Source organism: Panicum virgatum, chromosome 7N (assembly GCF_016808335.1).
Source record: "Panicum virgatum strain AP13 chromosome 7N, P.virgatum_v5, whole genome shotgun sequence".
In the NCBI taxonomy this organism is placed as follows: domain Eukaryota; kingdom Viridiplantae; phylum Streptophyta; class Magnoliopsida; order Poales; family Poaceae; genus Panicum; species Panicum virgatum.
The window spans coordinates 9,321,410-9,393,498 of record NC_053151.1 but is presented as its reverse complement, the minus strand read 5'-3'; the positions used below and the strand labels follow the sequence as shown (position 1 = coordinate 9,393,498).

Below are 72,089 nucleotides of genomic sequence, written 5' to 3'. Positions count from 1 at the left end.
GCCGCAGCCATTCCTGCCCACCGCCACCGGCTCGCTTCGCCCCGCCTCTGCGCCACCCTAGCCCGAGGTGAGGCCGGGATCCCCACCAGAGCACCTCCCTTCCCCTTTCCCCTCGTTCCTGGCCGCCGCCTAGGCCCAGTGCGCCCAAATCGGGCCGCCGCCGGCGAGCCGGCGCCCCTCCCCTATTCTGCGACGGGGGAAGGGGAGGAATGGTCGATTTGCATTTAGGCCCTCCCTCTCCTTCCATTCCATTAAAGAACCCTTCCCTTTATAACATTTTTTTCCAAAAACACCCTCCCTGTTTTCCTATTTTGCAAACAAATCCTCCATTATTTAAACTTAATAATAATTAGGCCCCTGCACCTTCCTAATAGGCCCAAATATTTCTAGAAATCATAAACAGGCCCCTGGTTCTCCCGAAATATTTATAAACAGGTCCCTAGACCCTTATTTGACTCCTAGATGTTTACACAACCTATTATTTTATGCACCAAATGACCTCCGATCAACCCGAAACTTTTACCATGCCTCTCACAACCAAATCTTGGACATGCCATTAGGAAACCACTCGAAAATATTGCTCCGTACCCCATATCTTATGTGTCCCCGATTCGAGCTCAACGATAGATCCTTATTCCTGTATATTGATTGGGTGCTTGTTTGTGTGCGCTGTAGACCACGGAGTGAACGAAGGAGAGCTCGTCAACGAGCAGTACTGTGAGCAGGAGAACGAGGACCCGTTCCGCGACCCTGAGCCCGAAGGACAGGACCTCCCCGAAGGCTACGAAGACGGCAAGTTCAATCCCATCCTTTGATGCATGTTTCTGTCCTAGTTTTTATAAACACAACCCAATAGCCTGCTTTATAAAATTGCATATGTTTTACTTGCATGAAAACACGGTTGGATAGCCACCCCTTGATTTGTGATGATCACTCCTTGACCACCTAGATTAATGTCTGATTTTGCTTGGACGTTAATCGATATTAGAAACGCTTAGGACTTTACTCATAACACGATTTATTTTATAAAGAAAATGTGTGCGTGTGGGATGGGATAAATGTGGTGTTTTTGTAAAGAAAGTTTAGATGGGATGGATGGCATTTCTACGGATTTGCCACTTGGTGTGCTCGTGCTAATGTGGCAGGGCAAAGAAGGGAGTTATCCATCTTGTCGTGTCTAAGGACCGAGTTGGTGTGTCATCTCACCTAACTCCACTATCGTGCAAACCACTCGACCATTAAATGAGCAACAACGTAGCATAAATCCCACTAGTTGGTGTGATAGCCATCAGGAGGGCTGAGAGCAATGGGTGACCAAGGATAAGGGATATGCTCAGTGTAACTTATACCCTGGTTATGCCTCAGAGATAGGTCGATGACCCCTTGGTGAATCCCGTGATGGCTAGTCAGGCTTAGCTAAGGTGGGTAATGGCTATGATGGGATCTACACCGACACGACGGTGTTCGAGTTGTGGTATCCTACTTGTGGGTAAAGTTGCACACCTCTGCAGAGTTAAAAGCTATTCGAATAGCCGTGCCCGCGGTATTGGGCGAGTTACGGTGTGGTCACATAACTAGTGTTTCATTGGGATGGGCTGGTGTGAGTTGTTTTCGAATTGTGTCCGGCAGTTGTGCCATGTGCTACGACGGATGGTGAGTCCGGTAGCAGTTTAAAACTTGAACTCCGTGTTACTACAAAAATTGATTTTCTAAAAGGTTTTCTGTTAAACAAACCCCTGCATAAAATATCATTTTTCCTGTAAATTAAACCGTAACCTTATCCTTGATTTACCTGTGCATATTATTCTGATATAACCCCCTCCGTGGGTGCGGTTGGACTTGCTGAGTACGTTTGTACTCACCCCACTCTTACTTTTTACAGAAGAAGACCCAGACTTCGTGCCAGATGACGCTGAGTAGGGTTATCGTTCTGCACCCAACCTTGCCTGTGGAACCGGCCCTGTCGAGATGCCTTCACTATCGCAATACTCTGAGCCCGCGCTAGACCCCATGTGATTTGTGGTCTGGTGTTATGTTGTAGCTTGGTTACTTATTATCATTATCTGTATCGAGTATCCTCCACGGTTTGTACGGTTTTGAACCATCTGATATAATAAATGTGGCATCAGACTCCTGGGACTGGTGTTTTGTATCACATTTAAGTCTTCTCTTATGAGGGGACGCTTCACCTTATGAGTTATGCTATTCTTTTATATTAACTTTAAAGTTGATCTGTAGGGGTGGGTGATGTCATCGCCCGCCCCTAATAATTATTTTCAGTGGCGAGTGATGCCACCATCCATCCCTAAAACTATTTTTGTATTTTATCCGAAAATTCTTTCAAATCTTCAGATATAGCAAAACAAATAAAAAAGTGAAACTTCTACACTATGGTTATTGTGAACTATAGAAAGAAAATATGCCAAGTAATCTTAAAGTATAACTTTAGTCATATGAGATACTATAGAGTTATAACTACTAGAGAACTTATAATAATTTTTCGAACCATAAAATGACCTAAAATGAAAAAATTTTAACTATAAAATTTTAGATCTCGTCATTCTCTACAATTTTGATATAATGTTTGACTTCATCCGAGATCATATGAAAAAGTTATGAATTTTTTTTACGGGCACCATTTGTAAGGGTGGGCCATGACATCAACCGCCACTAAAAATACATTGTTAGAGGTGGGTGAGGGCGTCACCTACCCCTAAAAATACTCTTTTTAGGTGCGGGTAACGCCATCACCTGCCCAAAAAATGACGTCCATTTGTATGGGCGGATGATGGCATCATCCACCTCTAAAATTGTTTTTTAGAAGCGGGTACAGTAACTCCGCTCCATTTGTAGCAACCGATTATATTTTGTAATATTGAATGTTAAAGATCAAATAGCATTCTGTACTACTGGACAAAAATGTAGCCGCAACGACCAGACCACTGCTGAACGCGGTGAAACTGGAAACCAGTCAGAACAGTGCTCCAGTAGTTAGCCCAATGACACATGATCCGATATCCTCAATATATACCTTGTTTGGTTGCCCTAGCAATTTAAATGAGTTTGCAACTTTTATGGGTTTCAACTCCATTAGACGGGCTATTTTGATGCTGGTTCGTCAAACCTAACGCAACCCTCCTCCTTTACCCGGGTTTGGGACCGGCTATGCTGTGACGACTCAGAAGATAGAGGTAGAGGCCAGAACGAAGCTATTCGGGATAGGGTCGGACTGACACCAATTGAGGAGAAATTTACCCAACATTGGTTGAGGTGGTTTGGACATGTCCAACGGAGGTCTCCTAAGATGCCGGTGCGTGTAGTGGGGTTCTAAAGCGGGTCAATAATGTAAAGAGGGGTAGATGTAGACCTAAACTGACTTGAGATGAGTCGATTAACAGAGACCTTAAAGATTGGAATATCTCAAAAGAGCTAGCTTTGGATAGTAGTGCTTGGAGACTAGCTATTTGTGCCTGAACCATAATCTTTGTTTTTTTTGTTTCATCTCTAGCCTACCCCAATTTGCTTGGGAAAAAGGCTGTGTTGTTGTTGCTGCTGCAAATTTTATGCCACGTTACCCCACAATAGCATGCAGTATGCTGTACACTCATTGAGAAGTGATGGGTATTCCGCAAGACCCGGTGCCAAACTATGTATTTCAAAGCTACTTGCTGCGCGTGCACCTGTAAACTCTATTCAGACTACGTCACATACTGATCCTTTTGTTTCTACATCGTACACAACAAGTAAGAATAAATATAAAGCTAATTTTGCTAACATTAAAAAGGATGGTGGCTAGCATGATGAAAAATAAACTTGTGGTAGATATGGAGAGTTCAAGGTTCTGTCAACAACCATATTCTGTTGTGTTTGATTTGGTTCAATATCCTGTTGGCTTGCGTGTTCCTGATTTGTAGAATTTAATGGTGAAGATATAATTGAACTGCATGGGAACACATTAGCCAATGCATTGCTCAACTAGGAGAAGTAAGTTCCATTAAGGCTTTAAAAGTCCATTTATTTTCTTTATCATTGATTACAAACTGCCTTTTCTTAGTTTTCTACATTAGCCCCTAACTCTATTTGTGCTTAGAACCTATTAGAGAAGAAATTTCTCGATCACTTCTATAGTGGGATAATGAAGACATCAGTTAGGAAGGGTAGAGATGAATGTATGCTTCATTATTTCAAGAGATTAAAATATTAAGAAAATATTGTTTTAGTTTGGCAATTTAAGATAAATATTTAGCTGACTTAGCTAATGGTTTGCGTTTGGAAAAAACTTGAAGACTATGATTTCTTTCTATTAATCAAATGCAAGTAAGAGTCTCGGATAAGAATACAAGTTCAAAAATACAAAATAAAATCATAGAACTCATAGGTCTAATATGCATATTAATGATTGTGAATCCCATATATAGTTTATAAGATGAGGATAAAGATGCGTATGTTGCTGAATTTGTATGACTATCTAAAGCTAAGACATATTTTTGTTCATCTCTTAAGATTTGGCGACGGCATGCGATGTCGGTTACCGAAGGGGTCTGCGTTCCCAAACTCGTGGCTGGCATTGCCTCCCCACTGCCGGATCCACTGTTGGTCGCTGCTGGGGTCCAGCCCAAGCAGTTGGGGCCGCTGCTGGGTCCAGCCCAGCCTCCTCCTCCACAACTACCCCACGTGAAGGTGGGAGATGGATGTTGGACCAGTAGCGGGGTGAGGCCCCGGCCTCCCCCTAGCTCTGGCTAGGGGAGTGTCTCCAATGTCCTCTGGCTCCAGAGCACGATCTTGTTCACATTTGACACAGCTCCTTGCTTGGCTGCCCGCTCACATTTGACCATCACTGTGGTTGCGGTGCTCCTTACGCCTCTGCTTTTGGGGGCAACCCTTGGTTCACTACTAGAAAACAGACCAAAGGTCCTGGTCAAAGGTACCAGCTGCTGTTGCAACCGGTACTAATGCCACGCATCAGTACCGGCTGCAAAAGCAGCAGGTACCTTTGGCCAGCGACGATCAAAGGTAAGGTGTTTGGTACCGGGTTAAAGCATCACCCGATACCAAAACTTCAATATAGGAACCGGTTAGTGCCACCAACCGGTACCAAAAGCACAAGGAGGAATAGGTACTGGTTGGTGGTACCTAAAGGGTGGACAATGACACCGGATTTTGCCGTGGCCCGGTGCCGCCACGTGCCGACAACAAAGGCACCGGTTGGTAACATCAACTGGTGCCTATGCCTTTTGTTTGGCACCGGTTGTTGAGCACCAACCGGTGCCTTTGAGCCACGCCTATAAATACCCCAACCCCTCCCCCCTCCAAAGCTGCCGTGAACTCACTGTTCATGGCAGCTGAGTGAGGGGAGGGGAGGCGAATTTTTGTTTTTTTTTTCAAAAAAAGTTAGTTATTTTTCTCCATAACTTAGCAATTGGTTTTTAGAAGCAGTTATCATTTAATTTATTTGATAAGTGAATAGTATCTATTTATTATAGTTATATGCATTATCAATTATATATTTGAATTCAAATTTATTATAGTATGAATGAACTATTTGTACACTACAATGATGTATATAAATGTATTGTGGACCTAGATGAGTCGGCAATAGATGTACATGGCCGATCGGCGTTCAAAGGAGTTCATTGATGGCGTGCATGAATTCATAGAAGCGGCCGAGAAATACAAGTATGGCGGTTTCGTTCGTTGTCCATGCAAATTCTGTAAGAATGAGAATGATTACTCATCATCAAGAACCATCCATAGTCACTTGTTCAATAGTGGTTTCATGCTGAACTACTATGTTTGGACCAAGCATGGTGAAAGAGGAATTGTGCTAGATAATAATGTAGAAGAAGAGGACAAAATTCCTGACTTTGTAGCCAATTATAATTCCTTTTTCAACGACACTGCAATGGGTGAGCCTGAAGAAGATACTGAAGGATACGTTGTAGAAGATGATCTTGGTCAGATGCTGCGCGAAGCTGAGGAAGGTTGCGAAACAGAAAAGGAATCGAGAGATCTGAAGCGTATGTTGGAGGACTACAGAACATTGTTGTACCCTGATTGCAAACTAGACCAAAAGATGTTGGGTACCACATTGGAATTATTGCAATGGAAGGCATCAAATGGTTTGTCTGACAAAGGATTCGAGGAGTTGCTGAAACTTATAAAAAACTTACTCCCTGAGGGTAACACCTTGCCGGAGACAACATACGAGGCAAAAAAAGTTATTTGTCCTTTAGAATTAGAGGCACAGAAGATACATGCTTGTCCTAATGACTGCATCCTATATCGAGGTGAGTATGAAAATTTGGATTCATGCCCTGTATGCAACGCATGCCGGTATAAGATCCCTCGAGATGATCCAGGCGACGTTGAGGGGATGCGTGTCAAGAAGAGGGTGCCTGCCAAGGTGATGTGGTATTTTCCTCTAATACCACGTCTGAAACGTTTGTTCATGAACAAAACGAATGCTAAATTGATGCGATGGCACAAAGAAGAACGTAAGCAAGACAATATGTTGACACCCCGCTGATGGGTCGCAGTGGAGAAAAGTGGACAGAACATTCCCAACATTTGCAAATGAAGCGAGGAATATAAGGTTCGGCTTAAGTACGGATGGCATGAATCCTTTCGGTGAGCAGAGCAGTGGTCATAGTACCTGGCCTGTAACACTCTGTATATACAACCTTCCTCCCTGGTTGTGTATGAAGCAGAAATTCATTATGATGCCGGTGCTTATCCCCGGCCCGAAGCAACCTGGTAACGATATAGATGTGTATCTGAAACCACTGATTGAGGATCTTCTATTGTTGTGGAAAGATGAGGGTGTTCGTATGTGGGATGCGCACGCAGAGGATCATTTTAACCTGCGTGCATTGCTTTTCGTAACCACCAACGATTGGGTAGCACTAAGTAACCTCTCCGGAAAAGGTACCTTTAGAACTAGGGAAAAAGCTTCTCGCAAACCTAGACAACCCACCAAAACCGAAAAGCTTACCCTCGGACTATGATCGTACTCTGACAAAGGCACACAAGGTGAGAAATCTGAAGAAAAAATGTGGCAAGACCATTCCTCAGCTAGGCACACAACAAAAAGAACTCGAGCCCCTCCGGGTGCAAGGGTTGCCACTCCTACACCCGACGGACGTACAACTCCAGGCGGACCTACAGGCCGCAATATTTCTTTCTGAAACTGGATTAACGCTAGAGGTGGCAACGGGGCATGTGGAGGCAAAAATCCCTGTCGCTCGCATTATTACTCCATTCCAGCATGGAAAACCGTTTGTCACTGAGGAAGAGGAGAAAATTCTAGGCACGCAGATGTTCAATTTGCATAGATGGTACCTGCGAATGGCGAAAGACGAAGAGAAAATGTTTGGAGTCAAGTATCGTGACCATGATTTCTTCCGCGGGGAGGACGACTTCTGGGTGTACTTCCAAAATTTATATCACATTTACCATTGACAAGCCCTCGACGCCTCTATCATCACCATTTGGGTTTTTGTAAGTATCACTTACCTCTACATTAATACTTTTTTGTTAACAAGAACATAATTATATGTGTGCATTATAAAATTTCTATTGCATCGTTTAGACAGGAGATCCAAAGAAGCCGAAAACATGGATGGCACCATCACATCGGCTTCATGTCTCCTTTGCTAGTCAACCAGAAATTGATCAACAAAAGTTACAAGGAAACGTGCGAAAACATGTACGATTCGTTGACTAGGCAAAGTTACAAATCCTATATATTCATACCATACAACTTTGGGTAAGCCTTGATCGACTCAAACCTCTGTTATATTACTAAATAAATACTAAGTTGTCTAATACATTTATGTATATATCCTATCTATATCTGCAGTTATCATTGGATTTTACTCATACTTTCCGTAGAGACCGGCAATCTTATAGTCTTTGACTCAATGAGAAATCAAAAGTCCGCAATCCAACATATCATAGACCCCTTGAACAGATAAGTTCAGTTTGCACAATCAAATCTTTTTTCTGTTAATAACAATTCCTGAATATCAAACCTAACTTTGAGCGCAGGGTTTGGAAAAAATTTGTGAAAAATAACAAAGGACGTGGTCAATGGAGGCCCGAACTGAACGTTAACATGGATTATCCGGTATGTTCATTCATAAAGAGTTGTCTAGTTAAGTATATAATCCCAAATTGTTCTAAATTGAGTAATTTATTTGTTTATCCTTAAGTGTGCGAGACAACAACAAGGAACTGATTGGTGCGGGTACTACGTATGTGACTACTTGCACATCATGACTCCATGCGGGAAGGCTACTGATGAAGAAATGAGAGTACGTCCAAACCGTTCACTAGTATATTTTCATAATTGTACTAACACACATAATGTTAATGCTTTTTTCCTAAATGATAGATGTCTCAAATGGGGGATGAATGTTACTCTACTGATCGGATCAACGCCGTGTGCGAGCAGCTCGCCGGATTCATTTTGAATGAGATCTTGGATCCTAGAGGCGAGTTCTACCACGACGGTCACATCTATAGAGGACTTTCATCGACATCCTTAGGGGACTAGTAGTTGAACGGCTAACATGACTTGTACATTTGTAAATATTTTTAAACATTATGCCTTGATGTTTGTAAATTTGTAAATATATTAGTTCATCTAATTAGCTTAATTATATGCTCGCATTTCACTTTTAGTTAGTTTCAAATATTCTCTGAAAACAAAACGAACAACCAATGAACGTAGAGTACTGTAGAGCTTGAGTACGTTTAGCAATTATAAAAGAATAAACAGTAATAAATATAACAAACAAAACTGGATTTGGGAAAAAAAAGAGAAAAGGTCATTGGTACCAATTGGAAATATCAACCGGTACCAAAGGGGCTGCCACCTTACGTCAGCGTGGAAGCCTCTTTGGTACCGGCTGGTATTTCCAACCAGTATCAATGGAAGCCTAAGGCACCGGTTGAAAAACCCGGGGTCTTAAGTAGAGGCCAATGGTCGCGGTTGCGGGGCACCGGTTGGGAAACCGGTGCCTTTGGGCTTTCTCAGCCGGTGCCTAAGGCCCGTTTTCTAGTAGTGGTTGCCTCCCACTCTAGGGTTCTCTGTCTTCTCGCTCCTCTTTGTTGCTGCTTCTCGCATTCCGGATTGTATCTTGTCATGTCTAAGACCAGATTCTCATATTTTTCATCCCCTGAGCACCATGATAGTCACCACGTTGGAGGCAAGTGGCGGAGGCATGCAGCCATAACCAAGTTGCCCACTCTGGTCTAGCAGGGTAGCCAAGAGGTGGCTGTGCAACACAACACATTTGCACTTGTCAAGGACATCACATACTCCACAAAGCGAAGCGGTAAAATGGAAGAGGCATTCAGGAAGAACACTAGGCTATTAGCTGATGGTTATGTGAAAGAGGTGTATCACCGAATGGTTAGCTAATACAATCCTTTTATGTAAGAAGAAAAAAGAATGGATAGTATGCATATTATACCGATATCAACAAAACCTCAACTAAGAATCCCTTCACCCTCCCCTGCATCGACCAAGTAATGGACTCAATGGCCAAGTGCGCGCCCTCATCTATTTCCTCAACTGTTACTCGAGCAAACGCCAAATGATGAGCCTAAATGAGGAAAACCAAATAAAGACTTTGTCAATCATGCCGTCAGAGCCTTTTGCTACACAACCATATATATTCTTTGAGTTTAAGAATATGGGAGCCACGAACCAATAAGTGATCCAACATTGTCTTTGAAGCGAGATCATCAAAAAAATGGAGGCATATGTGGACAACTTTAATTTGTCCCGACGATTTAGCTCGATGTGTATGGCTGCAGGATTTACTCCGATGAGCTGCACATTATTATATATACAATCAAAAAAACACACTTATAACTTCTCCATGATCAACTTCATCAATCTTCCAACTTTGGCTAGTCATGTCATAGCCGTAATAATGAAATATCTCATTTTAACAAAACATGTAAATCAACATGTATACTAGGGATCATATAACCTTTAAATTACCGCACTTCTCTGTACAACGTCAACTGAAGCCACTTTCCAAGAACCACAACATGTTGAGCCATAGTACATCATAACATTGCTCTTCTGACCTGGAGGCCACAAAATTAAATGTCTCAGTCCTTATTACAGCATCACGTACAGTCGCGGACCAAAGATTCTAACTTATGGTATGCCAATACTCCAATATACAAATAGGTTCAAATGATAAATTTATTAAATATATATAATAGATTATGATAGTATATTTTAAAGTTACCATATATAGTATTCTAAATTAAAAAATGAAGTTCAAAACTAGGCAACTAGAATAAATTACAATATCAATAGTTCAATATACTTCACTACTACAAACAGGCATATCACTGCCAGTTCATAAGGGCTATCACCACCGATTTGGATCCCGCTGGATTTAAACTAGCGGTAATGTATTGAGCTCTCACGCCGGTTCGTATGGCCCATCACCACTGGTTTGGATCCCATTAGATTTAAGTCAGCGGTGATGGGTTGTACACTTGAGCTACGACCGTCGAGTCTAGAACTGGCGGTGATGCCCTTTTTCTAGAAGCATAAAATATAAAAAAATAGTCTTCCACTTGCTATCCCGCGCTGAGGCCACATGCTGCTCCGCGCCACCACTCCATGCCCCGGACCCGCTAGCCGATCTGTCCTCGCATGCCGCCGCAGCTCCATCCGGACATGCCGCTGCGGGCGCGTCACGTGACCAGGCACTGCCACGACCACATCCCCATACGTGACGTGGCAGGGGAGGGGCAGCGCTTAGGGAAGGTGGCAAGGGTGGAGAAGAGGGAGCGGAGCTATGGTGGGGGAAGAGGGAGGGGAGGGGTGGTGTGGGAGACACCGGAGGAGAGGGAGGGGAGGCGCCGGTGGCTGAGAGGGAGGGGGCTGCGGGGGAGAGAGATGGAGATGGAAGATAGAGAGAGGAATGAGAGGGAAAGGAGGTAGATGAGGAGAAAAAATAGGGTGACGGATATCACCGCCTGGTGAACAAGAGGTGATGGTGATACTTTTTGGTAGTACCTGTGAACCAGATCGCCGCCCATCAAATCTATCCACTACTACAGAAAGGGGCTTTGTTCCAACACATTAGTCCCGGTTATTATTGGACCCGGGACCAATAATACTTTTAGTCCCGGTTCTTAAATCTAGGGCTACTGGGGAGCAGAAAAAAACATTTTATCCCGGTTGGAGATTCCAGCCGGAACTAAATAGTAGCCTTTAGTCCCGGGTGGAGTCACCAACCGGGACTAAAACATTTAGTCCCGGTTGGTGACTCCACCCGGGACTAAAGGGTACTATTTAGTCCCGGTTGGAATTGTCACCCGGGACAAAAAGTGCCGGCACCGAACTCTCTCGAGTTCTTTAACTCCTGCGACTCCGCCTCTCCCTCAACCTTATCTTCTTCCTCTCTCCCTCAACATCGCCTCCCAGCCACTCACCGACAAAAGCTTCCTCCTCCCTCCCTCCTTCAGCTTCCTCCCTCCCACCCTCCCAGGTGCGGGCGGGGGCCGGTGAGCCGCGCCGCCGCACTGCCTGCCACAGGCGCGAGCGAGGACGAGCGTCGGCGCAGGCCTGGCACAGGGGCGGAGGCCGGTGAGCCGCGCCACCACGCGGCCTGGCGCAGGCGCGGGGCTCAGGACAAGCAGGCGCGCTGTGAGCGGGACAAGTCGGGGTGGGCGGCGCGTAGCGGCCCGGGCCCCGCCATCGCATCCCGGGACCCCGCCGCGTCACGCGGAGCGGAGCATGGCCAGCCCCCCAGGCACGCCGCGCGGAGCAGAGCATGGCCAAGGCGGGCGCTCCCTGCTGCCGTGCTCCCCCTTGCGACCGGTGACCGCGTGCACGGACGCGCGCGCGGCGTGGTAGGGCAGGAGGGCCGAGACGAGAGTGACCGAGGCGAGATGCGTGGTTTGTTTGTGATTTTTTTCCCGTTTTTGATTGTGCTGGTGAATATTTCTATGATATGAATCAAATCAATCTCTTGGTGAATATTTGTATGATATGAATCAAATCAATCTCTTGTGCTGTGAATCAAATCAATCTCTTGTGCTGTGGATTAGATTTGTGCTTTTTTTACTTGTGTAATGTGTGAATCAAATCAATCTCTTGTGCTGTGGATTATATTTGTGCTTTTCTTACTTGTGTAATTTGTGAATCAAATCAATCTAAAGTTTATTCTAGATGTGATTGCACATCTTTGTGATGGTCTTGGAACTGGAAGAGGAGGTGTTGGTCGAGGCGGAGGTGGAGAGGTGCGGTGGGATGAGCAGAAATGAGCTTCTTTTTTTTTTTGTTTTTTCTCCCTCTTTGTTCCCAGTTGAGAACTTCAACCGGGATATAAAGTTCCTTTTGTCCCGGTTAAACCACCCGGGATAAAAGATTGGAACCTTTTGTCCCGGAAGCGTAGTCCCGGTTGGAAAACCGGGACTAAAGGCAGTTTTCAACTGGGACAACATGCGCTTTCTGCAGTAGTGATCATCACTGGGTCATAATACGATTTGGTGGTGACGAGGTTTTTCGGATGAGTTATTTTTGTAGTGCTTCAATTCAATGCTATAAATCCTTAATTGTAAAGTTATTTTGTTCTTTAGGCAAGGAATTTGGTGTATGCCAAAGCATACATGAGCCACCCACTGGGTACACCACTGCAGCGTCAATTGAAAGCATGAGGCCAATTGTCAAGGTAAAAGATTCAGCGTGGAAGGGCCACCCTCCCTGTACCTAACAATTTTGTTCTACTAGTAAACATAGCAAAAAAAAAAACAAAATAGATGGTCTGCATGCACGATCAGTGAACAGAAGACATCAGAAAATAAACAAAAGAAAAGGACCAAGATATATAGTGCTAGTCTGCAAGTGTGCTTGTTTTTGGAGAGAATCAGCTGCCTTTCGATGCAAGTTGAAGCTTACAACGTGATTAATTCATGTACACTACCCCATTCTTTAGGTAGGTTTGTTCATCAATGCCTAATACATGGACTGGCAAGGCGGCTTTCAGAAGCAACATGATCGTGAATCTGAGTCACAAATGGTTGGTGTGGTGCGCTGTTGGCCGCCAGTGCGTAATATATATATTGGAGTAAATTTGCATGTCTCTCTCAACACTTTAGCTACCCGCCGAATTCCAATTATTATTGATCGGTGCTCAACGAATATTGATCTGGTGGGAATTCATGTGGTAATTGTTTTGTAGTCTTATGATTGAGTGTGGTCATGCTTTTCCTAAAAGTTCCCTAGCCTTAAACATTCCGAGGTATATATAGTACATTTGTTGCGTGCAACGAGGAAGTCACGAAAACGTAGGGGACTAACGATTTACGAAAAGTTCAATTTACTCCCTCCAAATATAGTCAAAGTCTAAATAACCCCTTAAACTATAACTTGATCCAATTTACCCCCTAAACTATACCATTTAGTTGATTCTACTTCATAATACAATGTCCTTTTTTTCTCCATACACAAGTTGAATTTTAACTCAAATTTTGCAGGGTGGTAATTTGAACCAAAAACATAGTTTGGGGGTAAAATAAATCAAACAATAATTTAGGAGGTTAAGGGAAGTAATTTAGACTTTTTTCATTTAGGAAAAATCCTAGATGGACAGAAAAGTTGGAAGAAAAGGTTTCTTGGAACCATGTACCTTGTAGCTAGGCATGATGGTACAAATCCACTCCACCCATGCACTAGGGATCATAAATACCGTAGGGACCGCCAACTAACTTTTCTGAAAGATAAAGACCAAAAAAATGATCAATTTCATTATATCTAGGATTGGAGTTATAATTCTATAAATAGCACATGCGGACACATCGCGTACCCCACCCCAAGTCGATCATCTCCTGTATGAGACTCGCTCCCACTCGGTTTTCTACAACTTCACACCTTCACTAGGCTGCTCAGACACCAGCATTTCTTCAGAGTCGGCCTCGCCTTGTCGAGGTGAGCTCAAATAATAAGTTCATATCATTTTGTTTCTGAACTAGTTCAATTTTTTGAAAAAAAACCCAACCGAAAAGCAGGATGTAGCAATCCTGCAGGGTTAGGTCACTCAACCTAGAGATTACTCCACGAGTTGGATCATACATATGGATGTTCTGTTCAATTCTTGCGCAGCTCAATGCTGACGGTAATCATCACGCTTGACCTGGACTGCTGCCGCTGGAGGGAAGAGATCGAGAAGATCATATGCTGCTTCCAAGGTGCGTAGTACTGACATCCCAGGTTCTCTCGTGCATAGCTGATCGATCCTGTCCTGCTCACATCTTCGTCGATGCTTGCAAATGCCCGCAGCCCGAACTGAATTCGTATTCGAGAAAGTGGAGTATGAGAAGGACAAGGTGATCCTGTCGGGGAACTTTGACCCCGACAAGCTCTGCTGCATGCTCCGAGGCTGCAAGGCCGGCTGTTTGATAAAGAAGATCGAGGTCGTGGAGCCGGATTGCAAGCCCAAGTTCGAGACATCCTCGTGCAAGCTGATACCCCACCCGTGCCCGAACCCGTGCCTGCAGCCTGCATGCCCGACACCACGCCCCTGTCATCAGGGCCACTGCAGGCCGGTGGAAGAGTCGGCATGCCGGTGCCCGTCTCAGAAGGCGTGCCGCTGCTGCCGCCGCTGCTGCCGTGACACCCCGTGCCCCCCAGTCGTCATCATCATCCAGGATAGACCTGTCCTGCCCTGCGTCATCATGTAAACCGGCTCATCGTGCATGCCTACGCGCATCTTATTATGGTATCGTCGTCATCTCTGTGCCCGACGGGTTTATATCGTGGGTGAAACATACATGTGTATTTGTGATGTATGAGATATATTTTCTGTCCTTTCTATTCTTTCTTATTTTGTTATTAATTCATAATAAGAGACGCGTTTTGCCAACCATATCTCCAACAACCCTCTCATCGGAGATACAGATTAATAATGTTAGTAAAAACACTACTCTCCTATGACTCCCCTCATGGGAGACATGGAAAGTTCGCGTCTCCTATGACATCACATCAAAGTAAATGTGTGTCCTATGTGAATTAATCTGCGTCTATTATAAAGCTGGCTTACATAGTAGTATCTTTCAAAGGCCATCACTATCAACACATGGGCATCTGAGTCAATCAACGGGGCTGATTCCCAAGTCATTTGCTTGGAACAGTGGTTGCATATGATGCCATATGCAGCTCGGCCATCCTTGCACAGTCGATGTGGTCATATCTGCCTACATTAGCTGCCAAATTTGGGACGGTTTCGACTGGATGGCCTCATCAACAGCCGTCCACTCAGGCACGATGACGAAGATAACGCCTCCGGGCGCTTATCAGCTCAAAAGTAAGGACGACATCGCTGATTCCCAACCCGGAAGACATCAAGTGAAAGTCCTTACCTAATGTTCATATAAATTTTTATATAATCCCGATTTGTTTTTAATTCTCTCCCATAAGGAATCGAATGACCAACTAGATTCTATGCACATGTTGTAACCACTAGGCTAGATATCCTTTTACCAATTAAATATTCTTAGGTCTCCGATCCGTACGTCTCCTGTCTCACCCGGTTTTAAGGATGAAACCGAATGGATAGTATATGTGTGCCAGGATCCATTTACCCACATATGTTGATGATAAGTGAGTACATCAAAGTTATTGTTCAAAGGGTAAAAAAAGATTAAATAACATTATTACACTCCCATAGTTAGACACTATAACATCCTCTATTTTTACGAAATATTATATTCTTCAAAAATATGGATTTTTAAAAACTTTCTGTGTGGTTGTGGAATTGTATAGAATAAGACAAGGTTAAATGCTATCTCTCTAAAGTTCCTAGAAATTAAAACCTAAATTAAACACAAGGACCTAAATGATAGTATGAGCTATTTGTCATTTATTTGGATTTTATTGCTCTACCATGTTTAAACCTCTTTGAGTGGTTTTTGCTTGAAATCGAGTGATGTTTCATTTGAATAGGCCATTGAAATTAAATACAAAAGCTAACCTTCTTCCCCTAATTCATTTTGGGCTTAAACCCGCTAACTGGACCAGCCCCAGCCTGCTCACCGGCAACGCGAGTACGCGCCCAAGCGCGTGGGCACCCGCACAGCCCAAATCAACCCGCTCCACCGCCACGGCCTGCTACCGCCCACGCCTATATGTCTTCGCCGCCGTTACTGTGCTGCACGGCACTGCCTCGACCTCACCTGCTCTGACACGCTACTGCCTCAGCACCGCCTTCGTCGAGCCATACCGGTAGGACCTCGCCATCATCTCGCCAACCTCCGGCTGCCGGTGTTGCATCTGGCCCCCAACGAGCCCTCGGTAGCCAGTCATAGGAACCCGATAACGCTCCGCCCCATAGCTTGCAGACCGCCGTAGCTTTCCCTCTCGTCGATGCGCCGAGTTCACTCGGCAAGGCCACGCCGCGACCGTGGGATGCTAGGATCCCAAGGGCATGCGTGCGCCACCCACACCAAGGTGTTTCCTTTGCACGATGCAGCAAACCTCACCACCTTAAAACCTCGATGGCGCTGCGCCTAGCCTTTCCATGGCTGGTGACCGTGCACTTGTCGCCACTGCCATGACCCTGCCATTACTGGGGGCATGTTCGAGCGTGCTAAACTCTACCGCCAGGCCAAAGGCAAAGCCTTTGGGCCTTGGCAAACGACCACCAAACCACCACCATCGAGTTCCGCCACCGCCACCATAGTACCACAGTGCCGCGGCCTCGCCATGGCCTTGCCATGCGAGCACCTGCGCACACGTGCAACCGTTGGTGGCAAGGCTGGGCCTTGCCCGGCCTCGACGCCAGGACTGAGCCGCTGCCGCCGTCGAACGTCACTGCCACCTCGCTGTTGCCCTGGCGACCAAGAACGCCATCGCGACGTCGCATTCGTGTCGCGCCCGAGGTGCTAGGGCATTTCAATGAGCACCTTGCACGCGTCCAGCCGCTGCACACGCACACACCTCACGCAGGACCACACGCGAGCCGAGATGCACCAGATCTGGGAGAAACCGCAGTGGATCCGGCTGCCACTAACACGTGGGACCAAGACATCAATGAGTGGAGGACGCTGACGAGTGGGGCCAAGCTGTTAGGAGAACAAGAAGAAAAAGAACGGATGAGAAGGGAAGTTGGGCCGGAACCCACCCTGGCGACCCAAGAACAAAAGGCGCCCCAAGCGCGTTTGAGCCCGTTAAACTTTTTCCTTTTTCCTTTTCTATTCATTTAACCGGTGCTGACACGCAGGTCCCACTACTACAAAAACTGATTAACCGAGGCGCTTTGAAAAGGCCTTGGAGGCGGACACGTTAAAAAACTGCCTTGGTTATTGCCTGCAATTAACCGAGGTGGTTATTTTTTATTAACCGAGGCAGTTCAAAAAAACACCTCGGTTAATCATTTATAGAGGCGGACATATGTAAGGCATCCGCCTCCAAAAATCAGGCCCAGCCCATATCCAGGAGCCCACTACCACATTCAACTATAAAAGAAAAATCACTAACCCTAACCCCCTCACTCCCCCATACCGCCCCCCCCCCCCCGCCCTCATCACACTCTCTCTCTCTGCGCCGCTCCTCATCCTCCTCCCCTGTGCCCCTCCCGGCGGGAGGCTTCAGTGGCCGCGCCCCTCCCCGGCGGGAGGCCCCCAGCGGCCGTGCCACTCCCCGGCGGTGGCGGCCTGCACGGCAAAGCGCCCGGCCCGAGGCCGCGGTGGCCGGCGCGGCGCCGCATCCGCGCGGAGGCGGCCAGCCGGAGGCCATGGCGGCCCGCACGGCGCCGGATCCGTGCGGGGCGACGCGGAGGTGGCTGGCCCGCGCCTGCGGTGGATCCGCACGATGCAAAGGGGCATGCGGCCCCCGGCGGTAGCTCCGCACGGTGCGGAGGGCGGCGGCCCAGCACAGCGTGGAGGGGCCCCCGGTGTTGCGGCGCGGAGGGGCCCGCCGCCCCCGCCAGGAGAGAGGAGGTAGGGCGGCACATGGAGGTGGCGGCGGGCTACCTCCTCCCGCTGCGGCGGCCATGGCGGGGGCGGGACCTCGAGGCGGCGGCGGCCTCACGACGAGATCCCTGAGCTCCACTTCACCTCCTCCCGGCGGATCAGGAGGCAGCAGGCCCAGATCCGGTGTCGGCGCCCCCGAATCCGGCGGTGGCGCAGGGCGGCGCCCCAGGATCTAGCTTCCACCGGCGGCGGAGCGAGCGGCGGCGACCTCTCCATGGATGGGCTCGGCAGGCCAGTCCACTTTTTTTTAGTTTTTTATTTTACTAACCGTGGCGGGCAGAAAGTCCGCCTTGGTAAATCAATGATTTACCGTGGCCTTCGGGTCGAGGCGGACGGGGTTGTCTGCCTCGGAAAACGATTTTCGCCCTCCTTGGAAAAAAATCGTGTAGTAGTGTCCCACCTTTCGGTGAGACTCAGAGGCTAAGACGTGGGCCCCTTTGACCCTTGATCATTGACCCGTTGACAGTCAAACGTTGACCGGTCAACACTGACATCAGCATGAGGTAATGCCGACATTAGCGGACCCAACCTCCTGGATGACGTCATGCGGACGTCGGCATGCCACGTGGCACTCCCAGAGACTGCCACATCTCACTGATTTGTTTTTCTATTTTTCAAAATCCTTTTATTAATTTTAGAAATACTATTAAACTTAAAAAATTCATAATAAATCAACTGGAGCTCCAAAAATTATGAAACCAGTTTCATAATTCTTATAAAATCATGATCTACTTGATAAAGTAGGTATTGTTGTGAGTTGGGTCTTATTTGAGGAGTTTTGTGCATTTTTGCACTTTGACCTTTATAGTTATTTGTAATTACGAATAGGACCGAGGAGCTGACCAGGGACAAGGAGTACTATGATGCACAGCCAGGTCCACGCCCATCCTTGGCTTGAGTACCTATTGGACATTGCATGCTAGTACTACTACCATTTTACTTTCCGGCTGATGAGATCAACCGGCATGGCCTATTTTATTACCATATTCCTTGCACTCCTATATCTATTTGATTGATTAAGATGCTATGGCTACCATGTGTGTTTGGATGCGTGGGGTCCCTGTGATGATAGTCTTGGCGTTGTGATGATAGTCTTGGCGTGAGTGGAGATCCACATATAGGAGTTGGTGGCTAGGACTTTAGCGGAGGCGAGAAAACTAACCCAATCCTCAGACCAGCGGGCTACGGAGTACCTGTGGTGGGTACATGTCTCTTCGGAAAACTAACCCGATCCTCGGTTCAAGTGCTATTTTTTAATTTCAAATTTAACTATTCTTATCGTATTCTTCATGAACTCTTTAATTAGATCCTAATTTTTTTAAAAAAATCCTAATTTAGCTAGTAATTAATAGTATTTGGCAATGACTCTTAATTGTTAATCGTATTTGATATGGACTCTATGAATTCTATTTTTCCCCTTCCAAAATGAGGCCTAAGACACCTTCTATGACCCCTCACGTGAATTAATGATGGAAGAAAATATCTTCCTCATTGTGCGTGAAAGGATCCAAATTGCAGAGTTTATTAGTGTATTGATGTGCTTTCTGATGTTTTTTGTATTAAAACATGTTTAACTTATAATTTATTTATGTAATATATGCTGATGAGTTCTTCTGAGTTTTGCTGGGATAATAGCAGAAAAGATGAAACTTCAAATTTAGTAGGAACAAAATATTAAAAAAATTGTTAGGAAATATTTTTAAAATTTGGCGGGAAACAGAATTTAAAATTTGGCAATTGCATTACTCAGTATGGGAGACATCATGAGCCATCCCTGGAAACCAAATTTGGAAGAATGACTCAAGACATCTTCCTCCTATATAAAATGTATTTTTAGGGGTAGGTGAGAGTATGAGCCGCCAATATAATGTAAATGGATTTGTGGGTGCGGTCGAGGGCATAGCCTACCTCGGAAAATAAATACATGTGATACCACGTTTTGTATCCCACTGTCAATCGAGGACCATTCAATGCAACGCTGGTAATCTTTAGATCCTTGGTTTTGTACGACAATTGAAATGAGATTAGGTGCCACTTATGCCAACTGGGCTTTACAAATTCATCATCCAAGACTTTTCTTTCTTTACAATAATGAAAAGTTCCTAGTAAAGCTAGCTTGCAGTTGCATGGATTTAGTATTTGTAACTTTCTGGCGTGCGACCCACCTCCAGCCGTCACAGTTTTGGACTATAGCCAGCCAACAATCATTGACGTGTGACCTGAATTATGTTTAGCGTTATAAGGATATAGGACATGTTTATATATGTATGAGGGGCATAACTTGAAAAAACAAAATGTATGAGGGGGCATATAGCCCCAAGGGCATGCTAAAGTAGTATTTGTTCGTCGTTGTTCTTGTTAACCGAACAACGTGAGATACATATATTATTGCTATTATACCATTTTTGAAGAGTTTATTGCTATTCTGATTCAAGGCCTCCGTCCTAAAAAATTGGAGTAATAGAGACCTACCTCATGTTTACTATGATTTAACATACAACAGGGAGGTCAGGCTACTAATTCTCGGAGCGTGACTGTACATATTTTCAATTTCTATTATTACAAGGGATCGGTAATATATTCGAAGCAAGAAAATTTTTATGTGTGGTAGTACTCTAAATATCTGTCCCAATAAAAAGTTTATTGTTGCCACTAGTGAAAATTTGTTGCAGTATATTAGTATAAAAAATAAATACGAAGGAGAGCTGCGTATCTTTGTATTAAGAAGAAGAATAGAGTTTTTCATACAGTATATAAATATAATCACAATGATATTTAACTGTGGGCACATTTCCTATGCAGTCCTGTTGTGAAAAATGAGGATAAGTTACGTCATATGCAAAATGTGAAAACAAGAGAATAGGTTTAAAGTAGTTTTAACGCGTGATTTAGTTAATATAATATATGACATTGAAATGATAAAGTGGCAAATTAAACTTCATATTACACATACATATGAGTATATGATAGTTTTACATTCTCTCTCTGTATACGGTAATTAACTTTATTTCCCAATCAAATAAAACAGAGATCTATTTAGCAATAATGGCCTTTCTCACAACAGAAGTAAGGACACACCGGCTCCTCATCAAGATTTTTCTGGCAGCAGGTCTTGTTTGGATCAACGTCGTCATTATCAGGTCGCTTGGGTGGTTCGTCATAGATTTTTTCTCCGATGGGAAACAGGCCAGCGTGTTCTGCCACAATCCACACTATGGTTATGAGCTCACCACCCCGTCCAAGCTGCCTGGCATGGGACTCCCTGGTGCATCGGATGGACGCATAGAGCAGCTTATCCACCCAGACATCAAAAATGAGCTCCACTACATCCTTCACTTGCTTTGCTTTCACATCTTGCAGCGCAATGGCAAGTCGAGCTGCATCCGAGATGAGACGTCTGCTATTATCATCCGAATTCACGAGGCTCTTGGACTTCTCTTTGGAGTGCAGGATCTCGGCAAGTTTCCGCTTTGTTGCTGCACAGCAGGATTTAGTAGTTTCCTTATTTTCCTTGTCATCATATTCCTCTTTCAAAGCTTGGATGGTAACGTCGCACAGCCTGAGGAGGGAAGGGTCTGGTACCATGTGCGGGCGCAACATGACGAGGAACATCAGGTATTCTGACAGCACCTCGATTGCCCTGACATGCTTGAGTTGCGTTTCCTCTGCGTTTGCGCCGGTGATGAGTGTTAGGATTCTTTGGAACATCTAGGTGTAGATCGAGCGGATAAATTAGACTTCTTTACATAGATCAATACCTTTCGGTGACCACCGTTACCGCCTGCCATGGCGCCGCCGTGGAAGGGTGACGAAGTCGCGGCGCAGGGGCTGATGTAGCAGTGGCGATGGCGTGGTCGACGGCGAGATACGCAGGGGTGCTGGCGCGCAGTACCGTGACCACTAGGAGACAACGGCGAGCTGGTGATGGCGTGGTGGACTTCCCGCCGCTTCAGCACATCCCCCAGATCGTCTAGGGTTTCTATTGGTGGGACAAAGGGCGACAATCTTTGGACCGCGTGCTCCTGACCCCCACCTCTTCTTTTATATGTGTGCTGCGCGACGGGGGCCACCAGTCTTCCACGGGCTGGGCGCCCCCGATCAGGGCGCGAGTCAAGGCCCGTTTGGTCCGTTGGGCCCAAACGGTGGAGATCAACACTAACATTCTCCCCCTTGATCTCATCTCGTATTTTAACTTATCTCAATCTTTTACTTTTTTCATTCTTGATTCTTTATCTACCTACTCCATCACGAATTAGTGCATATGAGCATGCCTCATCGTCACGGTCAATAGCCGATGGACTTAACAGCTACAATACACCTCTCGGTTCTGAAATAGATACTTTAACTTTGGGCCCTTTATCGTCCGGAAAACATAGGCTATACCATAAACCCATGTCGACTGTGTGTTCTCTGTACACACTGGGTGGCAAGCCTTTAGTAAGCGGATCCGCAAATACTTTCTGTCATTTAAACTCACAATCCATTTCAATCATGATTCCGGACTTTCTCCTTTACAACGTATAACTTTGTGTCAACGTGTTTGGCACCACAGTTGACTCGTTGTCATAGGAGTAAACTACTTTAATGGTCCTTGCTGTTGTCAACCATTATCAACTCCGGGCACAAGTTCCCTTAACCATTTTACCTGTCCCTCGGCCTCGTATCATGCTATACCATGTCTTTGCATCATATTGATGATAATTGTTTCATTTTGGAGCTTTTCCACACAAAAACTCCAAGTGTGAAAGTGAGCGACAATTGTGGATTTCGCCATACATTTCACAAGTTCTATTTTTTTTTGTACTCACAACCTTTTGAGAGTGCTGACAATTTCTTTCTTAGCATGAGGCCGATATTATCAATTTCATTCTATTGATCTATATCTGGATTGAACTTTTGCCAAAATAACCCGGATGCTTAAAACTATGTCAGGGTAAGTTCTTTATTTGCGCGCTTATAAAGCTTCCAATAGCTGAAGCACATGGGACTATTTCCGTTTCACATTGGTTCCTAGAACACTAAGGTTCCTAAAACTATTACCCTTGACGATAGGAACAGGCGTAGGTTTACGCATTTGCATACTTCATTTCTTTAGAAGCTTTTCTGAGTATGCCTTCGCAGTAACCATAATACCCCTTCCTTTTATCTCGATGAGTCATCCATAGAATGAAAATCCATCACCGAGATCAAAATTTGAGGACAAAAATTCTTTATTTATAACAACATATTAACACCACCACTAGAAAGTAGGATGTTACCTTCACTTAAGATGTGGAAATCAGATTTTTCATTCTTCTACTTTGCTTAAAACTATTGTCCTCCTCAATCTCTTTAAACCCAACCTTTCTTACTATTTCAATAAGTTTTAGATACCACCGTCTCGAGGATTTCTTCAATCCATAAATAAATTTACTATTGTGGTATCCCGTATGTTCTTTCTTCTCTTTGACTAAAACTTTTGTCATAAATTTTGCTTTATATCTTTCAACATTCCCTTTGGAGTCACATTAACATTTTGTAGGTCCATTATAACTTACTGTGATGGCTCTTTCAGGAATCACATCTTTTTCCATGGACATAACCCATGGAATTCTTGTGACTTCTTCAAATGAGTGGAATCAACATCCATTTGATTTTCTTTACTTTGTATAGGGCTGTTGCTGCTCCCTTTTGCCAAATGGCAATGAACTAACGAGATCTTGCATAACAAGATCCTTCTTTACTTTATTCATTTTCTTTGAGAGCTAACAAGTGTTGTATACAACGTCAGCTGGCATGAGAACCTTGTTGCTCTTGAATCATCGAAGTGGACACGCATTGCTACTTCTCTTCAAGTTTTAGGTCTCTATATACCATGCTCCCCCAGATTTTACCATATTTTGTAAGTATGGCGTATCAGTAAGTGTCTTTATTTGGGTTCCATCTGTTAAAAACTTTATATGTGCTCTGTAAGCACCATTTTACTATCTTTGAGGGTTGTCCAGCATAAATACTGGAATTTAGCCATTTCTTTACATAGGGGTATCAGTATAGTGACCGTTGTACTCCCCCTGACGGTCACATTCATTCTTTAATAGATCATCTCTTGCTTTTCAATGCACATTACAGGAGAGTATCTTTTTATCTGTCTCATATTTTTCCCCCTCGAAATGTGGCATGAACTTTTCTGCCACAGTTTCGAAAACTATTCACAACTTTCGTGAATGAGGAAACTTTTATTACTTACTTCATCCACAAGATTATGATATGCAGAATCAAGTAATTTTTTACTTCGTATGGGAGTACTTTTTATTCATTTTACTTTGAGAACACAATAGAGTCATTTATTTGATATGGCAGTACTTTTTCCTCATTTCACTTCACGAACTCAACAAAGTCCTTTATTACCAGTACTTTAGCAAGTCATGCTCGCATATCTTTCTTATTTTGAGGTTCGTATATAATTTTCCATTCTTCTTAAACTCATTGAGTGCTTAATCACTGTGACACAATAGAAGTGCCCGATCAATTCTAGAATAGCAAAGCTACTCCAAACTTTTCTCCTAGTGTGGGAAAAACCAGCACATGAGTCATCACAACTTTGTCCCGCCATGCAAGATTAGTACTATGCCAACTTTACCCCGTCATGCGGGTATTATTTCATACTTTTTCCAGACAAAAATATCAGGATCGGCTCATATTAAATTCAGAAATAAATCTGAATATTTCATGACACACATGCTTAATCCGACGTCGGTCAAATTAAATATCTATGACTTATCACAACTTTGAACGAACTCAAAATGAATTCTACTTGATGGAGAGTACATAAGAGACATTTCTCAAAACAATCTCTTATTATTCTATCTTCTTTTCTTTGGATCAATATCCATAAGTATTTTTCTTTTCAAGATATTCTTTAAAGAGAATATACTTCCTCTTGTGATGACCTTCTTTCTTTATGAGTCGCAAGTACTCAGTTCATTTTCTTTTGTCCCTTCAAGAAGGACTACATACAAATATTTGTCTGAAAACAAAACAACTAAAACTTTAAGTTCTATTCTATATCACCATTGGGCAGAAATAGAATAATCTTTTACATTAATTTCATATCACCGTTGGGCAGAAACGAAATTAACGTATGGAAATCTCAATAACTTTAAAACCATCTATTTGCTCCTCAAAAATAAATTCTCCCGTTGGTTCGAATTTAATTAGAGGATAAACAACTTTATTGCAGCGCAAACTAGGAAAATACATTTTTCTAGTTCAGGAGCAGTGCTTTATCTATTCTCTGAAAATGGTACTTTGATGCAATATTTACCAGAGACTTTAAACTTTAAGCTATGACTCATAAAAAAAATTATAATATTGTTATCATCAACGTTGGTCAGAAAATAACAAAATATATAATTAACTTTTAATTTCTCTCTTTTGAGAATTATCTTTCTGAGTTCAGCAAAGCTCAACTTTGAGACTTCAAATGGCAGAATTATGCCAAAACTCAACTTTGACTTTAAACAGCGGAAGCTTTTCTATCTTAAACTTTAAATGTGTCTTTTACCCACAGGGAAAAACTCATTTAAGCTTTTAAAACTATTCTTCCAATTAAATCTTCTCGTTGGTTCCGACTTAATTGAAAAATTAAACATTTTCTTTGCAGTGGAAAACTTTATTTTCTTTAAGCCAGCAGAAAACTTTTCCTTTCTTTATGGCAGTGGAAACCTTTTCTTTCTTTCAGAAATAGTGCTTTGTACTCATTTTCTCTCTAAACAATTTATCTTGTTGGTTCAAAGTTGAATAGAGATAAAACTGTACAAACTTACTCAAAGCAAGTTCTTTAACCATGCTCTTAAAATTAATTCTCCCTTTTGTTTGAATTAAAATTAAGAGCAACACCTTTAAACTTTGCAGCGGACACATGTAACATTCTATACTCAGATGCACTATTGCACACTTTAATTCTCTAAGCAATATATATGTTGGTGCAATATTGAATAGAGAACAAATTCTAATCAAATTCATCAACATGACCTCTAAATAAAAACCTTTATGTGATTTCAACTTTGTATGCAGCCCAGAGGGAGAAATAGCCCGCGGCCTGTACTGTGCGCGCAACAGCCCACATGTTGCGGCTCGGCCCAGTGCCGCCAGTCAGTTGCGCAGCCCGCTAGCAGTCCGGCCGCCTGCGGCCCGCCAACACGCGGCCTGCAGTGCCGCGCGGCCCGTTCGCCCCCTCCTGGGCCGAATTCGGCCCGCCATCCGCCTGGGCGCTCCTAACCGTCGGATTTCATCCAACGGCCGCCCGTCGATTTTGCCAAGGCAAAACCCGGCGCCGGCTGTTGCTCCCCTAACCCTAAACCACTTTTCTTTCCTCCCCGTTTTTCTCGGCTGGCGGCGGTGGCGCGCCATCAAGCCTCCTCGGTCCGGCCGTCAGCGCCATGGCCGCGCGATCCCCGCGCTCGGTCCGGTCTCTTTTCTCTTCCCCTTACCTTTCTTTCGCAACGACGGCGAGGAGCCGCGGCACTGTTTGCGGCTGGAGGCGAGGGGAGTGGCTGCGCCGCCGAGAGGCCCTTTGCCGGCGCGCGCGCTCGCCCGAGGGGGAGCGCGCCGCTGTCGAACGGCCTTGGGGCGGTGGTCTGAGCTCCAGCACGCGCGCACATGAGGAGCGGCGGCTCGGCTCCTTTCCGCGCGATGGCGGTATGAGCGCTGGCGAAAACAGCGCCTCTGGGTCGTTCCCGCATGGCCATGGCCGGCGGTGGTGCCGGCGGCGAGAACCAGGTAGGTCGACGCCGCCGCCTCTTTCTACTAGGGTTAGGGTTGTCTCGACTTCGATAGGTATCGAATCGAATCCATTCTTTCCTTTTTTTTTCTGTTCTTCCGATTCGAGATCGGGTTTTCTTTTCTTTGACTCTTTCGATCCGAGTTCGGATCCATCTCGTTCTCGATCTACTCACTAGAGTAGGCTCTTGATACCATTGTTAGAATTCTTTGGAACATCTAGGTGTAGATCGAGCGGATAAATTAGACTTCTTTACATAGATCAATACCTTTCGGTGACCACCGTTATTGCCTGCCATGGCGCCGCCGTGGAAGGGTGACGAAGTCGCGGCGCAGGGGCTGATGTAGCAGTGGCGACGGCGTGGTCGACGGCGAGATACGCAGGGGTGCCGGCGCGCAGTACCGTGACCACTAGGAGACAACGGCGAGCTGGTGATGGCGTGGTGGACTTCCCGCCGCTTCAGCACATCCCCCAGATCGGCTAGGGTTTCTATTGGTGGGACAAAGGGCGACAATCTTTGGACCGCGTGCTCTTGACCCCCACCTCTTCTTTTATATGTGTGCTGCGCGACGGGGGGCCACCAGCCTTCCACGGGCTGGGCGCCCCCGATCAGGGCGCGAGTCAAGGCCCGTTTAGTCCGTTGGGCCCAAACGGTGGAGATCAACACTAACAATGAGTTGCTGCTGATTGCCAGAGCAGAGGTAAATGGTTGCGGCGATGTGCCATAGCAGGATGTCCTCTTGGAATTCATGGCCACAATAAAGGTAGCATAACGCCGTCAAATATGTTGCTTCGTCTCTTCACCGCCTCTTGGCCCCAGAGCGCCCGGATGTCCTTCATGGAGTAGGCGGTATCCAGGCCGGACAATCTTTGCCTTATCTGTTCGAACACCAATGCCTTCACATCCTGAGGAAGCTGAGATAAACACTTCCAGATGCGGTATTCTTTGGAGGCGTCCTCATAATCCCAGATTGGTGATCGCCAGCAGCCATCTGCATAGGCGTTCAGTGAGACCAGGAGTCCGGGTGCACTCCTGCAGCAAGTTGAACCTCCCAATGGTGCCTGACCACATCTTGTACCCTCTTGGATCCTTGCCCAGAAGCCGGCACGGATGTAGGCGCATAGCGAAGCGGCGGAAACAACACCACCAGCCACCACACAGAATCTTATGGTGAAGCCAAGACCCTGACCTCGTAGATAGAAATGCGTACGTCCAGGTGGACGACAAGGCCATCACCAGCCAGATCACATCCAGCACCAGCGAAGCACCCAGCACAATGTAGGTGACGACGAGGTCAGGTAGCTCCACATTGTTCTTCGGGTACTGGCAGAACAGGATGATAGCAGTGGAGGTGGCCAGCGGCGCGGTGAGGCGGAGCAAGTAACCTCCCATGGTGTAGACAACGGATGCCTTTGTGTAGAGCATTTCGTACATGAGGGAGGCCTCCATCTCGACCACCATGCACATGTCCTTGCATCCGAACTTGAAGATCTTCTTGCTGGTCTCAAGGTCGGGAGAATCCATCTCGACCGAGGAGTCGAATAGGGCACGGAAGCCACAATATTGCCAATGTCCCTGAGCAATCTTCCGGGCGTCTTCACTGCCACGCAACGGGAGATCAACGGTGCTAGCCGGCAGCTTCTTGTCGCCTGAGTCCCAGGCCTTTTTTCTCAGCGATCGCAGAAGGGCGACCGCCATCTCGAAGAACCTGAAAATACCAATGCTGATCATGATCATGGATGCCAGGGACAGGAGCCCGCTGTCGGCGATGAGTATCTTGGTGCAGACGATGTAGCCGGCTGCCACGGCCTTGGTGAGGGTCCCAATAAACTTGCGCCAGGATAGCTTGTCGTCGTCAAGAGAGTAGGCGCCGACAATGTCCGGGCCACCCAGATGCAGCAGGAGAAATGGCACCCAGAATGCAATTAGCACCTGCTCTTGCTTCGCTGCGTCTGTGTCGCCGGTGGTGTCGAGGGAGAGGTGGCCGAGAGCATAGCTCCCGGCAATGTCCAGGATCTGGTACACCAGCCACAGGGCAAACGCCAAGCCTGGTTTCATCAAGCCGGGTCTCGGCGAGGATCATCAGGAGGACATGCGCGGCCAAGCTCACGCTGGCAGCAATCCGGATCGCCCATTCGTTCCAGAAATCCACTGTCCGGGTCAACCATGTTTCCTCCATTGGATTGGCCCGGTCCCTGTCGATGGATGCGCACAAAAAATTAAGTGATGAGATCATGAGACTAGCTAGATATGTGTACATACACAATTACACAGACTCGACTGCATAATGGAAAAGAAACTAAAAATCGTCAGCGCAGAGGATAGCATATACTAACCGGCTGGCCGGCCAATCGATGATGGCAGCTTGGTATGTGTTCGTCTGATGAACGAACTGGGACTCGAATTAAGTACACTACTTGTGGCTTCCTGTGTTGTGCAGGTTCAATGCATATATATGTTCATCTGGGTACTGCTTCTTGGTTCAGGCTACCACTACTAGAAAACAAGCCTTACGTCCACCCCAAAAATACCGGTATGGAGATAAACCGGTACCTATGCGTAAATTTTGAAAGCTTAGGCACTGGTTGTTTTACCCGGTACCAAAGGCTCATCCTTCGGTACCACTTTGGGGGTACCGGTTCAAAAAACCGGTACCAAAGGCTACTTTCAACCGGTGCCTTAAGCCGATTTTATAGTAGTGTACACTGCTTGTATCAACTACATATATAGCACTTCATACAGCACTGCGCTTGATATATGATTGGCAAATAAAATTACGGTTAGCACCATCCCAGGACAATGTATAAATAAATGACGGTTAGCAGGAACAAATAAAATTTGGTGCTCACGTTAAGCATTCATCTATGATTGGGAGAAAATTAATAATCCAGGCTTGGGGTCCCTGTTTGTATCCTACTGTCGTGACTCGTGAGGCACTTCCTTGTTTAGTTTAGCATGATGTAGTGTGCTTAGATTTATGGATGTCCAATGCCTTAAAGTTGTGTGTGGTGTGGTGGGTGGGGGGGGGGCAGTCTTCCATTATTCCACGGGGGGATTCGCCATTCTAGGGCTAGTTTGGCAACACATTTCCCCGCCGGGTTCCCGGCCTTTTCCCCGGGAACAAAGCCCACACGGAAACTTTCCACGGCCCGCAACACCAGCACCTTTGGAAGCCTGATCGGCAGGGGACTCCGGCCCGTCCGAGCCAATTTTCCCCATGGAATAGCCCCCGGCCTCCGGACACAGGGCAGAGCTCCCCCGTCTCCGTCTCCCCGACCCTCGTCTCGCGCGAGGGAGAGAAGCGCCGCTGCCGCCGCCACATGCTGATCTCCCCCTCGGACGTCGTCTCTGCAGCTTCTCCTCCGCCATAGACTCCTGATCCGCAGCCACCTCCACCTTTGCATCAGGTGAACCCACCTCCGTCCCCTTCTCCCTGGCCTCCACTAGGGTTTCTCCTCTCTCTCTCACCTTTTCTGTAGATCGTGCAGAGCATAGTAGATTCGGTTGAATCAAAGCATAATCAAACTTTCCTTGAGACAAAATCCACATTTGTTCACACAAAATCCACATTTGAACACTCAATCGTGTTCAGTCATAGTAGTGTCAGAAAATAATTTTGCCTCTATGAGTTCTCATAATGTTTGATCATCTGTTGATGAGCAGTTTATCCCTATATTCCATTTTTTATTTAAAATTTATTGTGCTAGTTTTAGTGTGGATGGATGATTAACTAGGAAAAATAAGAGTTGAGTTACATTTTCCATGAGCCGATGTATGTCCCCCCAATGAAAAATCTGGTGTGCTAATTTTATTATAGGGAAAAGAAGAGTTTGATTTTGTAGCACATTTCGGATGACCACTGGTGTGGATTGCTTAGTCTTATAGCTGTATAAGTAGTAGTATTGCTATGATTAACAGATGGCTAACTCATAAACTGCAGGAGTATAGCTTCAAAATTCTTAAAGCGAATGGTGTATTGTACAACCTGTGTTGACACAGATTTGCGCCAACACACTCGAATGCACTAGAACGCACGACGATCGTCAAAACGATCAACACAGCGAAAACCCTAGGCGGACCGGTCTGACCGGTTTCACCGACTGGTCTGACTGGTGCAGGCAGGGAACTCGCGAAAACCTAGAACAGCGAGCTCGGGAGGGACCCCGTCGGAGCTCGTGATCGTAGGGTTGGTCTGAGTTCGGCAGGCCACTCAGAACGTCTTCAAACGCCGCCGGGATGAAGGAAGAAAGCAATCTAGGGTTGGAAAAGGCTAGGGTTTGAGAGATAAAAGTAATGCGATTTTTTGTATTGATTTGATTGGGAATAACCTCAATCGGCCTTAGCCTTTATATTTATAGGCCGGGGAAGACGTACCCCTTCACAAGTAGGATTACATGAGGACTCTTTACAAAAACCCTAATTCTACTCGGACTGTTCAGACCAGACCGGTCTGACCGGTCGGTCCGACCGATCAGACCGGTCGACCTCAGCAGGTGCTTCGGATAACACTTCATGCCACCTCTTAGAATTTTCTTCTATCTTCTTCTTAATAAGTTTGATCAAAATCTTATTACTAGACTCGGCCTATCCATTGGCCTGAGTATAATATGGAGATGAATTGAACAACTTAATCTTATAAGATCCGGCAAAGGCACGCACCTCCTTTGATATAAACGAAGAACCTTGATCTGTTGTTAAAGTTTGTGGATTGCCGAATCTATGAATAATATGCTCAGTAATAAACTCAATTACCTCATTATGTGTCGTATTCTTCAAAGGAACCGCTTCAGTCCATTTAGTGAAATAATCCGTAGCAACCAACACGAAGCGATGCCCTTTTGAAGATGGAGGATTAATCTGTCCAATAAAATCCAACCCCCAACCTCAGAATGGCCATTGTTTAATAATAGGATGCATTAACGCAGCAGTCACCAATTGCAAATCACCAAACCGCTGACATTCTTCACACCCTTTATAGTATTTGAAATAATCGGATAACATAGTGGGCCAATAAAAACCGGCTCTTCTGAGTAACCACTTCATCTTGGGAGCCGATTGATGAGTACCACAAATACCTTCATGAACTTCACCCATCGCAGCCCGAGCCTGATCCGAATCTAAACATTTGAGGAGCAAATCTTCGGCAGTTCGACGATAAAGTTCATCGTCAATTAAAACATACTTGAAAGCCAAACGCCGAATATTTCTCTCTGCGCCACGACCAGGATCTCTCAAATATGACATAAGAGGAACCCTCCAATCCTGGGCTTCGGCCGAGACAATTGACTCATCTTTTTTGGCCGAATCAGAACTAGCAGCTGCATCACCAGTCAGACTGGTCTGGGCGGTCAGACCGATTTCGCTGACTGGTCGGACCGGTGCGCCCAGAACCAGACACTCGGCTTTCGTTTGCATCGGCTTACGAATGCTGAAATATTTTTTCGTAACATTATAGCCAGATGCTTGTTGAGCCAGAGTATTTGCCTTTCCATTCTCATCCCTCGGAATATGTTTGATAATAAATAATATCGAGGCATTTATCAAGATATGCATTTAGAGAACCATTATAACACTAGAATACCTTAGATACTTGGTGCACCACCAGAAGAGAATCTCCAAAGGCTTCAATATGCTTCACGCCCATGGATTGCAAGAATTCCAAGCCAAATAGAAGAGCTTCATATTCAACTTGGTTATTTGTGCACTCTTCTTCCAATCGGTTTGAAAATTCAAAAACAGCACCATTCGGAGAAATAAGAATAGCACCAATCCCTTGACTATCATCACAAACCGATCCATCAAAGTACAACTTCCATGGTGTGCAAGTAATATAGCCGACTTCTAAATCATGCTTGTCATTAATCCGATGCTCAACAATAAAATCCGCTACAATTTGGCCTCTCATAGATTTTAAAGGTTCACAAGCCAAATCATACTCAACCAAAGCATAAGCCCATTTACCGGTTCTACCACTCAAAATCGGTTTTTGTAACATATGTTTGATCACATCGGTTTGACATACTACTATGCAAGTACTAGATAGTAGATAATGTCTCAATTTGGTACAAGCATAATAAAGAGACAAACATAACTTCTCAATAAATGTATACCTCATCTCCGCATCAATAAGTCATCGGCTTAAATATGTAATAATATATTCATTCCCTTCGGTCTCTTGAGTCAAAATAGCCCCAATAACCTTGTCTTCAGCAGCCACATAAAGTCTGAAAGGTACCCCTCTCCTAGGTGCTTTGAGTACGGGTGGTGAAGACAAATAAATCTTGATCTTTTCAAATGCTTCTTGCTGTTTTGCCCCCCAAGTAAATTCGGTTTCATCTTTTAATCGAAGAATAGGAGTAAAATCATCGATCTTCCCGCACAAGTTAGATATAAATCTTCTCAAGAAATTTACCTTGCACAAGAACTTCTATAAATCCTTCTTGCATATAGGGGCTTCAACCTTCTTCATAGCTTCAACTCTCTTAGGATCAATCTCTATTCCCTTCTCATGAATAATGAAGCCAAGAAACTTTCCAGCCGATACACCAAAAGCACATTTGAGTGTATTCATCATTAAACCATACCGGCGCATCCTTTCAAGAGCAATTCTAAAATCGGCTAAATGATGATCTAAATCGGCTGATTTAATGACAATATCATCAATATACATCTCCAAGATGACACCAATCAAATCATGGAAGATTAAATTCATAGCTCTTTGATAAGTAGCACCCGCATTTTTCAAACCAAAAGTCATAACCACCCACTCAAACAAGCCGACAAATCCCGGATATCTAAAGGCCGTTTTAGATATGTCTTCTTCGGCCATAAATATCTGATTGTAACCGGCATTACCATCAAGAAAACTAATAACATGATGTCCGGAAGCCTCATTAATCAACATATCAGCTATAGGTATAGGATATTCATCCTTGGGAGTAGCTTTATTAAGATCTCTAAAATCAATGCACACTCTAATTTTCTTTGAATCTTTCTTCTCAACGGGTACAATATTAGAGATCCAATCAGCATAACGACAAGACCGAATAAATCCAGCATATCAAGTAAACGATTAATTTCAGTTTTAATTTGGTCATAAATAATGGGATTGAAATGCCTAACCGGTTGTTTATAAGGTCTAAAACCGGCTTTAATTGGTAAACGATGCTCAACAAGATCACGACTCGAACCAGGCATTTCATGATACTCCCAAGCAAAACAATCAACATATTCCTCCAATAAATTAACCAAATCGGCCTTATATCCAGCCGATAAATTTTTGTTTACAAAAGTCGGCCTAGGAATAGTTCCATCACCAATATCTACTTTTTCTAAAGGATCGGCCGATGTAAACCCTTGGCCCAACTTATCTAGATCACCAGAATCTTCAATGGCTTCACACATATCGTTCGTACGCGCCCGATATTGATCTAGCCTCTGCTGCAGCCATTCTGCGTTGGACCGGTCTGACCGGTCGGGGTGTCTGGTCTGATCGGTCAGCTTTGTGCGCCGAACGGGACAGGACCGGTCTGACCGGTCGGCACGGGCGGTCTGACCGGTCGCTTCTGGAGCTTCTGTTGTACTCATCTGATTTACATTAAATGATTTAGCCGATTATCCATCGGCTTTAGTACAGCAGAGACAAAGCCATCCTTAGTGCAACTGATCAAATCATAATCGGACAGATCCACGCCCGATAAACATTTGACGTTGACGTGTGCACTAATAGAATCCGAATCGGCTAAAGAAACAAAGGATGAAGTGTCCCCATGGACAATCTCAACCTCATCGCCGATCCACTGAACAAGAAATTGTTGCAAGGTAGAAGGAACACACTGATTTGCATGAATCCAATCCCTCCCAAGAATCAAATTGTAGTTACCTTGCACTTCTGAGACGAAGAAAGCTGTAGCAAGCGTCTTACTCCCAATGGTGAGCTCCATGGAAGCAACTCCATTGGCGCTAAGAGGTTCGCTCCCTCCAACGCCACTGACTGTCATGTTCATCTTGATCAAGTCTTCGTCTTGGCCGCCGAGCTTCTTGTACAATGAGTAGGGCATAAGATTCACAATGGCCCCACCATCCACTAGCATGCGAGTCACCGGCTTTCCGTTGATGTGTCCCCTCATGTAAAGAGCCTTGAGGTGATTGTCTTTCTCGCTTGGCTTCTGGAACACAGCTTCACGGGGACCAAACTGAAGATGAACCATGTCTTCCTACGGAACCACAAAGTAATCTAAAGACAAGTGCACCACGTTAATCTCCAAATTGGTGTGCTCCGGAGACGCTTCATAATCCACCAATTCCTCATCTTCGGCTGTCGGAGGAACTGCTGGGGCTTTATCAATAGAAGAAACCGAAACGTGCGGCGCCGATTTGGCTGCTGGCTCTGCAAAAGGCTCGACCGGTCTGACCGGTTGGTCAGAGCGGTCTGACCGGTCTGACCGGTCGGCTGCAGCGGTCCGACCGGTCTGGCTGGCTGATCAGCTGTCTTGGCCTTCCAAACCTTACTTTGAGGGAACATGGGCCTGTATCTGTTGAAGTCCTCATCCCTCTTCTTCTCTTTCCTTGCTCCTTCTTTTCTTTGTTGCGAAGGCGCTGCAATTTCCTCTTTTGTGTATGAGTTAAACCCGAAGGGCACCACCTAGGCTGATGGTACTTGTCCGCCGTGCTCTTGCTACTACTGGCCTCATGATCTTTGGCCATGACCGGTTTTTGCGAAGGAACGTCAACCGATGTATCTATATCCATCGGTTTTTTGCCCGTATCTTTTATGGGCACCTTGATTTCACCGATTTGAACCACAACATCGGCTTTAAGCTTCTCTGGGTCGGCTACAGGCTTCTGTTCCCCTTTCTTATCCTTGATGCGATACTCGAACCTCGGAACAAGAGCTTGGCCCGGCCTCTGATGAGACCGGTCTGACCGGTCGGAGGTGACCGGTCTGACCCGTGCAACCTGTTGCACTGGACTAGATTGGCGTGGTCCCAATCGGTCATGTACTGGTACTCTGGAGCTTTCCCCCTGATAATGTGGAGGATAAGGCATCAGAAAACACAGCATCCATATCCCTTCATACTCCCACACCGGATTTGTTGCATTTGACGCCGGTGGCATCCATGGCATGGTAGCATACATCTTCTGAGGAGGATACAATGTGACAACATCACCTCTGCGCCTGCTGAACTCCCTCCTCGGGGATGCTGGACGATCTTGGCGCGGTGGTGATCGCGGTCTCTTTTTTAGCGGCCGATCGTTTTGAACGGCCTTTGTGTACTTGTTCAACAACTGGTTGAAGGTGGGCTTCTGATTAGTAGCTCTTCCCTGCACCTTCACCTCATTGGTCTTCCAAGTACCCACTTCTGGACGTTTTGGCTTAAAAGTCTGGGGACGGTCACTAGAGGGTGGTCAGACCGGCTGGAAGAACCAGTCTGACCAGTCGGACCGGTCAGACCGGTCAGAGACACCGGTCTGACCGGTTGTGCCTGATCAGCAGACTGATTTTCTGGTGGAGAACTTCCTTTCCCCCCGAGTCTGGGATTTCTGACAATGATCTTCAAAGTATTCTTGCCATCATCAGTCTTCTATTTGATAACTTCCCGGGCAAGGATCTTGTCACTTGTATTCATCGGTCTTGGATCATCGATGACAACATGCTTCCCCTTAGCTCCTTCGGCTTGCTCTGGCCGAATGAGCACCTTTGGATTGTTCAATTCCAGCGTATGGACAGGGAAATGAGCTTTGTCAATTTGCATCTCAGAAAGTACCAATCGTCCTTCATTAATGGACGATTGTACCTGTCGACGAAAAACATTACAATCAGTAGTAGCATGAGATGTAGAGTTATGCCACTTACAATATGCATGTCGTTTAAGTTCGTCAGGAGATGGAATAGCATGTGACAATCGGATGTTACCATTCTTAAGCAATTAATCAAAAATCCGGTCACACTTAGAAACATCAAAAGTAAATTTCAGCTCCTCTTGCCGATTCTTTTGAATCGGTTTGAGAGACGGAACCGAACCGGGTTTGGCCTTTGATGGCCAAACAAATTCAGCGGCATATACTTCCTTACTATCATCGTCCGAACTATCCGAATCATGATCAAGAACATGTGTGTTGGACCGATGAGGCTTGAAAGTATCTTTAGAATTTTTGTACTTAAATTCAGTGCCAATAGCTCGCATTTGCAAATGATTAATCGTAATGTAATCAAAACCTTCAAGTTTCTCCTTCAAATAAGAACGCAAGCCATTAAACGCTAAATCCGCCAAATCCTTTTCCGAAAGAGATGAATTAAAACACCGATTTTTTAAAACTTTAAATCTTTGGAAGTAATCCAAAATCGATTCATCTCGGTTTTGTTTTATCGACGTCAAATCTAACAATCGAATTTCGGCTTCCCCACTATAGAAGTGATCATGAAATTTGCGCTCTAGTTGATTCCAATTTAAAATAGATCCCGGTGCAAGAGAGGAAAACCAAGAGAAAGTAGTTCCAGTCAAAGACAAAGAAAACAAGCGAACCCGCAAAGCATCATTAAGACCCGCTTCTCCCAACTGCAAGACATATTGGCTAACATGCTCCCAAGTCGTGCGAGAATCTTCACCATTGAATTTGACAAACTCGGGAACGCGCCAACCAGCAGGATATGAAATAAAATCAAACTCAGGAGGATATGGCTTTTGATATAAACGCGACCCACCCATATCAATCCCGAGTTTAGATTTAAGTACACCGGCCAAATCTTCTTTAAATCTATTAAAATCGGCCTAAGAAGCACCATTGGCCGAAGTATACGAAGAGGATGAAACACGTTGAATTGTAGGACCAGAGTAAGCCACGTTAGTGTTAGGAATCGGTCCTCGATGAGGTCCAGATCCTTGCTGTGATGTAACATGGGGCCTTGTATACATCACCATCTCATTAGTTCGGCTAGGGACGGCCGAACTAGGGTTGGACGTGTGCGGCACAGAGGGCATTGGCTGCTGTCCCGTCAGACCGGTCTGATCGGTCGCGCAACCGGTCTGACCGCCTCGACCGGTGGGACCGGTGGCGCATGGACAGTAGACGGCGACAGAGTTTGCCCTGGGAACGAGTTCGGCGGCATCCCATAGAATTGATCCTGGGTAAAAGATGTGCCAGCCGAATCCGCCTCTGTGAATTGAGCGCCACTCTCGACAGTTTTACCATTTTTAAGCACTGCAATTTCATCATTAAGCCCAGCAAGGGTCTCTCCCGCAGCTACTTGCGCAGCAGATATTTTCGAATCTACCATGAGAGAAAATTGTTTAACTAATTCAGAGGGATCATTAGGAAGTACCTCGACCTTGTCTTGGTTTAACTTGAACGATGGCATCATGAACTCCCCGACCCTCTTGAATAGGCCTCCTCGCTCCTTCTTGAATCCCTGAAGAAACTGCTCCTTCAGGTGCTCTTCAGCGATGAGGTAGGCCTTGCGCTCCTCTTCAGTGAGCTCCTCCATGGTTGCCTTGATGACATTGTCGTTGTGGATTTCACCATGAGTACCCATCTTCTCGGAGAATCTAAATTAGATCGGTTTTAAAACCAGATTAATCTGAGTCCCCAGTGGAGTCGCCAAAAAGTGTGTTGACATAGATTTGCGCCAACACACTCGAATGCACTAGAACGCGCGATGATCGTCAAAATGATCAACACAGCGAAAATCCTGGGCGGACCGGTCTGACCGGTTTCGCCGACTGGTCTGACCGGTGCAGGCAGGGAACTCGCGAAAACCTAGAACAGCGAGCTCGGGAGGGACCCCGTCGGAGCTCGTGATCGTAGGGTTGCTCTAAGGTCAGCAGGCCACTCAGAACGTCTTCAAACGCCGCCGGGACGAAGGAAGAAAGCAATCTAGGGTTGGAAAAGGCTAGGGTTTGAGAGATAAAAGTAATGCGATTTTTTGTATTGATTCGATTGGGAATAACCTCAATCGGCCTTAGCCTTTATATTTATAGGCCGGGGAAGACGTACCCCTTCACGAGTAGGATTACATGAGGACTCTTTACAAAAACCCTAATTCTACTCGGACTGTTCAGACCAGACCGGTCAGACCGGTCGACCTCAGCAGGTGCCAAATTTGGCTGTCAACAACCTGCTCTTTTAAGTTAACAGCTGACCTTTTAAATTTGTTGTTAAGTAAAATCATACTGTATGTGTGGTACGAAAAATGCATATGGAAAGATAACGGCTGACCTTTTAAATCTGAGTTAACATGTCGCTATTTTCTTTTTCTTATTTGCAGTGTACTTGGTGGGAACCAATGCATGATCTTGCACTGGTTTGATTCATCAAACAGAGGTGTGGTGAATTAATTTTGATAGTGCCAATCTAGTTTTAGGAAGCAGTATGACCTGGTTTGCCTATATATACTAGTACAGTTTAACTACATGTATTGTTCATTTTTTTCTGTTGCAAGTTAACATCATCCCTAATCCTGGTATTGTAGAGTCCCAGAAGAAGGCTACATTTTTTTGGCTAATTTCTTTGATTTATATGGTTGATTGCATGATTGAAGCTCATACTTTACTTGCTCATTTAGTTTGTACAATTTTTACATTGAGGAACACATATGCGTATTTGTGAATTCATCTATGATGTGGTCTCGATATAATTAACTTGGTGCTGGATATTTACACTTTATGAACCTTCTGCTGAAATGGCTGAATTATTTCACAATTTTTTTTATGTTAGCACTGCAATGCGCTTGGTGGAAGCAATACATGATTTGCGAAAAAAATGAAGTGATGCATATTGTGCTGAATCAACATGGCAGTTTACCAGACCTTTTGATGCTCCACACATATGTTCTTTGTATCATGCAAGTACGTGGTATTGTGTGATTGTAGAAATTCTTAAAAATTGTAGCCCTTCTCAATATTGTAACCTCTTTTGCTGTCGTAGAAGTTGTAAGAACCTATATCTAAACAAGATATTTGTTTTTTAATGTGTAAGGGTGCAGCAAAGTATTATCGAAATTTTGTTTGTGTGCTGCTGGTGAATATCCACATGTTCTAAGATTTTTTTTACTTTTTTCTGATATTTTGAGCATATATTTGTATCTAGGAATTTCTATCCCTTGTCTTCCAAACAGTGGCAGGGAATAAACCCCGGATGGGGATTCCTCCCCACGGAACTGAAGGGGATACCATCTGCGGGGATTACCCCCCTTGGGGGTTTCTCTCCCTGGATATCCTTCCCTTTGCTGCCAAACTAGGCCCTAGTATTGAGCATCCTGGTCGCAGCTATTATCTCTCAGGGATTCATCATGTCCCACTTTTTTCTTTTCATTTAAATGCTAACATTTGGGAAATGCCATCTGTGGAGGGGACGATGCTATCCTCAACTCCCGAATATATTCATTTGCTTCGGCCAGAAGCGGCCCTCGATATACTATTTCTGATAGTACTGCAGTGATTAGGCAATGAAGTTGTGCGGTAGCTCATAGGTACATTTTGGTAAAATATAAAAGGATGCTGAACCAATGTGCTGTTGGAATTCACATAAGCGTAAGAAGGGCGACGGAAAGCTTGGACATCCAACCAATGCTCGCTTGTGAAAGAAGTTCAATAAGCAGTATTATCAGGGATTTAGAAAAGACCCGAGAAATATTCGGTTTGCGTTGAGTACGGATGGAGTGAATCCGTTTGGTGAAAGCAATAGCACTCACATCACATGGCTAGTGATCTTGACGATGTACAACCTGCTTACATGGTTATGCCAGAAGAGAAAATATCTTCTGTTGTCCATCCTTATATAAGGACCCAAGCATCCTGGCATCGATATTGACGTTTTCCTTGAGCTTCTGATAGAAGAGATGAAAACTCTATGGAAGGAGGATATCGATATGTTTGATGGTTTTACAGGGCAGACCTTTAATCTAAGAGCTATTATCTTCAGCACCATCCATGATTATCAGGCTCTATTTGTAGGACGGGATGCACGGTTTGCATGGATGAGACTGTATCATCTTTTCTGGAAGGTTCTAGAGAGTTAGTTTACCTTGGGTACAAACACTTCGTGGTTCAAGGACATCGATACTGAAGTAAGAAGTTGTACAACTTTTTTGATGGCAAGGCTGAGTTACATTTTGGTCCAGTAAAAATAGACGGGCACTATTCTTTCAAAATGGTGAGGACCATCTAGGCCAGTTATGGAAAGATGACAAAAAAATGGGAAGAAAAAACAAAAATAAGGCACCTATCCAAGGCGTACCATTCAAGAAACAAACCATCTTCTACAAGTACTTGCCATATTGAGATGATCTTGAGGTCTGTCATGCAATTGATGGTATGCACATGAAGAAGAATATGTTTGGTAACACGATTGGGCTCCTTCTGCAGACATCACCAAAGACAAAGGATGCCTTGAAGTCACATCAAGACCTGGTAGCCATGAAGATAAGAGGGGATCTTCAACCTGTGGATAAAGGGAATGGAAGATATGAACTTCGCTCAGCTTGCTGCAACTTACCCAGGTCAGTTATCAAAGATATGAACTTCCCCCACCAAGTCATTTTTCATCAAACATGAAGAAACTAGTCTCAATGAAAGACCTCTCGCTATGGGGCTATAACTACCATGATTGTCATGTGTTGCTGAGGGTGTTCCTTCCTATTGCAATTAGAGCAATAGCTAGTATATATATGTGAAGATGGTAATTACTCGGTTGTGTTATCTATTCAACAAGATTTTTCAAAAGGTGATCAACGAAGATGAATTGAAGGATCTCTAAGAATTTATTGGGGAGACTATGGCACAGCTCGAGATGTGCTTCCCTCCCAGTTCTTTTGATATAATGGAGCACCTAATGATTCACATGGTCGACCAGATATGTGCACTTGGTCCACTTTACCTACACGAAATGTGGACTTATGAGTATTTCATGTCCCACTGCCGGAAATCCCAAGTATGCCGAGTGCCTGCGGCATTGCCGAGTGCACAATATCGCACATTCGGCAAATATAATCTTTGTCAAGTGCATACTAAAAAGCACTCGGCAAACCTCTGACACTCGGCGTCCTATGGTTTTGCCGAGTGCCGGACGAACGACACTCGGCGAACAACACTGTTTGCCGAGAGCCTCCTCGGGGCACTCGGTACTCTACCTCTTTGCCAAGTGCCTCGACAAGGGCACTCGGCAAAACGTGTCACGTGCACCTCACGCACGCAAAACGCGCCTGTTGTGCCCGTTACTGTTGTGGGCCGTTATTCTTTGCCGAGTGCCGCCACAGAGCACTCGGTATTTAATTACTTTGCCGAGTGCCTACACAAGGGCATTCGGCAAACTGGGTCACGTGCCGCGCACGAGCCCGTTACCTTGGGAGGGCCGTGACGCCCGTTATTGTTTGCCGAGTGCCTAATCTATTGCACTCGGCAAACTTGGTCACGTGCCGTGCACGCGCCTATTACCATAGGAGGGCCGTCACGGCCGTTTTTCTTTGCCGTGTGCCAGAAGTGGGGTACTCGGCAAAAATCGTGTTTGCCGAGTGCTTTTACCTAGACACTCGGCAAAGCGACCATTTTTCATTTTCTGAAAAACAGCTTTGCTGAGTGCATTATGTTGACACTCGGCAAAGAATCAAAGTCTGCCGAGTGCCATACGGAAAGCACTCGGCAAAGAGTGAAAGTTTGCCGAGTGCTCAGAAGCTAGCACTCGGCAAAATTTGAATCTTTGCCGAGTGCTTTCCTTGTGGCGCTCGGCAAAGTCCCCCCGTTCCCACCAGTTTCGCCCGTCCCGTTTACTGTATGACTGTCCCATCCCGTCCCGTTCGCCCGTCACATTTCCCGGACGACCGTCCCGTTCACTTTTTGTTGCCGGGTGCGACCTGGCACACGGCATCACTTTGCCGAGTGTCCGAGAAATAGCACTCGGCAAAGCCTGCTTCGCCGTCAGTTTAAACGTCGTGTGCTCTTCGCCGTGAGCTACACTCGGCAAAGTTGTTGCCGAGTATTTTCTGGCCTTTGCCGAGTGTTTGTGGCACTCAGCAAAGTAGGAAAGTCCGGTAGTGTCCATTCTAAACCGGCATATTAAATCATGCTTACCCTGAGAGGTCCATGATAGAGGAATACAGTACTAAGGAAATCATCGAGTGTTGCCTAGGTTACCTACAATAAAGTATCCATTTGTTTGACCGCGTCCCGCACTTTTTGGGGAGGTTGGAAGGGGTTGGCACATTTGGGAGAAAAAAACATTCATTGATAAGGATCTTAAAGGTTTGTAACAAACACATTATAACAACTTGTTACAAAATAAACACTGTGTAGCAGCTAACAACCAAACAATTAAAGTTTCTTAAAAATTTACAGCAACACATTATTTGTTACCTTCTGTGATCAATATCTCTCAGGAATGAATTGACCCTATCAGGTAATATCGGTCTCCCTAAAATAATACTCAGTCCGTATTATGACGGGCGTACGCTTCTTGGTTGAGGAAGTCTGTCATAATCCAGACAACAACGCTCGTCAACTCACCGCCGCTGCCGAGCATCTTGGCGTGGGATTCCCTGCTGCATCGATTGGCTGCATACACCAGGAAATCGATCCAGATATCGAGGACCAATTTCAACACGGACTTGCTTCCTTTGTCCTTCTCTTTGTCTAGAAGTTCTTTAGCAACTTTATTAGCATAACAGAGGCGAGGGACACTATGGCTGTATTTCGGCCTCTCCTTGTTAACGGCATTTGCGATCTCATTTATGTGGCTGCGTTGGTCGGGCGGCTGCGCTGGACTGCTGGTCGTCACGCGCGAGCGCCCGCGCAGAAGGTATCCATGAGCCGCTCGCCCGGCCCATCACCTGCCTGCCTCTCGTCTGCTCGTCGGATGGCCCGGCCACCAGCGCCGCCAGCTGCTAGGTTTGGAGCCTTGGAGTGGACGATTCAGACTTAGTTGGTAACAGCCGAGCAGGAGGGGATGGGTGGGGGAGCGCTCGTGAGGGCCTTGTCGCCTCGGGCTGCCTCGCTGGGCCGCGAGTTGCTGGTTGGCGGCCTTGAATGCTAGCCCACGGGCTCGCACGAGTGAACTTTGGGCCGGCGATGACTAGCAGACTAGGGCCACTTCACCAAAATGTCAGATGAGCCATGAAAAAAATACTTAGGTATAAGAGGTTTTTTGGGCCAGGCCTAGGGCCCTGGCCCTAGTGGCCCTAGGTCCATATCTGCCCTTGCATTGATTCTATGTTACATATGAGCTACACATACAGATGAGTAAAGGATTACAACGAGGTGCCAATGGTGACTTCGGGAATCTCCAGATTTGCCGGTCCAGTCCTTCGGAGATGTTCATAGGGGTAGGGTTTGCGTATGTGTGTTCATAGGGGTGAGTGTGCGTGCGTGTTGTGAGCGTCTGTGTTGTACTGTACTAAAAAAAAGAGCTACACATACAGATGAGTTAAGGATCGGAATCCCACCAGTCACTCGAAAGATAGACAACCACGACTATGGTTGCATTTCCCGTGTTCCTAATTCAATATGCTGCCATGGGGATACTGACACAATTAGTCACTAGCTTGTTGCTACATGCTGTATGCGCAGATAGTGGTGGAAGTTTTCAGCCATGAGCCACAGGATGGTCGTCAACTCGGCGCCGCTGCTGATCTTCTTCGCATGGGACTCCCCGCTGCAGCGGTTGGCCGCGTAGAATAGAATCTCAATCCACACCTGAAGCACCACTTTCAAGATGTTGTCATCCTGTTTCTCGGCCAGTTTATGTGCCAGACTGATCGCGAATGGTAGACGAGGAGTCTTGTGCGAGAATGGTACATCCCTACTACCGTTGTCGTACAGCACCATAGCAAGCTTCTCCCTCTCAGCCTCGTCGCTTAGGCCGAAAACTCTCTTAAGCAAACCTGCTTGTCCATGGCCATGAGATCTTTCACTGTCCAGGATTGAGCCGCTCTTGTTACGCTCACGCCATACTTTGGCCATGTCGTCGCAGGTCACTTGGTACAGCCTGTCCAAAGCAAACCCTGGCAGCATGTAGGGGTGTCTCACAAGAGGAACATCATGTAGTTGGATATTGCCTCGATCGCCCTCACTGTCTTGTAGTCGTCCTCCACATGCCCATGCATCATTCTTCTTCTTCTTCTTCTTCTTCTTCTTTGGATCAAGAAAAGATCGGTGCCAATGTGCCACATGAGGATGCCCTCACTGAGCTCGACACCCAGGTACCATTCGAGGTCCTTGTGGTTGGCCAGCGCTACCTCACCCCAGCTTTTTCTCACAACGCCGATCGTGTTGACCTGTTCTGGGCTCTTATGTCGCACATGTGTGTGCAGCAACTCCTTGACATGCTCCGAGATCTCTATAGTCCGCGAGTAGTGTTTCTTGTTCCACCACTCCTCGAGACCAAGCACTTTCATCAACCAAGCAGCACTCGGACCACTCGTACCGCGGCTGCAGAAGCGTAGCATGTTGTACTGCCCCATGGTGCCTGACCACCGCCTTGCGACATTATTGAAGGTGAGCAAGCGGCGGAGGGACACAACCATGCGGCGAAACCGATCCCATCTTCCTCTACACAAGGCTGCATGCTTAAGCCAGCTCCAGCGCGTAGAGTACAGGAACGTGAGCGTCCAGCTCGACCCAAGAGCGCCGAGCAGCGACGCCAGCTCCAGGAAGAAGGCCCCAGCCAGCAAGGTGTAGGTGATGGCGATGTCGACATGGTTGTGGCCATGTTTTGCACTGAACCAAAACATCAGGAACGATGAGACGGCGGCGGCCAGGGAGAAAACACGAATCAGGTAACCTGACCAAGTGTGGATCACGGCTGCCTTTGTGTAGAGGATGTCATACAGCAGGGACAGCTCCATCTCCACCAGCCTCCACATGGTCTTCCACCCGTATTTGAGCAGCCTTTTATCGGCCGTATCAGGATCGACGTCGACCGAGGAATCCACTGCTGCGCGCAGGCAGATGTGGAAGACGGAGTGCGCGCGTCGTAGGAGGACCTCTTCTTCCTCTTGGAGAAGGTCCCCTCTCAACACCTGGGATTGGGAGAGGTCGACCTCATCGTACTCGGGGTAGACATAATGTTTTGCCGGCGGTTTCTTCCTGAGGGCGCTCCGGATGCTTCCAAGGTTGCCGTACTTGAGCGCCCATGTCCTCTCGCCGTACTTGAGGACGCCTGCCACGAACATGAGGATAGCCGGCAACAGGATGATGGCGGCGGTGTGCCTGTAGAGGACGTATGCGGCGCCAAGGACCTGCACAAGGAGGGTCAGCAGGTGGCGCTGCCAGAGCTTGTTGTCCTCGAGGGCGTAGGCGGTGATGATGTCGGGCCCCCCGAGATGGAGCAGCAGGAAGGGAGACCAGAACGCCACCAGCTGGTGATCGCGTGGCGTGCTGCTGAGGGAGAGATGGCCCAGAGCATAGATCGCCGTGGAGTCGGCCAGCTGGTACGCCAGCCAGAGGAGGAGCCTCAGGACGGTGGGCGCCTTTCGCCGGCGGATCCCGGCGAGGAGGAGCAGGACGACCTGCAACGTAAAGCTCAGCAGCACCAGGATCTGGATCGCCCACTGGTTCCAAAGGTCAATCGGCCATCCACCCATATTTGTCTGTCGCTACTAGATACTTACCTCCGATACGGACACCAATCGTACAGGAAACTCTAGGTGTGGGCGTATGGATCTTTTCAATGCCCATATGATGAATGTGAGCAGCTAATTATGCAATACGAGAAGTATAGGCGCATATATACATGAGCTGGCCGCACGGTCACAAAGTGGCAGTGGTAACTTAATTACAAACTTCCAAGGGATCGGAGCAGCTAGCGCACACCAGTGCGTGACTCGTAATAAGTAACTAATACGTAGCAGCAAGTGGATGGTGTAGGAACATGCACTGAACTTAACTGACAGTCACAAGAACGGGATACCTATGTCTGTACTCAATTTCAGTAATAAGAAGCCACTGAATTTCGCATCATGCATGTGCTTACTGCATTTGCATGGCAGCTAGTGCATGTGAGTAGACGTACGATCTTGCATTTTTCAGACAAACCAGTCCTTTTCTTTTCATTCATTCATGTGTGTGTGAGAGAGAGACAGAGGGAACTCATAATTATGCAGCTTAATTAACGGTAGTATATACACTTTGAGCCGGCAGATTAGGTACATTAATTGATAAGTACAGTCCCAAAGCATGTGCTCACTACCAAAACCATCGCAATTGCGAGTAGTTACGAGATCCGATCGATCTAATCATGTATGCCGCCTGACAGTGCCAGCTACAAGCAATAGGGGTGGTATTACGTACGGACAATAATGCAATAATGGTCACTATTACAGCACTAACAACCAGAGGCAAGGCTAGATGCAGAAGAACCCAGGTGCACCATCTTATCGTATTCCTAGCAACTCTACAATCCTCAAGTAATTGATTCACTAATAAATTGTCACACCCGGTTTCAAAAACAAAACTAAATGCATCTCATATGTGCGCCAGGATCAAATTTACACATGTATCATAGACATTAAAAGTAAATATATCACAAGACAGTGTTCAAAACGTAAGCAAGAGAGAGTAAATAACCTTATTACACTCCGATAAATAGACACAAAGGTCTTTATCCTGAATGAGTACTGCAGCAGCGGCTTCCTCCACAGGTAGGTGACTGGTGAACGCACGCCTAGAACTCCTCGAAGCCGTTGTTATTCTCCACTTCAATGTTCTCTTCTGAACAACATTTAGGCAAGTGTGAGTACTCTTATGGTTGATACTCGGCAAGTGGGGGAAAATGCATGTCCATCAAGAGAGGCTAGGGTTTATAGCGGTTAGCATTTTTAGTTGGTCATATTTTATTAGCGAGCACCTATTAACTAGATATAAGTTTATACCAACCCACTTATGCATAAAGGACATATCATTATATCAAAACCATAGAAACCTCAGGTTAAATTATTCTTCAAGTTTGATTATAATGTGAGGGTCCAAGCCGCTCGTAACCATGAGCACGATTGAAATATCAGTTTTACACTCTGCAGAGGTTGTACACTTTCACCATAACTCGTGTCTCCTGATTTACCCGAGGTAGCTAGCCTCTTAAACACTTCCTTTGGTGAGTGGCAAGGAATTCACTACGAAGCCTTTACAAAGACACATAGAAAACTAATGGCCCACTAGAGTTTCAGTAGCGGAGTGGACCATAACCCTCCCTAATGGTTAGCACCTTAGCAAAGGCTGCTACTCCAAGAGGACCGGGCTATACCCCATCACCGACCTCTCATTGCCCTTTTGTTAAGGCCACCAGTTAACGACATGCCTAATTAATCGGCTAAGGTCAGAGCCATGTGATATTGTGGTTGTACTATTTTCTTGAGTGGGTCTCCATCTTCCAATAAAACATCATGATCTTGTAATTAACAAAGATAAAAACATAAAGCATGTTTAGTATTTCTCAAAAGTTCAATATATCGACATCCCAAGATAAAGCATCTAAGCATTTCTACCCAACAAGATTTATTAAACCCGGTGTTCAAGGTTCCAAAATAAAAGACTAGGTAAATCTTTAATAGGTGACCCATCAAATTTATGCAATAAAGACATAAAGTAAAGTGAATTTTCAAGCTATTATTAGGACAAAAGGGAATATACTGGGGGAGTTGTCCACTTGCCTTCCTTGCCAAACTGTTGTGTCTCTTCCTCGTACTATTACTCTTGATCTCCCTTGAACGGGGCATTGTCTACACGATCACACAAGCAAAACATACAACAAATAAGAAATAGCACAACAAACAGTAAAAATAGGGACAGATACGATGATAAAGATGTTGTACGTGTTGCAAGGATTGCGTAAGCATAAGAATCGCTGAAAACAGAGTTAGAACAAAAAAGATATAGCTAAAACAAGGTTCAGGGCTTATATGTGAAGAAACAGAACTCCCAGAGGTTAAACTAAAAGAAACTAGGAGCTAAAACATAATTAAACATAAAACTTAGGTTTAGATTTGAAAATGGAGGGGTCTTGGACAGCGGGTTCTATTTTGGAAAGCTCGGAGGTTAAAACGGAAGAAAAAGAGCCTTTTTGGAATTACTTTTGAACTGATGAGGAGTGCAGGTTGATTTCTATAAAACTGTGGGTCCTTTTTGCAAAAAGACCAGGGCTGACGGTATTGAATTTGGTTAGATCTGATTCGATCCATTGGATCAAGATCCAATGGCTCAGAAAGAACGGGGCGGCTTGCGGGCGAACGGCTCATCTCCGCAGGTGGCTGGCTCGGCTACGGCTCGGGTCGGGTCACGCAAGCAGCAGCTTGGCTGCGGCTCAACTCGGCGCCGAGCTGAACCAGCGGCGGCGGGCGGTGGCGCACAGCCGGAGTTCACCGGAATCGGTGCTCCGGGCCACGATTTGGCATGGGGAGAAGCTGAGGAGAGGGAGGGCGCGACGGCGAGCTCGATGGAGAGGTTAGCGTGGCGCTGCGGTCTGGTGGAGGTGGCGTACGACGGCGAGGGGCGGTCGGGATCGTCGGAGGTGGCAGAATCCGGCCGTCCAGAGCTCGGCCTCGCGCGCAGGAAAGCCGAGAAGGACGAGGGGACGACGGCGCACACGATGAAGGGGTCGACGAGGGCACGCGGGGCTGGCAAGGTGGTGCTCCATCCTCCATGGCGAGCGACGGCGTCCTGCTCCAGTGAGCAATCCAGAGCAAGGGAGGGTGGGAGAGAGAGAGAGGGGAAACAAGACCGGGGGCATCCTCACCACGGTGCTGATCTCCAGTGGTGGTTTGTCATCGGGGAGAGGCGTCGATGAAGGTGATCGATGGCGGCAGCACTTTGGAACGGTGGTGACGGCGCTGCAGGGCAGAGGAGCAAGGAGGCGAGAGAGAGAAGTGAGGGAAAGGGAGGCAGGTGAGGCTCGGAGCGTCTTTATATAGGCCGAAGAGGGAAGAGGGAAGGCCAGGAAAGGTAGGGGCGTAGCTCGAGCGGCCGGCCATGAAGGCCAAGATGGTGTCGGTCGGTACTGGCCGAGGAGGAGGGGAGGCGAGGGGACTGCGGCGGCATTCAAGAGCATGGAAGATGGCGACATAGAGTGGGGGAAAGGCGAGCGTGTGTGGGCACTCGGGCGGCCGGCGGCGCTCGTCACGGGGAGAGGAACTGGCTAGAGGTAGGGGATGGCGCCGACAGGCGGGCCCAGTGCGTCAGTGAGAGAGAAGGTGGGAGAGGGGAAGGGGACTGGGCCAGTTCTGTTGGGCTGACTGGGCTGCGAGGAAAAGAAAGGAGGGAGGGAGAAGGGAGTGGGCTGGGCTGAAAGGAGAAGTTTTCCTTTTTTTTACACAAACATCATTTGAATAAATTTGTTTTGAATTCAAACAAAATTTAAATTTGGGTGTTACATAAATAGCTTTAGATCTTCACTTGGACCCAGGTGCACCTACACTAGGAAAAATGACCGTGGCATCGCCCTTGCTAACAACCATTTAGCGTAGGAGGCAACTAGAACGAGAAAGGCAAAATAGCCAATCTCGTCCTCTAACTTTTGTCTGCGGGTCAACTTGGTCCTCCAACTTTCGCAAAGTCCAAATTAGTCCTTCAACTTCTGTTTTCGGCATCAACTTCATCCTCGAGCTGAGCTGGACAGCCACGTCGGCGTTCCATGTCATCCAGCTGTATGTCAGGGTATTCATACGTGTGTTAAAAGTCAATATTGCCCTTTAGCTCTATGGGTCCACCACAGCATGCGCTTCTCATTTTCTGGATGCTCTCGTGCAGATGCCTCCTTTCTATTCTCCTCTCAGTTTCCCCTTCCGCCTCCACAGTAGTGCCAATCGAGAGCGCTGATGGCTCGTGGTGGCCGTCGGAGGAATGGATTTGTGCTAGAATGGAAGGAAGAACACATGGCGTCGAGGAATCAGACTACATGCATGCAGATACGAAGGTTAGGCATTGATTTTTTTGCCCCAAGCTGGAAATTTGCGAGCTTGATTGGTGTTGAAATTGGTTACTTCCTGTACTACATTTCATACCAAAATCACTTGCTGTTGGCAGCTCCAACGGTTGCTCGAAGAACACACCCTAATAAGAGTAGGGTGCCACAGCAGGACTCGCGTGGCAGTGAGGAGGTGGAGGCCGCGGAGCAGGGTTCTGTGGAGACCACCGGCGCAGGGGCTCGCGAAGGTGGCGGCACAGGGCCCGTGGAGGCTGCCGACGCAGGGTCCCACGGACATGGAGGCCACCGGCGTCAGGGAGCCAGAGGCTGGCGGAGGCTGAGGGGGTAGGAGCTCGCGGAGTTTGAGGCGGAGGGACAGAGGCAAGCAGTGGCTGGCGATGAGGCCGTTTGGCGCATGGCTCGGTAGAGCTTGCCGCGCCCCCGCGAGGGCTCACCCGGCGGGGGGAAGGCGTGGGCGGCCGCGGTGGGGCTCGCCCGGCGGCTGTGGTAAACCAAATGAAAGAAGAGCATATTGGATATTTCCTGTAAGATGAGGGATGGCGTGGCGGCGTGGTAAGCCGATGTGGCTGTCCAGCTCGGCTCAAGGATAGAGTTGGTCCGGAGAGTATAAGTTGAGGGACTGATTTGGGCTTCGTGAAAGTTTTGGGATCAAGTTGACCCACGTGCAATAGTTTGAGAATGAGATTGGCTATTTTGCCAACGAGAAATGATTGTGTCTTATGCAATAATTCAGTGGAAGGAACTACAGAAAATCTCTTCTTTAAATGGTCCCCTTTCTCAAGGCTGCTGGAATCTTGCTGGAATCTTTTACATCTACACATTCCCAATCAAGCATCAATTCTTGAGATCCTGGAATTTCTAATAGGTAGGCTGCAAACACCAATTTTCATGAGCATAATCCTCCTCCTCCGCTGGACATTTTGTACCACAAGAAATGATCTCATCTTTGAGGGGACAACAGCCAACTTTGGAAGGATGCCGTTTAAATTTCAAGAAAGAACTCGACTTGCTTCAACATGGAGTACAGAACAAACACAAGCAACACCTTTTTTTTTTTGGTGGAACACAAGCAACAACTTGAAGAATGGAGAACCCTTTTTTGCATAGACTGTGTTTTGTTTTTATTTTTCTTTGTCTCCTTTGTTTCTTGAGTTTTACTTGTACAAACTCGGTTTATTTTCTCTTTTAATATATAACCAGTAGGGAATCTAACACCCTCCTCTTTTTCATAAAAAAAACTAGACCGAGACCTCTCTCGGTCTGCACCAACACCCCCACGAATATATTAATTTGCTTTGGCAGGATGCGGGGTGGGCCCTCGATACATTATTTTTGATACTATGGTAGTGATTGGGTAAGGAACTCATGTGGCAGTGAATAGGTAGGTTTTGGTATAAAGTTTAAAGTTAAAAGGTAAAGAAACACAGGCGTGCATACTCGAAGCTTCTTATAACAACTGCATTCAACAGCTCACAAGAAAATTAGGATTTCAATGCATTACTGCATCAAGTCAACCAACCGGTAATCACACTCAATAGCTTGATACAAAATAATATCTGTAGAGAATGAATTGACTCTAATAGGAAATACATGTCTCCCTGCAGTACTCAATCCCTATGACGAGCGTAGGCTTCTTGGTTGAGGAAGTCTGTCATAATCCAGACAACGCTCGTCAACTCACCGCCGCTGCTGAGCATCCTGACGTGGGATTCCCTGCTGCATCGATTGGCTGCGTACACTTGGAAATCCATCCAGACATCAAGGACCAAATTCAACACGGCCCTGCTGCCTTTGTCCTTCTCTCTGTCAAGTAGTTTTTTAGCAACTTCATTAGCATAACAGAGGCGAGGAACAGCGTGGCTGTATTTCGGCCTCTCCTTGTACACGGCGTTTGCGAGCTCATTTATGTGGCTCAGTTCAGTGACAGTAGGGCCATCATTCAGGCGGAATATTTCCTTGAGCACTGCACCAACATTTCCAGTTCTTGGATGGCCATGGTTCTTGCACCTGTCTGATAGATTTTCGCAGGTTCGCCGGTACAGCATGTTCTGGGCAAGGCCAGGGAGCATTTTAGGGTGGTCAATGAGGAGGAACATCATGTAATTGGACAGCATCCTTATACCCTTCACCAGATCAGCTGTGTCGTCGTCGCCGGCATCTCTTCTGCTTTTGGCTAGGAAGATGTCTGTGCCGATGTGCCATATTATGACTCCCTCTTGGAACTCAACGCCGAGGTTTCTTTCATTCTTGATACGCTCATACAAGTCCCGGTCCTCCCTCTCAAGTGCGTCTTGACCCCAGCTCTTTCTGATTACACCCTGTGAATTCAAACCCGTCTCTGTTAATCTGTGTATGTACTCAAACAACCCCTGCTTCAGGCTATCAGAAATGTCAACTGTTGCAGAGTAATGCTTCCTATTCCACCACTCCTCGAATCCCAACATCGCGGCAAATCTGCCCAAAAGGGGTTTATAGGCCCTCTCGCGGCGACTGCAGTAGTGTAACATGTTATACTGCCCCATTTCGCCAGACCACCTCCTACCTGACTGGTTGCTGCCAACCATTCTCTTGGTAGCCTTGACAATGTGTCGAAGCCGGTCCCACCTTCCGGTACATAGGGCTGCGTACCGGAGCCGGCTCCATCGTGTGGTGCACAAGAATGCATATGCCCATGAGGATCCTAGGGCGTTCAGCAGGGATGCTGCCTCCATAAGGAATGCCCCAGCCAGCAAGGCGTACGTGACGGCAACATCTGCCTTTTGGTCATCCCTGCCACTGAAATGGAACAGCAGAGACGAGGCAGCAATGGAGGCGGATGCGGCGAAACGGATGAAGTAACCAGGCCAAGTGTGGATCACGGCAGCCTTGGTGTAGAGGATGTCGTACAACAGGGAGAGCTCCATCTCCGCGAATGCCCACATGCCCTTGGAGCCTTCCTTCCTAAGAGCCCTGAGCATCTCAAAGGTGTTGTGCTCGGGATCTTTCTCCAGCCAAGAATCCACCATTGCACGCTTGCATATGTGGAACATGTAATGAGCCCGGTGCAAATAGGCTTCATCTTCGTTGATGGTTTTCTTCACTAGTCCTTGATCCCAATCATGGAAGTGATGATGATGCCTAGCGATTGGTTGCTTCTTGAGAGAGTTTCGGATGCTGTTCATGTTACCGCCCCTGATTGCCACAACCCTCTCTGCATACTTGCCGATGCCGACCCCCCACATCAACAAGGCGGGAAGGAGAAGGAAGGTGTCATCTCGAGGGAGATGCTTGTAGAGGATGTATGTTGCTGCTAGCACCTTGACGATGAAGACCTGCAGGTGGCGCAGCCAGAGTTGGTTGTCATGGAACGCGTACGCGGCGATGCTGTCTGGGCCGCCGCGGTGTAGGAGAAGGAAGGGTGCCCAGAATGGCATGAGCCGGTGGTCGCGCGGCGTGCTGCTCAGGGAGAGGAGTCCGATTGCATAGATCCCTATAGTGTCAGCCAGGTGGTATGCCAGCCATAGAGGGACCCTCAGAAACATGGAGGCCCTGCGTCTCCGGATTCCGGCAAGGGGTAGGAGGAGGACATGCAGGCTGAGGCTGAAGAGCAGCAGGATCTGGATGGCCCAACGGTTTGTGAGGTCCAGTGGGTTCACAGCCATTTTGCTCTCGCGTACAATATTGAAAACAGGTGATTGTTCAGAGGAGGATAGATCGACCTGCTACATTGAATATTAATCAACATGTGTAGATTGAAAAGGTGAAAATTTCATTGTAAAGCCAGATATGATATTATCATTTGTTTAGACTAGCATAGACGCTATTAACTTTCAATTTAAAAATATAATGAATTATACATTAATTAAATTAATATCCAAATTAAATAAAAAAAATATGTACCATGGATACTGCTTGCTATCTCGTGGCTTAGGTCTATACAAACCTATTGCAATACAACCAGAGCTAAAACAATTAAACAGTTGAGGGATTTGTTTAGATGAATGCTCCCTAATCATCAGTAGTGTTCTCATAAGTTTTTGAGAGAAGTCCAAATGATGGGTTGGAATACTATTAGTGCTAGCCTAACAGAGTTTTTACTATTTTCCGGTCTGTAGATTGGTGCACGTGTCGTCATTCTTCAAATTTATTTTCAGAGGTTTTCAATAACTGAAGTACAATATGGTGTCTCCTGAAGTTTAATGTGCTCTCTATATATATCATTGGTCCATGTACACCATAGCAAATAAACAAAATAAAAAAGAAGGAAAAAGTCTAAATTACTTTCCTCAACTATATAGTCAAAGTCTAGATAACCCCCCTAAATTATGGTTTGGTTTATTTTACCTCTCAAACTATACCTTTTGATTCAAATTACCCCCTAATAGAATTTGTCTCTTTTATTTCTGCATGCACAGGTGGAGTTTTAAGTTAAAACTTTACAAGATGATAGTACACATCATAAAAAATGTTAGAAAAAATACATTATAATTTTTTCTCATTATTTTGATAGGTTAGGATAATTAATAATAAATTAATCATTGGAGTTCAAAATTATATGAAAAATAATGATGAAAAAATTCTAACAATGTTTTAAAATATTTATTGTGATATCCACTACTATCATGTAAAATTTAAAATTAAAATTAAACTTGTGTATAAAGAAACAAAAAAAGATAAATTGTATTATAAGCAAGACAAAATGAACTAAATGGTATAGTTTAGGGGGTAAACTGAACTAAGTTATAATTTAGGCAGTTATCTGGACTATGGCTATAGTTGAGGGGGTAATTTAAACTTTTTCCAAAAAAGAACAAGCAGCAAGATAATATTGGCGAACATGGCAAGTTCATTTTCCATTAAAAATATCCATTCACATCAGAAAGTCCTAATAAATATTAAAAAATTACAAATTTGCTAGGAACATATATATTATTAGTTTGTAAAATAAAGAAACCACAGGCTATATAGGGGCAGTTCTGACGTACTTTGATGCCATCAGTGAGATTTAAAACTTACAGACTCTGGTGCAAATATCACAACACTAAGAAAATGTTGCCATGAATTTAATTATCATTTAATACAGAAAATAATTGAATGTGATATTCAAATTGTGTGTTGGCGGTTAATATAAACATCACATACCTGATTGTTTTCAAAGATTCTACTTATGAACATTGTTTTCAATACTTGACCATTTACAACAAAAATGCATGCCGCCATTATGTTTACTTTTTCGCAATAAATTGTAGATATGACACACTTCAAATAATCCATTTTCCCGAAAACCTATACCACAAAGGCCATATGTAAATAAAGAAACTATCTAAATCGGTCCTTTGATAAATGGAAAAATACCAGGTCCTTATTTGTATAATTTCATTATTTTAAATATATAACGAGTAGATCATTATAACTGAGTTTAATGACATTATTGCTCAAGAGCACACAGCAGATATCAACAAGGCACTAAAATCAACAGCCACCTTAAGTAAGGCCCCAAAAAGAGATGCAGACAGCTGAATTCCAGTTAATTATCAATGTCTTAACAAAATTCCTGCAAGACACAAACTCTACTACCAATCACTCACCAATAATATCGAAGTTAATTAACGGCCTGAACAAGATATCCGCTAATATCATATTGTTCATTTTTTAGTACTAAAATGACAATTAAAGTTATATGCGCATAGGCCTTAACCAGGGGTAACTAGGTATGGAACTTTCGGAGATTTGATGAAATGAGGGGAAACATCTAAATTAAGAAATCATAGTAAAGTCTAAATAATACAAACAATCGACCTTACGAAATCTTAACCATGTAATTATATTGGGATTGTATAGGAAGGAAAACCTCTATCATCCTTAATGAAGAACACTTTGAGGGAAATAAACATTGCTATTGTTAATATATTTGAAACTGATGCGGTGAAGGAAATTTTTATGAATATGTTCATACTTTTGAGGTAAACTGTACAGGAAGGAAAACGGTGACGTAGTGGTGTGCGTATACCAGTGATAATAATTAAGTTGTCAGCAGCTCGTGGTAATTCCCCCCTCGTCCTATCCACTGATGAGGAAAATGTGAGTGGTATACAAGCCTTTTGATTGAGATGAGTTCAGATGACAGAAAACCAAGTGTGACCGCTTCAATTTCTTGAGATGAACGTGGCTGATCTGCAGAAATGAGATAATCAAGAGTGGGAGACTGGAGAAAACATTGTCACTGCTCCGACAAATATAATACAAGAACTAACTGCATTATATAAATACACATAGACAGGCACGTATTCCTTACCTGACTAAGAAAGAAGAAGGAACATCAAATCCTGCATGTCTTGCTCACTGATTCAGAAGAAAAGGCCAAGGATAAGCTGAAGAAAAAGCAGAGGAAACAGGGCGAGGTCTTGCTCACTGCATTTGTTAGAGGCGATATGTGGCAGTGTGAGCACACACAAGCTGCAGCCGAGCGTCCAACAATAATATAGTCTAAGCAGTTCCAGGTTACAAACCAATCAGTGGAAGTTACACCTGTGGCAAATTGAAATGTTTTATCTACGTTGCCTTTTACTATTAAAAAGAAGAGAACTTTCTGTGGGTTTGTGTGATGTATGCCATGCAAAATAATTGGTTGTGCGGTTGGCATGCCCAATTGCATTTGTTTTCAGGGTAATAAGAATTGAAGCGGGAAGGTTAGATCAAGCGTACCAGCGTTTCTATTTTCAGGTTGGTTACAACTAGACGATCTATTTTTGTAGACATACAGCAAGAGGATCTTGTGTGGAGTAATAGGTACCTGGGATATATCCATCTATTTCAGAATCATTTTAGCGACAGTGCTATCTTATACCAATATTTTTTTATTCTTCACTCTATATACCTGTTCGTTATATTGTCCTAAACAAGTCCAAGAGCTTTATTTAGGAAAACATGTTAATAGTAGTTTAAAGCTGTACGCTTACAAACCTAAGAGCTTCTTAAATTTAAACTTGTGTATCTGTGTGTGAAAACGCTATACAGCAATGACAACTTTCGTGTATGTGGTTGAAAAGTGAGAATTTGGTGATGCTCAGGAGCGTCAGGTATGAATCGTCTATTTCCTAAAGCACGACAGGTGGCATGGTGTTGAAGCAGAAACTAACGAATAAGCATCTCTCTTGAACCTGAGCCATTTCACTTTGGATTTTATTTAGTTTCTTGGGTCACAACTTTAATACTATCTGTTGCATCAGTTATACTAAATGCAGGTGCCCGCTTTTTTTTTTTGCATGGGCTATGGCGCGCGGTCTACTCGTCAAGAGCATGCGGCCGATTAATCAAGGCTGCTAGAAGTCACATGTGTGACTAGGAGTCAAGGTATCATACAGTCCATCCGTTCCTAAATATAAGACATTTTAGAATTTTGAGGACAGATTATGGCTGTGTAGAAAAGACTCTCCTACCTCTAACTATTAAGCATTGGGACTCTATTTGGGCAACTAAATATATGTGCTAATTAAAGTAGCATGCCCTTTCCCATGCACATCCCCCACATGGCTGCATGCACACCTTTTTATTGGCAAAGACTAGAAATTGATGCATAATTAAGATCGTTGGGTCCACTCTCAACCCCAGGATGCCTTATATTTGTGTATGAATTTTAAATTCCAGAATGTCTTATATTTGGGGACGGAGAGAGCAAGTTATAATGGGCTCAGCAAGTGACCTAATAAGAAACTGAAAGGATCGGGTGCTGTAGCCTAAGAGGGGGAGGGGGTGAATTAGGCACTAATAAAAACTTTGATCCATGGCTCCAACTAGTTTGCACAAAACTTAAACTAAAACATGCTATCTAGATGTGTAACTAAGTTGTTCTAGTGTGAAACCCCTATCTCAAAAGAGTTTAGCAACCTATAGCCTTTCCTATCAAGAAACTATTCTATGAAAGTAAAGGCACACAAATTGCTAGTATGAAATGCAGAATCTTAATGAGCGGGATATGAGATAGTAAACTCTTGACGCGGGTGTTTATCCCTTGGTTCGGTTAGCCACAAAGGCACACCTACATCCACGTTGTTGTAGCACTCACTAAGAGTATTGCTACTCGGCCACCAAGTCTCTTCCGTGAACACAATCACGGTCACCTTGGCCCCGAGTTCCACTAAGGAGCTTCTCCACAAAGGATGGGGGTCTCCACGTCCCCCGCACAAAGATGTCGTCGCCGCTCCACACCAAGTCGGAGGGTCGATGACGTTGCCGGCGAGCTTCACGCTCCAAGGTGCCGGCGCACCAAGCTCTTGTTTTGGTTCGCTAATGAACCACAGCACAAAGGCTCGAAGCCTTGCAATCTCACTCACTAAGAGCTAAACATTTACACAACACTCTCAAAGTGTACTAAGGGCTAAAGATATGATCTTGATGCTCTTGTATGGCTTGGAGATGTTCTTGGGTGTGTGTGGGATGTCCAGCAACTCCAGCAAACTTCAAATGGCCGGGGTGAGACATATATATAGGTCACCAAGTCTTGTAGCCGTTGCTCTAACGGTCAGCAGAAAATCTGCGTATCATCGGATGAACCGATGCCTCTAGCAGGGGTAGCGTCAGTTCATCCGGTCACTCTAAGACACGAAGTAGCCGTTGAACTTCTGTCTGCTGACACAGTGACCACCGGTTGAACCGATGCTTGCCCGTCGGTCAAACCGGTCACTCACAACCTTCTTCTCTTCTACTTGCGTCAATGCACCGACGCAATACTCCGATGCACCGTCGGTTGAACCGGTGCTGAGAAAATTTCTCCTGGGCACTTGACATCGTCTCTGGTATACAGTACGCCCAATGCACCGATGCCCTTTCTTGGACCGTCGGTTCAACCTGTGCCTATAGGCTGACTTGGCTTCGATTCCCTCCTGCACCAAACATCATAGCGTCGGTTCTTCCGACAAGCGTCGGATGCACCGATGCTTAGGCATCGGTTCTTCCGGTGCTCCTGATCCGAAGCCTATCTTCTCTTTCTCTTTGTCATCACTTGAACCTAAAAGCCTGAGAATGGTCATCTTAACAATCATATTAGTCCAAGTGTTGTGTTGTCATTTGATTACCAAAATCACTCGAAATGGCATAAATGGTGCCATGTTCGTTTCAGAAACCAAACAAGACAAAAGTTATATTTCTCAAACCGTATTTCCAAATCAAAATCTGACTACACCACTATGTTTCTTACGATAAAATCTTCAAAATAAGATCTCACTTGAATATATTTAGATGATTCTTAGTGGAACATCTTTTGAACATGGACTCTTTTTGAAGCTGCAAGAATTGTTCCAACGTAATGAAAAAATATTCGGTCTCCTATTTTTTGCATGGGCCTACGGCGCACGATCTACTCGTGGAGCGTGTGGCTGGTTAAGCGGGGGTGCTAGGAGTCACATATATGACTAAAAGTCAAGATATCACATTAGTCATAATGGATTGCGCACGTGACCCAATAAAAAATCAAACAAGAAAAGTTATATTTCCCAAACTATATATCAGAATCAAAATCTAACTGCACCACTGAGTTTCTTATGGCGAAATCTTCAAAACAAGATCACACTTCAATATATTTGGATGAGTTTTTTTGTTAAAATAATTTTTTAACACGGAAATTTTATTGAAGCTAGAGAATTGTTCCAACATAATGAAAAAAATATTCTGCTTGAATAATTATTCCGATATAATAAAAAAATGGTGGAACCTTCTGGAACAATATTTCCAATGTAATAAAAAAATATTCTGCCTTCTAGAACAATTGTTCCAAATGAATGAATGAAGAAAATAGAAGAAGAAACCACTAATAATATTGCATCCCTTCATGGACCGTGAACATGCACGGTTTTGACTGGTGGTGTGCTGATTTGGATCAGCGGGGCGTGTGCGACGTGCGGGATCCCATCCGCGCGCGTGACCCTATTATTAGCTGGTTAACCTGCAGACGTGAAGAAAGGCCCTTGGCTTGTGCCCTTCCTCTCTCTCCATGTGCGCTGCCACGTATATTAAAAGTGTAGTCTGGATATGAAACTTTAAATTTTTAGTGCAGCATAGGTTTTCATTAGTAGTACAATGATTCTAATCCTAGAAAGTTATGAAAGTGATTGAATGTAGACTTATTTCAGAATGCTACTAAATTATAATACATGCATTAAATTGTCCATGACTAAGTTTAGCTATTGTTTGATTAATTGAATTAGTTGGCTATGTGATTTGTGATATGGATGATTGACATGGTCTTTAGAAATCAATAAGTAATATTAACATTTTGATTGATGTCATATGCATTTGTATCTATTATTTGTATATTTATTTTTATTGTTAGGTCCATATGGTAGGGCGCACAACACGCACCAAATGTTCTAGTTAACTAAATATAGCAAACTGATTGCCAAATATACCAAATCTGAACATGTAGTAACACGTGTAGTATGAGAACAGCGGAAGAAGTTTGATGGGCATTGGTGATTTTTTAACAGTTTTGCTGAGTGCCCTAGAAGACACTTGACAAAGCTTCATGTTTACCGAGTGTGTAAAAAATAGCAAACGACGAACCAAGCTTTGCTGAGTGCCTATAACGTGCACTCGGCAAAGCACTAACGGATGTCACGGCCGTGCGCTGGCCGTCGCACGCATGCGGCACATGCTCCTCTTTGCCGAGTGTTCATTGTTTGCCAAGAGTTTTTTGGGAAGCACTCGGCACACAATTTCTTTGCCGAGTGCCCGATAGAAAACACTCGGCAAAGCTTAGGGCACTTGGCAAATAGGTGGTTTCCAGTATTGAAGTGATCATCCATTCTTTCACTATTAGCACTATTCACTATTCTAGCACTAGGAATTTAACTGCAGGAACTTGTGTCTGGTCATTAATAATTCTTGTTACACATGATCTTTGATCAAAATTAATGGAAGTAAAAGAACTTGCAGGCATGGTGAAAAATCAGATTCTCCAATTGAAATCCGGCTCAACTCATATGAACGTGTAGCTATGATTTATATCCTTAGATCTGATCTAATGGCTCCCAGCTGGTTGGCTTTGTCAGCATACTGAGACTAGATCAATTAATTAAAACAGATCAACGAGTCATTACTCGCTACCACCAATTAGTTGGCACATGTTTGAGACTGTAATTATATGCACCTAATCTCCTGTCTCCAAATGCATATACTGAGTTATTGCACCTAATGACTGTTAGCAAATAATGCGAAAACAAGATCGAACACGAGACACGATTTTTACGTGGAAAACCCTTGCGGGAAAAAACCACGGGCGCCAACTGGCGATCTTCACTATAATGAGGAGAGTTACAATGCAGGGAATACAATGAGTCGTTAACTCTTCCCGTGCGGCTTACAAGATGGATATATAGGGTGGACTGAACTGACTGCAGTCAAACACGGAAACAAATCTGCTAATCACATAACCCGAATTGTGGGCCCTCTAGGCGTCCCCACAAGAGACACATTGTAATTCGGATCACATCTAACAATCTCCACTTTGAGACGAATTCTATCTTGTAGCGAATAAAGTATCATCAATGAACTCACTTCAATAATAAATAATCACCGGCGCAAAAGTCACTAGGACTTAAACTTTAACACCAACCAAGCTTGAGCATAACTCAAACTTAGCTACAGGAACAGGCTTAGTCATCATATCAGCAGGATTATCATGAGTACTTATCTTGCATATTTTAACATCACCATTAGCAACAATGCCTCGAATAAAGTGATATCTCACATCAATGTGCTTTGTTCTTTCATGAAACATCTGATATTTAGTAAGACAAATAGCACTTTGACTATCACAATGAATAGTAATGCAAGAAGAAACCCTGCAAAGTTCAGAGTATAAACCTCTCAACCAAATAGCTTCTTTACAAGCTTCAGAAATAGCCATATATTCAGCTTCAGTAGTGGACAAAGCAACAGTATCCTGCAAACTTGCTTTCCAACTAACAGTACAACCACCAATGGTGAAAACATAACCAGTGAGAGACCTCCTCTTATCCAGATCCCCAGCATAATCAGAATCAACATAACCAACAAGTCCATCTCTAGATTTCCCAAACTGCAAACAAGCACTAAAAGTACCTCGCAGATATCTGAAAATTCACTGAACTGCATTCTAATGTTGTTTACCAGGATTAGCCATGTATCTACTGACAACACTCAATGCATGAGATAAATTAGGACGAGAACAGACCATGGCATACATAAGAGAACCAACTGCACTTGAATATGGAACTCTAGACATGTACTCAATATCATCATCTGACACTGGACATAAAGCTGAAGATAATCTGAAATATGCAGCTAATGGAGTACTCATTGGTTTTGCATTATGCATATTAAAACGGCGAAGAACTTTTTCAATATAACCTCGCTGACTGAGGTATAACATACCAGATTTTCTATCTCTGATAATTTCCACACCAAGAATTTCTTAGCTGCACCCAAGTCCTTCATCTCAAATTCTTTATTCAATTGTGCCTTTAATTTAGCTATTTCTGATTTATCTTTTGCAGCAATCAATATATCATCAACATAAAGAAACAAATAAAGAGATTTCTTTAATCTACAAACAAGGTTTTCTTTTCCAAGAACAAGAAAACCTTCAGGTTGGTCCATATAAATGTCCTCTTCTAACTCCCCATGTAAGAAAGCAGTTTTAACATCTAATTGCTCAAGTTCATAATCATGCATAGCAACAATACTAAGTAATGTGCGAATAGAACTGTGCTTCATAACTGGAGAAAAGACATCATTAAAATCAATATATGAAATCTGACTATAGCTTTTAGCAACCAACCTTGCTTTATACCTTGCTGGCTCACTTGGAGACATAGCTTCCTTTTTTTTGAAAATCCATTTGCAATGGACAGGCTTTTTATCCTTGGGCAATTTAACTACATCCCACGTACCATTCTTTTTAAGTGACTCCATGTCATCTTGCATAGTGGTCAACCAATTGTTGCAATCAGCAGAAGTAATAGCCTCAGAATAATTGGAAGGTTCTGCAACACCTTCAACCTCTTCTGCAAAACTCAGAGCATAAGCAACATTGCATTCTTCTATCAATCTTTTAACTGGTTTAGGAGCCCTTTTGGCCCTATCAACTGCAATAGAATGTTGTGGAGGCTGCACAACTGGAGAAGAATGCTCGGTAACAGATGAATCAACAATAACTGGTGGATCATCAATAATAGGTGCATCTTGAACAGCAGCATTATCATTATCTGGTGTGCTATCAACATTAAGAAAATGCTCCACCTGCACGCTTGATTTCTCAACAGGAGCATCAGTAGATGGATTGTCAGGTAACATAACAGACTCATTAAAGATAACATTCCTGCTAATCACAACCTTCTGAGTTTGTAGATTCCACAATTTATAGCCTTTAACACCAGATTTATAATCAAGAAAGATGCACTTAACAGCTCTAGGCTCTAATTTACCATTATCAACATGAGCATAAGCAGTACAACCAAAAACTCTCAATTGCGAATAATCAGCTGGAGAACTAGACCATACCTCAATTGGAGTTTTCTTATCAATAGCAATACTGGGTGAACGATTAATAAGATAGCATGCAGTGGAAGCAGCTTCAACCCAAAAACGTCTATGCAGACCAGCATTAGACAACATGCAACGGGCCTTAGAGATGATAGTCCTGTTCATACGCTCAGCTACACCATTCTATTGGGGTGTGTAAGGAATAGTGTAGTGTCTAAAAATGACTTGAGATTTACAATATGCATTAAATTCTTTAGAACAGAATTCGATCCCATTATTAGTACGAAGCTTCTTAACCTTCTTTTCAGTTCGATTCTCAATCATAATCTTCCACTCTTTAAATGCTGAAAATGCTTCTGATTTATCTTTTAAAAAATAAGGCCATACCTTTCTAGAATAATCATCAATTATGGTCAACATATAATGAGCACCACCAAGAGAAGGCTTGCGAGATGGTCCCCATAAATCAGAATGCACATAATCAAGAATACCTTTACTTGTATGAGTAGAGGTATTAAATTTCACCCTCTTGTGTTTGCCAAACACACAATGCTCACAGAAATCCAGCTTGCTGATGCTATGCCCATCGAGAAGTCCTCTCTTGCTCAACACTGCCAAACCAAGTTCATTCATATGCCCAAGACGCATATGCCAAAGATTAGTGGCATCAGAATTGGATAATGAATTAAAAATTACAGCAGCATCACCTGTAATTGTAGTACCACGAAGATGGTACAGGTTGGCAGATTTCAAATCACCTTTCATAATAATGAGAGAGCCTTTTGACACCTTCAAAACCCCATCTCCACCGGAGTATTTGTACCCTTTGCCATCAAGAGTACTCAAAAAAATAAGATTCTTTCTCATATCTGGAATATGCCTCACATCTGTCAAAGTTCTGATAATACCATCATGCATCTTGATCTGAACAGAACCAATACCAATAATCTGACATGGACTGTCATCACCCATTTTAACAGAACCACCACTAACAGAATCATATGTGATGAACCAATCTCTATTAATACATATATGAAAAGATGCAGCGGAACCAAGAATCCATTCATTACCACTATTTGCACATCCAGCAAAAGCAACAAGAACCTCATTGCCATCAGAACTACCATCAGTAGCAACAGAAGCATTACCTTCTTCATTGGGTTTACCTTTCGATCTATATGTGCCAGCTCTCTTTTCTTTGTTCTTCAATTTAATACACTCAGATATGACATGATTGTTTTTCTTGCAATACCTGCAGAATTTGTCATCTTTGTCTCTTGACTTTGAATGGCCATGATAACCGTTCGAGCTCTTGCCTCTATAGGAATTATTTGATTTCTTTTGTGTCCTGCCACGAACAGACAAAGCTTCTCCATTGGAAGTTGAACCTTCAGAAGATACCATTTGTTTCATCTTTTTCTTAGCTTGTAAAGCCTCACAAACCTCATCAAGCGTTAGAGTATTATGACTTTATAATAATGTATCTCTGAAGTTTGTAAAAGAACTAGGCAGCGAGCACAAAAGAATAAGAGCCAAATCCTCATCATCATAATCTACCTCCATAGATTGTAGATTAGAAATAATCTCCTTAAAGACCGAAAGATGATTAAGCACAGAACTGCCCTCTTGGAGCTTGTGCGTATATAACTTCATCTTCATATGCATCTTTCTTGTCAAATCCTTAGACATGCAAATTGACTATAACTTGAGCCATAAAGCAGCTGCAATTTTCTCCTGCAAACAATCTTGCAAAATATCATTTGAGATATGAAGTTGAATTTGAGACCAGGCCTTACGCTCTTTTCTCTTGTCCTCATCGGTCCAAGACTTTGAATCTTTGTTACCGAATTTATCAAGAGCATCCTCCACTTCAGCCTGAATCAGCATAGCCCTCATCTTGACTTGCCATAGAGCGAACCTTGTGGTGCGATCCAAAGGTGGAAGATCATACTTCGTCGAAGCCATTAGAAGAAATAACCAGGAAAATAATCTACAGTAAATAATCTAGGTATGAAACTGTGTAACCCTAGAAATAACCTGCAGCCTGTGTACACAATCTGTGTATGTTCAGCAGAAATATGAAGAATCCTAGTAGCCTCCTGGTGTGCACATAGCAAAGATCCTCAATTTGAGGAAAACTGAAGGAACGGCCGCGGCTTACTCCCTCGATCCATGTGCTGCAGAAGCATATTCCTCTGTGCTCGACCACTCGAGCGCTGCCTGGGCGTAGGCTGATGGAACGCCGGGGTCGGTAATCCACGCGAGCGGATTGGCCGCACGAACAGCAGGCGACCAGCAATGGCGGCGCGCGACAAGGATCAGTCCACCGAAAATTGGAGCGGCGGCGACTCGACGGACAGATCCGCTCAGGATGGTAGTAGCGCACAGCAATGTGGATGAAACCCTAATTTTTTTCCAATTGATCTCGTGTATGGCTCTGGTACCACTTGTTAGCAAATAATGTGAAAACAAGATCGAACACGAGACATGATTTTTATGTGGAAAACCCTTGTGGAAAAAAACCACGGGCGCCAACTGGCGATCTTCACTATAATGAGGAGAGTTACAACGCAGGTTATACAATGAGTCGTTAACCCTTCCCGTGCAGCTTACAAGATGTATATATAGGGTGGACTGAACTGACTGCAGTCAAACACGGAAACAAATTCGCTAATCACATAACCCGAACTGTGGGCCCTCCAAGCGTCCCCACAAGACACACATTGTAATTCGGATCACATCTAACAATGACAATTTTGTTACACAATAAGACAACGAGGAGCTAACGTGAAAGATGCTAACTCGTATGTACACTCATCACATGCACTAGGCCATGTAAGTTGATCAATCACATGCTTAGCTTTCCATACTTACTTATGATGGTCAGTTTCCTTGCATGCATGGATCTCTTAGTTTGACGATGTACTATTTGATTTGGGGTCAGATCGCCGGCGAGTAGCAGGTGGACACCATGGCCAGAGTGTTGACAGCCAAAATTGGCACTTGCAGCGGCCGACCTGACGGACTTGTCTGGTCTATATAGTTCGAGTAGAATTAGTTTTTTGTAAGCAATCCTACTCATGAAGGGGTACGTCTTTCCCGGCCTATAAATACAAAGGCTAAGGCCGATTGAGGTTATTCCCAATTGAATCAATCAAAATATCGCATTACTTTTTGTCTCTCAAACCCTAGCCTTTTTCAAATCCTAATTGCTTTCTTCTCTCGTGCTACTCTGTAACTGGGTAGTTATAAAGGTGGTTTTTGGGTTTGCCAAGAAGCATGCTGTGAGACATGGACAGTTGAGATGGGATTTGCCCCTCTCTACCTGAGAGAGATATCTCTGGGTCCCTCGAGTGATTCAGATCAAGAAGTGCATGGCCATGCGAAGGTTAAGAGTTAACCAAGGATATGAATCACGGCATCGAGAAAGAGAGGTCAGCTTAGAGCAAGACCCAATATCGTGAGGCAAAAGGAACAACATGTATATGACATTGTGACGGCTAGTCTGATATGATCTTTGCGTGCATATAGGAGTTGACATGTCTTGCTAGAGGCTGTTGTCTACTATTGGGCCGTGTAAGAGTACTCGGACCATGTCTATTCACATGTGAGCCCATAGGGTCACACACTTAAGGGAAAGAAGCCTGATAAGGATGAGATCCAAGTTAGACTGGGCTTTGGTGCACTAATGGGTCTCGTCAGGCCCAAAAGGGGTGCCTAAGGTGTGGCCCTGAAAGAGCATCTAGGCCCCTAGTGGGTTTTGGTGTATTGATTGACAACACGATTAAAGAACTAACTTGTTTGCATGAGATTATGAGCTGGTATTTAATTTATGAAATAATATAGCTCATGTATTGCAAGCAAATGTAAATGTCCCATTGGCAATCATTATATGTGACAAGCTAGAATGAGAAAGAAAAATGGAAGAGCAAGATATTTATGATTGATATGAAAGTTTTAAATTGTTGAAGCTTGTTAGTTTATGTGGGACTTAAAGTGGCAAGCAAAGTTGTAAAAGAAAATTGAGAGCAAGGTATTCAAGGTTGATATAAGTGCTCCGATATCTATTGAAGGCTTGTTCAACTTGTGATGGGATTCATATGACAAGCAAAGGTTATGAGAATGAGACATGATATGTTGTTGCATAGTCTCAAATTGGAAAGACTTGTCATATGAGATGAATATTGTTGTCAAGGGAAGCAAGCAAGAGAAAAGTGAATGAGACATGAGTTGATGTGCATATGTTGTCTCAAATTGGAAAGCTTGCATATGAAATTAAATGGTGAATTTATATTGGCAAAGAAGATTTCATGCATGACACAAATCAATGTGAAGTTGAAAATGGATGGCTAGGATGAAGGTAGAGAGGACCGAGATGCGTGTTTCAAGAGGCTACGCAAGCGTCGGCTTGGGCGGAGCAAGGAAACCGATACGGGTCAAAATACCGGAGATCCTAGAGTCATGGAGAGCTCTATTTTGAAGAATGTCATTATTTGGAAAATGGAAGTGACTTGTGAATCAAAGGTGGATTTCATTCCTATATGAAGGAAGATTCAAAGTCACTAGCTCAAGCAAGCATGCTCACTGAAATTAAGGATGTTGACAACCTCAAGATATTGATTGAAAAAATTCGGCTTGATCAAGACATGAAACTCAAGTGTTGTGTATGTGTCATTTTATGTGAACTTGAGTATAGGATACCCTACTATAAAGGGGGATGCAATATCAGTGGTTTGACATTACCAAAAGTGCTCATAGCTATTTGTTGACGCTCCTTAGCGCCCCAATTTATGTACCGCAAGAGCACGGATCGTGGTAGCTTTTCCCTTAGAGTACCCCCCCAAAGTTTATCAATCCGTGGATCAACAAAGAACTACCTAAGGTTTTCCATCTAATCTAACGGATCTATCCTAACATGAAAAATGAATTGCACATATAGAGTAAACCTTTAATAGATATGAGTGTTGTGTAAAGGTTGATCTCATCCATGAACATAGGTGTAACCATAGCAAAACCAAAGACATAACTAGGCCTATCGTCATCTAGTTGTAGTTCAAGTTAACGAGCAAATACATCATGCATCTCAATCAATAGCATCCTTAAATCAAAACCTCCAATCCAACCCCTCTGGAACCCCCCTACTCAGGCCATGCCCTGTCATGACGCTCCCTTTGGACAAAAGCACCCCAAAGCACGCTAGACGTGTCGAACCCCCTTGGGTAGATCCGGTATGAACTCCTAGCCATCATAGCTACAAGAACACCCCATGCAATCTATCTCGAGAATAGATCTAGGAATAAGCGCACCCAAGGCAAGAACGAAATAAAAAAGGAGAGACATGATCGCTAATAGATTCGAAAGACATGATTATCATTACTCACATAATAGATGTGTTTGGATCATCACCGCCGTGTGCACACCATAGATGAATCCAACTAGCTCATGAACTCCGCCATGGAACAACCACACAGGGAGGCCATGGCGGCTAGGGGCGGCCTAAGCCATCTCCTAGACAACTTCGAAGACTTGCGGCGGCCGTCATCTCCCTCCGGTCTTGGCCCTAGGTTTTCGTCGAGTTCTGGGTGGATGGATGCCGCGAGTTGAATAAGGTGCGAGCTATTTATGAGCCAAGGAAGCCACCGGTCGAAGGGGAGGCCGAACCGCCTCGAAAACGGGCTAGGCCGGCCGGCTCATGGGCCTAGGCCGGCCGGCCTACCCTCTTTCAGGCCCGGCTCGGTCTCATCTTTCGCGTGTAGACTCCTCGCATCTTCTAGAGTTTATGTCCTTCACGATTGCACCCCTTTGGACGTCGTTATCTTGGAGATATCTTTGAGGAAAGGATAGGATAGGGAATCCTTCCTTAAATCTTCATTTGCTTTGCTTAATCCCGAAGTATCTTGATCTCATCTTCGTGGGCTTGGTCCTTTGGGCTCTCTTGGAGGATTTATGTGCATGAATGGGCTTCGAATCAACATGGGCTTTGGTCCTTCCTTTGGGCTTTGGCCTTCGTCTTTCTCCGTGTTAGCGCTCGATCACGGGCCTCGTCATTTCATGCTGCAAAATAGGCCAAAAACCTACAAAAACGAAGTTCCTCCAAAATATATGTGCAAATGTGAAAATGACCAATAATTAGGCCGGGGTTAGGACGGTTAGTGATTTTGATATTAAATTTATGCTATTATCAAGTATAAACAAGGGATAAAATGGGTACTTAAGGAGCGCCAACATTCCCCCCATGCTTAAACCTTGCTCGTCCTCGAGTAAGTCCAGGAGCTTTGCTTATAAAGAAATCAGCGTTGCCCCTCAATGTCCTCTCTGCACTTAGTCATACATAACAAAACATATTGCTTTCTCAAGTATTTAGCATTTAAGTTCATGTTGTGACCGGCTACTTTTTCATTATGGAAGATAGACTAGCAATTAAAGAACAAGCCACAATAATAAATAAATGCAATGCTCTCAAACTTAAGCGAACTACAAACCTTTACCTTGTTTCATCGTGAAGAGTTTTCAAAAGAATGCATATCAAACATAAGTGAGGTTCTCTTACAAAAGATCATGGAAACACTCATCTCATCAAGTCGCTCAAGCCTACATTAGATTGTCTTCAACCTATTCTACTCATATATAAAAGTGGAAGGCTTATGTGGAGCTTGGTAGGTAAAAACAATCCTAGCAAAACATTATACTTGAAATATTATCAAAGTAAGAGAGAGATCTAATGGAATTACTGAGACTAGTCAAAAAGGCCATTGGAAAATAATGTTGGAGAGGGAGAAAGGTGAAACACACACATTTAGATAGGTGGACATGTGCAAGTGGCAAATGGATGATCCCGAGGCACAAATGAAGTTCTCGTTATCGGATTGCACATGGTTGGAAGATTTGAGTATGGAATAATTCTCCAAAGTAACTTGGAAAATTAATGAAGCCAAAAAGAGCTAAGGAGCATTTTATTCTTCTCTTTTTTTCTTTCATTTTTCTTTTCTTTTCTGCTTTTTTCATTTTTCTATTTTTCTCTTTCTTTCTTTTTTTCTTTTTTTTGCTCCTTAGAACTTTTGATAACATAGAATACTTACCTAGCCATCTCCCCATGCTTGAACGAATGCTCGTCCTCGAGTATGAATAGTGGGAGAACCAACTAGGTAGGGTAAGTATCTCAAATTCACCTTCTTCTTCGTAGAACCTCTTGAATCTCCGGGGAGCCTTGTCTCCCAAAACTTTTCTTTATATGGTGCCCTTGATTCTTTTCATTCCGTCGAAATGATAATCCATACTCAAATTGGGTTGTGGTCAAGGAGGTAATCACAAAAAGATATTTTTGGTTTAGGGTGGATATCCAGCGAGATTTGCAAAATTCCCGAAGTAGAAACTCACAATGCATGGATAAATAGGCTAGCAAAAAGAAGGTTACACAAAAAAACGGAATGACCAGCTTCTTAGTCTCATACCAAATAAATCAATCTTAATCCAACTCATCAAAATATAAGTTTGCAATCTAAAGGTTTCATCATGAAAGAATATGTATGTATAGTCTTTGGTAGGTAGAACTTTGCAAGAGATTCACAAATATAGATAGCATAGGAATTAAGTTTTCAAATTAAACAACACAAGGTGTAAGGTCATCGGTAGACTTAAATCAAAGAACAACATAGAATATGTGGGTCTAGAATTTAGTCATTTAACCTCCACAAATAAAAGAGTCGGTATTTAATCATTTTAATTCCATTTAATTGAGAGCAAATGGTCAAGTCATATACAACATAGCGTAGGTAAAACAAAGTAGCAACTTTCATCATTTTTCCATAAGCAAAAGGCATTGCCAAAATGTATCATTGTGGTGAGCACAAATTATGGTGATCCTACACTTATTGAAAACAAAAACAAAACTAGGTTGTCCTCCTAGAAGCCATGTGATAT

General features: G+C 44.5%; 5 protein-coding genes and 1 long non-coding RNA gene across 7 annotated transcripts; 2 read left to right on the top strand and 4 right to left on the bottom strand.

Annotated features, from left to right (window-relative positions):
* Nucleotides 1-13,856: 13,856 nt before the first annotated feature.
* On the top strand, nucleotides 13,857-14,844 carry LOC120683238 (protein PYRICULARIA ORYZAE RESISTANCE 21-like). The gene is made up of 3 exons (XM_039965292.1): nucleotides 13,857-13,966; nucleotides 14,141-14,226; nucleotides 14,318-14,844. The coding sequence occupies exons 2-3, from the start codon at nucleotides 14,145-14,147 to the stop codon at nucleotides 14,716-14,718; spliced, it is 483 nt and encodes a 160-aa protein (XP_039821226.1). The 5' UTR covers nucleotides 13,857-13,966; nucleotides 14,141-14,144; the 3' UTR covers nucleotides 14,719-14,844.
* A 6,349-nt stretch (nucleotides 14,845-21,193) lies between these two features.
* LOC120683929 lies at nucleotides 21,194-39,687 on the top strand. Of its 2 annotated transcripts, XR_005678991.1 has the most exons (4): nucleotides 21,194-21,401; nucleotides 21,543-21,621; nucleotides 39,034-39,089; nucleotides 39,483-39,687. It is a non-coding gene; the product is annotated as an uncharacterized LOC120683929 (long non-coding RNA). The 2 variants fall into 2 exon arrangements; XR_005678990.1 differs by lacking the exons at nucleotides 21,194-21,401; nucleotides 21,543-21,621 and adding an exon at nucleotides 30,011-30,175.
* A 4,606-nt stretch (nucleotides 39,688-44,293) lies between these two features.
* LOC120680913 lies at nucleotides 44,294-44,767 on the bottom strand. Its single transcript, XM_039962490.1, has one exon. It carries the CDS (start codon nucleotides 44,765-44,767, stop codon nucleotides 44,294-44,296), a length of 474 nt encoding a protein of 157 aa, XP_039818424.1.
* An 11-nt stretch (nucleotides 44,768-44,778) lies between these two features.
* On the bottom strand, nucleotides 44,779-46,338 carry LOC120680911. The gene has a single exon (XM_039962489.1). It carries the CDS (start codon nucleotides 46,336-46,338, stop codon nucleotides 44,779-44,781), a length of 1,560 nt encoding a protein of 519 aa, XP_039818423.1.
* A 5,941-nt stretch (nucleotides 46,339-52,279) lies between these two features.
* Nucleotides 52,280-53,575, bottom strand: LOC120680910. Its single transcript, XM_039962488.1, has one exon. It carries the CDS (start codon nucleotides 53,573-53,575, stop codon nucleotides 52,280-52,282), a length of 1,296 nt encoding a protein of 431 aa, XP_039818422.1.
* A 55-nt stretch (nucleotides 53,576-53,630) lies between these two features.
* On the bottom strand, nucleotides 53,631-54,313 carry LOC120680909. The gene is made up of 2 exons (XM_039962487.1): nucleotides 53,788-54,313; nucleotides 53,631-53,707 (listed from the first exon to the last, which is right to left on the bottom strand). Exons 1-2 carry the CDS (start codon nucleotides 54,311-54,313, stop codon nucleotides 53,631-53,633), a joined length of 603 nt encoding a protein of 200 aa, XP_039818421.1.
* Between the last annotated feature and the right edge of the window lie 17,776 nt (nucleotides 54,314-72,089).

Coding starts and splice junctions, on each gene's coding strand:
- LOC120680911 (XM_039962489.1), bottom strand. CDS start 46,338: ATGGGTGGATGGCCGATTGACCTTTGGAACCAGTGGGCGATCCAGATC.
- LOC120680913 (XM_039962490.1), bottom strand. CDS start 44,767: ATGCTGCCAGGGTTTGCTTTGGACAGGCTGTACCAAGTGACCTGCGAC.
- LOC120683238 (XM_039965292.1), top strand. CDS start 14,145: ATGCTGACGGTAATCATCACGCTTGACCTGGACTGCTGCCGCTGGAGG. Junction 14,227..14,317: donor GATCATATGCTGCTTCCAAG/GTGCGTAGTACT, acceptor AAATGCCCGCAG/CCCGAACTGAATTCGTATTC.
- LOC120680910 (XM_039962488.1), bottom strand. CDS start 53,575: ATGGAGCTCTCCCTGTTGTACGACATCCTCTACACCAAGGCTGCCGTG.
- LOC120680909 (XM_039962487.1), bottom strand. CDS start 54,313: ATGGCTGTGAACCCACTGGACCTCACAAACCGTTGGGCCATCCAGATC. Junction 53,708..53,787: donor GAAGCAACCAATCGCTAGGC/ATCATCATCACT, acceptor TTGCACCGGGCT/CATTACATGTTCCACATATG.